This window comes from Cyprinodon tularosa, unplaced genomic scaffold, assembly GCF_016077235.1.
Source record: "Cyprinodon tularosa strain WSP-4 unplaced genomic scaffold, ASM1607723v1 ctg598, whole genome shotgun sequence".
Classification (NCBI taxonomy): Eukaryota; Metazoa; Chordata; class Actinopteri; order Cyprinodontiformes; family Cyprinodontidae; genus Cyprinodon; species Cyprinodon tularosa.
Genome location: NW_024039338.1, coordinates 766,099 through 818,019, shown reverse-complemented (window position 1 = coordinate 818,019; position 51,921 = coordinate 766,099). Strand labels below are relative to the sequence as shown.

General features: G+C 39.3%; 2 protein-coding genes across 2 annotated transcripts; one reads left to right on the top strand and one right to left on the bottom strand.

The window, feature by feature from the left end:
- Positions 1-26,318: 26,318 nt before the first annotated feature.
- Positions 26,319-33,067, top strand: LOC119797758 (EKC/KEOPS complex subunit Lage3). Its single transcript, XM_038306966.1, has 3 exons — positions 26,319-26,570; positions 32,382-32,510; positions 32,601-33,067. Exons 1-3 carry the CDS (start codon positions 26,515-26,517, stop codon positions 32,713-32,715), a joined length of 300 nt encoding a protein of 99 aa, XP_038162894.1. The 5' UTR covers positions 26,319-26,514; the 3' UTR covers positions 32,716-33,067.
- Positions 33,068-36,785: 3,718 nt separating this feature from the next.
- Positions 36,786-44,041, bottom strand: reep5 (receptor accessory protein 5). Its single transcript, XM_038306939.1, has 5 exons — positions 43,838-44,041; positions 43,506-43,599; positions 39,865-40,003; positions 39,607-39,775; positions 36,786-37,063 (listed from the first exon to the last, which is right to left on the bottom strand). Exons 1-5 carry the CDS (start codon positions 43,953-43,955, stop codon positions 37,014-37,016), a joined length of 570 nt encoding a protein of 189 aa, XP_038162867.1. The 5' UTR covers positions 43,956-44,041; the 3' UTR covers positions 36,786-37,013.
- Positions 44,042-51,921: the final 7,880 nt, after the last annotated feature.

The window sequence follows — 51,921 nt, the reverse complement described above, 5'->3', positions numbered from 1 at the left end:
TTAGACTAACAGTGTTTTTAATTTAGATTAATCCTATTTTCAGTGCTAGAAAAAACATTCCCTTTGTAGATTTTATTTTTGCTTTTCTCATCAATTATTAATGATTAATTAAATAATTGTATTTATTTATTCAATGTTATTTATTCACTGTTTGGAAATGTAGCACCTAATATTGTAGAGCTCTCACAGGTGGACTATTATGGCTGCTGCTATTATTACTTTTCTTTTTGGGGAGCAGAAAGGCAATTCAGGGTTTTTTTTTCCACCTGTGAACCAAAAGACCTCGCATAGGAATGTGAGGCTCTCTCTAAGACTGAGAGGAAGGTTGTAGGTGCCACCAGAAGGCATTTAATTTTACTGAGACGTTGGTAATCTAGAATGGGATCCCCCCCAGTTATCCAGGTTGGCACCATAGGATTGGTGTGTATCGAGCAGAGTTAAATTGCATATCGGGCAGAGTTAAATTACCTGTAGATAATGGGAAAAGTTTGGCAGTTCTATCGTAGTAGAACAAAAGGCAAGGTTTCCGGGGAATTGTCAACTGCCCAAGGAGAAATTTTTGATCAATTGCTAAGAAAATAAGGTTCTTTTAATGTTGCAATAAACAAAAATGTTAAAGACAAAATAAAAGATAACTTTTCTTTTTGGGGAGCAGAAAGGCAGTTCAGGTTTTGTTCCACCTGTGAACCAAAAAACCTCGCATAGGAACGTGAGGCTTTCTCTAAGAGTGAGAGGAAGGTTGTAGGTGCCACCAGAAGGCATTTCATTTTACTGAGACGTTGGTAATCTAGAATGGGATCCCCCCCCCCCCCCAGTTATCCAGGTTGGCACCATAGGATTGGTTTGGTGTATCGGGCAGAGTTAAATTACCTGTAGATAATGGGAAAAGTTTGGCAGTTCTATCGTAGTAGAACAAAAGGCAAGGTTTCCAGGGAATTGACAACTGCCCAAGGAGAAATTTTTGATCAAATGCTAACCCAACTGTTTTTAATATTCTTTTTTGTTTCTGCATTTTTTTATTTTATTTTATTCATTTTTTATTTTTTGCTACTTGCTTTGATTCTGTTTTATCTTCCTGTATTTTAATCATGTAAAGCACTTTGCATTGTCTTTGTACTGAATTGTGCTATACAAATAAATTTGCCTTGCCTTATTAGATTCAGGTTGATAATTGTGTACAAATCTTTTTAGAATCGGCTTTGTGAAGAAAATAAATGCAATGGACATATATAAAGACATAGATTTATCTCATTTAATAAAACTATTTAGGAAATCAAATAGATTAAAAAAAAATCATAGGAGTAAATCACAGTAATTGAATTCAAGTACTTTATTAAGCCCAGTAGCCCACGCTTCAATATAGGTAAACTAAGGTTCATTTACTGGAATGTGACTGGAACTGGCACCAGGGAAAAAAGGGTAAACATTTTTTAACCTGCTCTCAAGAATACAGGTAGATATTGTCTTATGACAAGAGACTCATAATCAGTTGAAATAGCAAATGATTTTAAATCCCCTGAATTCCATCTTGTTCTCTGCCTGCTATAACTCCGAGCAAAGAGAAGTAGCTATCCTAATTCACAAAAATATAAAATTCACAGTATTAGACCCATGTACACAGCAAATTCAAAAGTGTTAATATGGTGTTAGTAGACTTTCTTCAAAGGCAGTGTTAATTTAGCACTTAATAGAGTTATATTAAACAAATATAACTCTGAGGTGTCACATATTATGAGTTAAAACAGAGTGTTAAATAAATAGTGTTACATACTAAATCTGGAGGTGTTAAAATGGAAAAAAATAACACTTCGTCTATCAACTCTGAACTCCTACAGTGGATTTGACACCCAAAGAGTACATTCACAGACTCCGCCTCCAATGCTACAGGTACCGAACGAAGCTGAGGAAAACTTCAGTCTCCATTTAGTGTTATTCAGACCCGTTTACCCAGCCTGGTAAGTAATTTCTCTCGGATGGTTTAAATATTTTATTTGCTTTCTAACTCTATGGCGTTGTTTGAGTCAAAATAGAGCCGTGTGATAGACATTGCTACGTTGCATTAGCCACATTGCTTCGGTGATAGCCTGATAGTCAAAATGACTGGCTTCACAGAAGTAACAATTAATTTACTGATTGTCTATGCAGTTCAGTAGTGCAAAAATAATCTTTATTAAATTTCCTCACAGGAGATGCTTGTAAAGGTGGAATATAGGGGAGTGCATTAAAGTACATTACAGTACATTAAAGTTCCACAAAGTGATGAATGCTTTTATTACTCCCAGTTTCTTCAAGATTGTTTGTATTCATATGAAATTTAAAGTGGTGTAAATTAATCTCCAATGTGACAAATTTATAGTAAGGCTTTATTTTATGTTTTAGTTAAATTTAATTTCAGTTTTCTTTTTTTCAGTAACGGCTAAATTCTGCTGTGAGATTCAGCTCTTCACAGAAGGTGTCCTCGTCCTGACTGATACCTCGAAGTTGACTCAGACATTTTTGATGAACTTCTAAGGTCTGGGGTTCGAGCTTTCATGGTTGGATACCAAAAGCAGCTAGCAACAGGTAAAACTGATTCATAATAATCTGGAGTAAATTCCTTTATGATGTTTAATTCATATTTGAATATTGGTGCAATGTAAAAAAAAAAAATCCTACCCAAGTTTTATTTCTTTGAGTTAAAGAATACTGTTGAATACATATCAAATACAATTATTTTGTTGTGCATTAGTCTAATTGTAATTTATGCACATGGCTTTTTGGTTTTCTAGATATTGAGATCAGTTTGGTTGAAGATGAATTACAATCATCAGTGCAGGCCACCCCTCTTGTCACTCCAACATCACCAGTTTCACTGTCAGACCATTCCTCATCCCCTGCTTCTTCTTGTTCTTCGGATTCAACTCTTATCCTCAAAAGTACAAAGAACAGAAAAAAGGGCCAAGAAGAGCTTGATCGTGATGATGCAAAACAGGTCAGAAGCAAAGCCTATAACCAGTTATTGGTGTTGATATTAATTTCAAAAGCAGTAGCCTTTGGGCCAGCTACTAGAGGTTAATCAGAATATGTATTTTTGTTTTACAGATGGTGTATACAGTCCTGAGGTCAAACTCAAAGGGTGAAGAAATCTTCAATGAATATCACAAAACTAAAACGCTCTCAGATGCAACTCGTCGGCAAATGGTCAACATACTGGTCGCAGATATGATAGAATCTCATGGGTATAACTCTTTTGATGATCAAAGAAATCCGTATTCACTGACCAGAGTAGTGATACTTCTTTTTGTTTTCAAAAGGAGGATCCCACCCATAAGTGTTCGGACTAACTATGCCCTGGGGATTGCAACTCTTTTTCCATATCTTCAGGATCCATACTCAAAAAATGGTTATGTATATATTCTGTCTGAAACTCCACCTATATGTAATTTTGCCATGTTATTACAGTTTTGACAAATAAGTCTCCCTTTGTGTAACTCCCACTGTTACTACACAGAAGTCACTTGTTGGAATGTGTGGATCTGTTGTTGCTCACTTACAAGCTTCTGGTCTTTCTGAAAGTGCTGTTCAAACAATAATTTGTTCTGTTGAGGAAACTCACCTATGTCAGACCTTTTGACAGGCAAAATTCTAATAAAAGTGAGAACATGTATATTGTTCCACATTGTTACATGTTTTGAAAAACATTTTCTAATTGTGGTGCACTTTTGGAATAAATATTTGCTGAAAAGAACAAACATTGCTTCTTTCTTTATTTATTTTTCCCAAGGGATTTTTATATGTTCAGAAAAGTAAAATTTCCAGCATTTAGTTTTAGAGAATAACTCCTATGTAGTTAGGAAAACATTCCATGAGAGTGTTAATATTCCAATTCTAACACCGAGTTGGTGTAATTAAGTGTTAAATTATCAACTCCAGAAAGATTTATTTTTTAACACTAAATAAGAGTTACGGTGCCAACTCTCCAAAAAGAGTCAAATTAACTCTCTCTGGTGTGGACCCATATAGACACTTCAAGAGTGTTAAAATCAAATCTTACAGTGTTAATTTGAGCATGTTGGATTTGCTGTGTACAGATCCAGATACTTAGACTCAACTTCATTTGAGATCACTACTTCAGGGAAATTCTGGTTCTAGTAGCTTATTTGGAGTACAAAAAGTTAAAGCAAGATGCCATTAAAGATTAAAAAGATATGACAGACACTATAAAAAAGAGTGTATATAGTAGCAAAAAAAAACATTTAAAAAAAAGAAAAATTAAATTAAACAGACTGTCATGTTCTTGGCGCTGATGGTTCGTTTTTTCATTTACTCTTGTTCACCTTTCTGATTTGTCCAGCGGCTGATTAGCGCCAATCATTTCCGCCTGGTTCCTCAGCAATGTATTATGTTGGCTTGCTTAACATTAGTGCCAGGTTGTTTGAGCAGTTTGGTGAGATTAACTCCAGCGATCTGAATCTTGTTCTGTTTTCGTGTTTGTGACCAGTTTCTGCCCTGGTTTTTGTTTCGCCCCTGCCTGCTCAGTTAGTTTAATCTGTTCTGGAATGATCCCTGGATACTACTGGCTTCTGAACTGGGACATGTCCTCTGACTCTCCCTCAAGGACACTGCTTGGCTAGCTGGGTTTGGCTGTAGTTGCAGATAAACCTGCGGCAGAAATTGGCAAAACCCAGGAAATGTTGGAGCTGCTTGCCAGTCTCTGGTGTAGACCAGTCCAAAACAGCCTTAATTTTTTCCTCAGTGGGTCTTACCTGTCCGCCCTCAGGGATAAATCCAAGGAAGGAAACTGATGGTCTGTGGAGTTCACATTTCTCAGCTTTGACGAATAGTTTGTTCTCGAGCAAACGTTGAAGGTCCAGGTGGACATGGATCTTGTGCTCAGAAAGGTTCTTGGAAAAACTGAGGATATCATCAATATAAACAAAGACAAAAATGTTCAAAAAATCTCTCAGAACGTCGTTGACCAGAGCCTGGAAGGCATTACCAGGTACTCAATGTGTCCAATGGGAGTTTTGAAGGCGGTTTTCCATTCGTCTCCCTCCCTTATGCAGAGTAGGTAGTATGCGATTCTGAGTTCCAGTTTAGTGAAGACTGTGGCTCCTTGGACGGGTTCAAAAGCTGAGGACAAGAGGAGCAACGGGTATTTGTTTTTAACTGTGATTTGATTCAAACATCTGTAGTCTAAACCGGGCCTAAGGGATCCAACCCAGCTCCAAGGGGTTAAGATGAGGGACGGATAATGCCGGAAGCTAGAGATTCCTTAATGTATTTCTCCATAGCCTCCCTTTCAGGCTTAGAAATGTTGAATAGGCGACTGCCGGGCAACGAGGAAGCAGGAAGCAGGTCAATAGCACAGTCATATGGTCTGTGTGGAGGCAGTGAACAGGCTTTGGATTTGCTAAATACCTGGGAGAGGTTGTAGTAGTTGGCAGGAACGGAAGAGAGATCAATGGCATCTGACTCACTAGAATCCTGAACTTGGAAACCTGGGGGAACAGCAGATCTGAGACAGTGTGAGTGACAATAAACGGACCATGAGTCCACATGTCTGCTGGTCCAATTTATAGTGGGATTATGAGCCTGGAGCCATTCGAAACCCAAAGTTAATGCAGAGTTAGCTGTACGGAAAACAAAGAAAGAGATATTTTCAATGCCTTCAGCTGATCCAAAATGCTGCAGCCAGAGTTCTGATGAAAATTAAAAAGAGAGATCACATCTCTCCTATCCTGGCTTCTCTTCATTGGCTTCCTGTTAAATCAAGAATAGAATTTAAAATCCTCCTTCTCACATATAAAGCCTTAAATGGCCAAGCTCCATCTTATATCAGAGATCTGATTGTTCCCTATGTTCCTAACAGAGCACTTTGCTCTCAATCTGCAGGTTTACTAGTGGTTCCTAGAATTTCTAAAAATAGAATGGGAGGCAGATCTTTTAGTTATCAGGCTCCTCTCTTGTGGAACCAACCAGTTTTAGTCTGTGAGGCAGACACCCTGTCTACTTTTAAGGCTAGGCTTAAAACTTTCCTTTTTGATAAAGCTTATAGTTAGGGTGGCTCAGGTTATCCTGAGCTATCACTATAGTTCTGCTGCTATAGGCTTAGACTTTTGGAGGACATAGGGACCCCCATTTCATCATTCTGCTTCATTCTCTCTCTATTCTCCTATTCTGCAGAATCTGTTCTAACCTTCTGCTCTCTCTGCTTTTCCTCAGAGTAGCTTTGCCTCGTCTGTTCCTGTTTGGCTGTGACGGCATCCTGGAAAGAAACATCAGCTGTGCTGCTTCCATCAACACCCTTGTTTATAGATGTTGGAGATCGGCCTGTTTTCCAGTGTGGTCCTGTTTCTCTGACCGTGACTGAGTGGATGTGCTCTCTTCCTCCTCTGGCATGGGAGCTGGCTCGGAGCTCGTCTGCCTGGCTGTGTGTTTCCTGAACGGGGCCGCCTTTTACAGCTGCTTTTTGTATATCTACTTCTGTCTCCTTGAACCCCAGTCGGCCTCGGCAGATGGCCGCTCACACTGAGCCTGGTTCTGCTGGAGGTTTCTTCCTGTTCAAAGGGAGTTTTTCCTCTCCACTGTCACTACAAGCATGCTTAGTGTGAGGGATTGCATTTGAGTCAATGAGTCAATGCAATCAACTGGTTTCCTTAGATAGAAAACTTTGTATCAATTTGACTGTATGATCTGGTTGAACTGTAAAGTGCCTTGAGATGACATGTGTTGTGAATTTGGCGCTATATAAATAAAAGTGAATTGAATTGAATTGAAAAATGTGGCTCCCAGAAACGGTTAGTTGTAAAGGGATAGTCTGGTGGGTTATCTGAGGCAGATCGCTGCCATCCAAGGCAAAATCACGAAGAGGGTTTTGTAGAGGAATAAGCTCTATTCCCATCTGTTGAGCAAAAGTAGAGCCAATTAGATTCTGTTCACAGCCAGAATCTATCAGGGCCGATAAGGAGACGGATTTATTGTTCAAAAGCAGAGATGCAGGAAGGAGTAGACGATGTGAAGAGGGAGAAATGTTCTGGTCCGCCAGTAGCCCTTTCTCTACTGGTGGACCCTGGCTTTTCCCAAAAGAGGACAAGAAGCAACAAAATGGCCCGCCTCTCCACATTATAAACAGAGCTTAGCCCACATTCTGTGCTGTTTTTGCTCAGGGCTTAATGCGGACGCTGCAAATCTGCATAGGTTCAGCCGGGGATGGATTAGCAGGCAGCTCAGAGGAGAAACTGTTAGACTGAAGTTTGGAAGGAGCTGTTTTACTACTCCTTGCCTTAAAGCGGGCTTGAATCCGATCATCCAAATGGATTGAGAGGTTAATTAATTCCTCAAGAGAATCTGGTTCATTTAGGGTGGCTAGTTCGTCCTTGATTGAATCACAATAGGGAATGAGCGAAAACCCACTTAAGGGCTACTTTATCCCAGCCTGAAGCAGCTGCAATAATACAGAAATCGATGGCGAAGTCAGAAACAGATCTTTGTCCTTGTTTTAATCTCAAAAGCTCACAAGAGGTTAGAGATTTGTCTGTTGCCTGGAGAGAAACGCGTACAGACTCAGTTAGATCTGTAACTCAGCAGTTTAATTCGGTCTGTTGGTTTACCAGCTCAACCAGGGTGTTATCACGTCTTTACAAGGCGGCTTGCTGCTGGTGAATGGCTCTCTGAATGGCTCCAGAGATGACTCACACAGACTCCAGTCTGTGTGTTTGTCTTTTGTGTTGTTCTCCCTTCCACCAGCAGGAGGCGCCGGGTTCCTGTTCGCCTCCTCAGACGCCTGCGGACGGTTACCTGATTCTCGGAGTGCTATTAAGCTGCTGGTTGCCACTACCTTGACGCCAGAGTGTTTGCCAGTTTGGGGTACTCTAGCCGTGCTTTGTTTATCTGAGTCTAACCTGAGTTTTTGCATTGCCAGTTTTTGGCACTCTAGCCAAGCTGAGTTCTCATTTAGTTAGACTGAGTGCTTGTCTCCCTGAGATTTAACTTTGTTTTGTCTTTGCCTTTCAGCAGGAAGCCTTCCTGCAAACTGGACCTTTTTGGACCTCCTCTCCCAGGAGGGATCAACTGAGTCTTAAACTGAGCGAGGGATTCAAACAGGAGGTTTGGATCCAGTCTCCTTTGAAATCGTTGAAATTACTCTCTGAGCAAGGAAATCATCTTCACCACGACCCATTCAAGTACCACAGGAAATCAGAAAAACAACGTCTCCATCCTTCTTCACTGTCCGAGTTCTGGGTAAACCCTGTTCCGCCCTCCACCGAATCAGACATACTCTGGAAAACCTACACACAGATTGGAGTCAAGGATCCTCCACTTCTCTGGAAATGTGAGTCAACAAACAGATCCTCTCCTTCTAGATCAACGAATCAAATTTCCCACTGAGCCTGAACTAATAGTCTTTCTTCCCCTCGTCTTCCAGTTCCGGCTGAGCAGAGTTCGGAGAAACTCTGCACCGAGCTCATATCTCTTCAATAAAACCCGTTGAACTTTTACTCTGTGTCTCCCTGTTTGGCTTCACTGCATGTGGGTCCGAGCCTTAGATAAAATCATGACACATTTTCCCACAAGTATCTGTACTTTCTATTCCTTACATCTCTAAAACAAACATTACTCGTTATTCTTGGCTTTGGTTTAATGCAGAGGTCACAGATTAGCAGACCGCGGTCCGGATCCGGAACCATCTGCTGGTTAATCCGGACCCAACCTGATTTAAAACATTTATTACCACATGTTGTCTGACGACAATGTCTAAACGTCACCTGCACCACTTCTGCTGTTACCTCGAAAACCATCCTCCATCAGCATCCCGCATATGTGCAGTTTCTGATGGAGATGAGGAATTGGCTTCCTGGTCTGTTGAGCACCAATAGTTTGCATCCAATCTTTTAAATAAACGGTGTTAGTTTTCTTTTTTTAATATGTTAGAATTATGCTCTAATTTGTAATTACCAATCTGCTAATATATTTTATTTGACAAACCGGATCTTCTCGGCATTCTTTTTCCTGTTTGTTGCGATTGCAATAGTGGAGCTAGACCTGGCCGGACCGGATCGGAGCATAAAATAGCTCGGCTCCGTATTCTCTCAGTGAAGGACGGAGAAGACGTACGTGGATGGAGACGTACGTGCGGAGGAGTAGCGGCGGGTGTGGAACAGCTCTCACAGAGTATGTGGAATCTGGGAGTTAGAGTGTGTTTATCTCAACCTGCTGCTGTGAAGCAGGATTCTCCTAACCTGACAATAGCCAGATGCATATCTAGCTCCGCCTAGCTCCACTCACATTCATCTGGGACATCGCTCATTGAAAGTGATTTTCCCCAACCAAATTTATGGTCTGGCCAATCAGGATGCAGGGCGGGTGTTTCCTGGATGTGACGTAGTTTTTAAAAATAAGTCTGCTGTGCACAATGTTGCCTTTTATCCGCACATATTCATGGCACAAACAACATTGATCATTTACCGACATTGCGCTGATTCCACTGTTGCTATATCCAAGATGTCGGCTGTTCTGTTTTGTTTGTTTCCTCCGCTCTCACAGCGTCACAGGTTAGATTCGGTGTGAGTGGTTGAAATAGCACGTCGATAAAGATGACAGATAAGTGGCTTATCCAATCATATGCAAGGAGTTTTGATAAGGCCCAGCCTTCAGTAAAGGCAATTGCTATGGCGGTGTCCCAGATGTATGTGAGTGGAGCTAGGCGGAGCTAGACATGCATCTGGCTGTTGTCAGGTTAGGATTCTCCACCATTAACAGAATCAAAAACAAATAGGGATCCAGGCTCAAGAGCACTTTGATATGTTTGAATGGCTTTGTCACCATTCAAACACAAATTCCCCCCAGATTCCAAATCCTCCGTAACCGCTCTGCTCTGCCCCGCTGCTCTCCAGACAGTCTGTGCAAAGCTAAGCCTACAGCTTCCTTTGTTCCTCCCATCCTGCTCCTCTCTGACTTCCTCTGACTTTGAGGAGAGCATGGGCGATATTATTAAATTCAAAGCAGTAAAACATGCGGAAATGAAATAGGGTTTCCGTGGATCATTAAAAATAATTAAAAGTCATTAAATATTTTTTTCTAATTAAGGTGTTAATTGGAACTAAACATAATTAAATATGTGTATTGTGGCATTTCTAATTCTTTATTAAAAAAATTTTATAAAAAAAAATGTATTCAGATATATTATGTTGCGAACATAAAGCCGTATGTTCAGAAAGGAAGCTCGAGGCAGTGAAAAAACTAGAGAATATATATAAATATATATATATATATATATGCAGGCAGGCAGGCAGGCAGGCAGACAGACAGACAGACAGACAGATAGACAGATAGACAGATAGATAGATAGATAGATAGATAGATAGATAGATAGATAGATAGATAGATAGATAGATAGATAGATAGATAGATAGATAGATAGATAGATAGATAGATAGATAGATGTGTGTACATACATGCAAGAGTCATGGAACCGTGTTAACAGCTCCTTAATGTTTCATGTACACTAATAACTTGTGTACATGTTACTTGTTGATAGCATTAAAATGCATTAAATTAGAGTCACTCATTCCTGTATGAACCCTGTGAACGCTTAATTTAACATGACATATTAAAAAAATCCCCACCATCATCCAGCATTGGTTTAGTTTCTGCCCAAATATATTTTCCCTCAATATAGAATAAATATTTTGATGGAGATGGGAAATCTGCTTCCTGGTTGGTGAATAACCAATAGTTTGCATCCAAATAAACGGTTTGTTTTTTTTGTTTTAATATTTAAGAATTATGCTCTAGTTTGTAATTACCGATCTGTTGTTATTATATTTTAAGTTGATAAACCGGATCTTCTCGGCATTCTTTTTCCTGTTTGGTGCGATTGCAATAGCAGATCTTGGACGGAGACGTGCGGAGAAGTAGCGGTGGATGTGGAACAGCTCTCACGGGCAGGGCCGGATTTAGGAGGATGGGGGCCCCTGGGCTGGAGTCAGGATGGGGGACCCTGGGCTAGAGTCAAAAAAAAAAAAATATATATATATATATATATATATATATATATATATATATATATATATATATATATATATATATATATACCGTATTTTCACGACTATAAGGCGCACTTAAACGTCTTTTTTTTCCCTCAAAATGTGCGGTGCGCCCTTTGGTGCGGTGCGCCCTATGTGTGTTGTAACTGCGACTTTTGAGACCACCTCATTGAGGAGATGATGAAAGAGTGGCTGAATGTAAGGAGACCAGGTGTTTTTTTTCCACTCATCACCATCGCTGTTAATATGTAACTCCATGCGTGCCCATCTCACAGCTGATGTGAAAAACATGGGGAAACAAATTAACGCTGTGCTCGCTGTTCAACCGCTCGACATCGGTGTGAACCGGACGCAGCAGGTGCAGCAGAAGCAGCGAGTTTACATGCAAAGTCAATGGTTGACGAGCGTATATGCGCAGCAAAAGGTCCCGCAGCGCGTTTTGAGCAGCAGACGCAGCGCCTCGGGAGCGTTTAAGCATCTGACGCACCGCCAACGCGCTGCTGCTGCTCGAGATGGAAAAATTGAAGTCTTGCTGCTGGACGCGCCGCATCAACCAATCAGAGAAGCTGATCTGGGAGCTGACAGCGAGACAGACACAGCGCTCTGATGACATATGAACGCAAATGAAAAAGGCTGGATGGATGAGGAGATGATGAAAGCGTGGCTGAGGGAGGTCTATATGAGGAGACCAGGTGCTTTTTTCCACGCATCACCATCGCTGCGTGTCAATCTCACAGCCGATGTGAAAAAAAAGGTGAATCAAATGAACGCTGTGCTCGCCGTTATTCCGGGAGGTCTGACAAAGGAACTTCAACCACTCGACATCGGTGTGAAGCGGCCGTTCAAAGTAAGGCTGCGGGCTGCGTGGGAGCGATGGATGACAGACGGAGACCACAGTTTCAGGATAAGTGGAAGGCAGCGCCGGGAAGTTACGCCACCGTTTGCGGATGGATTGTTGATGCTTGGGCTAACGTGTCTGCTGGCTCTGTTGTACAAGCTTTTGCAAAAGCCGGCATTATTTCTGAGGAGCCGCGCTGCACGGAAAGTGACTCTGACAGTGAAGAAGGGGAAATTGGCATGTCTGATTTAGCGCAGCTGTTTAATTCAGAAACAGAGGATGATGACTTTGATGGGTTTGATTAATACTTTGTAATAAATACATGAATAAAGCACAATCATACTCAGTTTTGCTCCCGCTCTATTTTTCTACCTGAAAACTTAATTCAACAGCAGCCTCTGGGCCGGGTCTCCTCCTCTTCACCGCGGTGGCTGGCAGGTGTTTTTTCATCTAAATAATCTAAATCTTGCAGCTATATTTGCTGTGATCAGTGGGAATAAAGTAGTTTTAATATGTTTTTAAGTGAGAAAGGCCACCTGAAAACTTAATAATTGCAGTCAGTTCATCCAGATTATCTATTTCTGTCGGAGGCGCTCAGACCCCCACATACCAGCGGTGCACCGACAGTAGAAATCCTTTCATCAGCAGCCTCTAGGCCGGGCAGCCTCCGGGTTCACGCGGTGGCTGGCAGGTGTTTTTCATCTAAATAATTTAAACTGCAGGCACCAGGATACCGGTAATAAAAGCGAACATATTCCGTCGGCAGGTTTCAAGAGTTAATTTAGGAGTGACCACAGCGCTGTGTCATCTGCGATGTGTCTGTCTCACCGCCAGCTCCCAGGTTTGATTAATACTTTGTAATAAATATATGAATAAAGCACAATCATACTCAGTTTTGCCCCCGCTGTATTTTTAAATACGCAGTAGAGGTATTTAAAGGTAGTAGAGGACATGTACCGGTATAAAAAAACGCGCCCTATAGTACGGTGCGCCTTATGGTCGTGAAAATACGGTATATATATATATATATATATATATATATATATATATATATATATATATATATATATATATATATATATATATATATATTTGTATGTGTTTGTTTTGTTTTAGAGGATGAGCAGAAGATGACAGAACAGTAAGTTTTGACCACTTACAACTTTAATAAGCCAGTTGTCACAAACTACAAACAACTCTGAACTCTTTTCTAGAAAGACTAAACCACATGCTGGGGTGGAAACTAGAATATGATGCTTGCATCACAAAATAAAATCACTGAATAGTGAACGCAAACTATAAAACAGATTGAGTGCAAGAAAGTGCAATGCTCAAATATACTTTTACAAAGCAAAGTGAGTAAAACAATATTTATACAAATATCCCCAGCATTTACAAGTCCAAAAAAGTACAAGTGGAATAACTGGAAAAAATCAGCTGTCTCAAAACAGCAGTTAACACTATTAACTCCAACCAAATTCAGGGTATGTGCAGCACATGGAACCCATTCAACTAGTGGGTTGAGTTCTTTCATACGTGCTTGTAGTCCTTTATATACTCCTGACATGTTGGCAGCATTATCATAGCATTGCCCCCTGCAGTTTGCGATGTCAATCCCCATCTCTTCCAAAACCTTGAGTACAGACGCACATAAAGCTTCCCCAGTATGACTTTCAATTGGTAGAAACTTCAGAAAACGTTCCTGCGAGTGTCCTTCAGGTGACACATAACACAAATGTTAACTGATCAACATGTGCCACATCTGGCATGGAGTCAACAGAGACTGAGGAGTATTTTGCCATTTTTACTTCACTCACTATTTCTGATAGAACACGATCACCCATCAGCTGAATAAATTCCTCACATGTTTGGGAAGAAAGATATGAGGGTTTCCCTGAACCTGCATTTCCATATTTCTCTATGTGAGACTTCAGAAAAGGATCAAACTCGCTGATTAACTCCAGTATTCCCAGATAATTCCCATTATCAGTTCTTCCAAATTTGTCACTGGCTCCTCTCAGAGCCAGTCCCCTCTCTGCTAAAAACTTGACAACAGACACAACTCTTCTCAACACTTCAGTCCAATATGAACACTCAGATTCAAATTGTTTCTGCAGTTCTGTGTCTAGAAGATCCCGCTTCCACCAACTCTGACTCCACAGACGCCAGTCCAGCCACCGACTCAGTCACGGTTAAAGTTTCTGGTTCTGCTCCATCTCCGCTAACAGGTTAAAAAAAGCCTGTCAGTTTAGGCATTTTGTTTGTCACCTCTTTGGCGCGATGCTCTTTTTCTTTTCTCTTCTTTCTTTTCTGCGCTCCGCTGTCATATTTTCTGTTGTCCGCCATTGTAAAATAATATTCCCTTGACGCTCTTCCTCCCCAATGCGTAAGATGCATCAAAAGTGGACCAATAACAAGCAAGCATTCAAGATGGACGTTTGTCAGAACAAATTGGAAGATTTTTCATCGGTGCTGTCAAAGTCATCGTAGTTATTGATTAAATTCTGACACTATCCATTCACAAAAAAATAAAACATCCTTCGGGGCCCCCGAAATGCCGGGGCCCCGGGCTGCAGCCCCGGTAAGCCCCTGCTAAAATCCAGCCAAGCTCACGGGCTCTGTTCAAAATCCTGGGCTGCATCTTCCAAAGATGCGGTCTACCTAGACTGGATCCTTCGAAGTTTATGAAAATAAGGAGACCGGCAGTGTTTTGGCTGTGAATTCGAACATGTCTACCCTTGGGTGGGTTTTACGCTGTATGCTCTGCTCTGTTGCTTAGCAACCGTGAAAGTTAAGACAGACAAGCAGCAAAAGAATGAAAACTTAAGTTTTCAAAACTGTTTGTTTATTTATTTATTTTTATTGTAAAGTGAACAAAGACTACACTAACAAGAATCCAGAATGGATTAAAGGTTCCAACCACCAGCAGCAGGAACAAATAAAATCAAATGTAATGATAGAAATCTTAGTCAGTTAAATAACCTGCTGCTGTCATTCTGCACATCTCTGATGTTGCTGCTATTTTCAAATATCCATCACTGTAAAAATGTCCATAGCTGCATATTGGTTGTTTATTCTCCAGTTTTATATTGTTAAAACACTTTACACAATTGTATTGTTAATATTTTAACTCTTCCCTATTATGTTATTCTTATACATTTTTCTAAGGTGTTGTGCTGCTGTAAATTTGCCCATTGTGGGACAATAAAGAGATTTTCTACTCTATTCTATTCTATGAAAGGGGTAGAAAGATATAAGTAAATCTAAACAATGTGTGTATAAAGAATATATCTGCAAAATCTAATATTCAACAAAAAAAACGTCTTAGTTAAGCATATTGTGCAAAAAACATCAATACAAAAATTAAACTCCTATAAGATTTATAGTCCCCACACTGCAGATATATTAGAATATGTCCTTAAATTACAGCCAAACTCATTTACACAGTAACAGATAAAAACCTTTAGATAAACCAAACATTACTGCCACATATCTGACTCTATAACCATTAAAACAACTATTTTCATTCATTTCAGACGGAACTATTCACAGACTGGATTATATTAAACTGAACTTCCAATATTCACCACTGTTCAGCGCCAAGTAACCTTTCCTCTGATCACGGAGCAAATCACGGCTTGCTTGGTCTCGCAATGAATCGTGGGATATCCAAGGATACCAAGGATTTTATTTATTTATTTTTTTTATAACAAACCAATAGTGTACAAAGTCATGTCGAAGTACAGACATATCAACGTTTTTAGCGGAAAAAAATACACAGAAACATGGGGCTAAAAGCAACAACAGATACATAAACAATAAGGCCAATGAATAAAAATAGAGCAAGATTTAAAACAAAAGAAAAGTAGAAATACTGGCAGTTACTTTTTTAGCAGAAGCAGATTTCAAATTTTTCAAAGAGGAGTAATACAATTTAAATTGATTGAGAAAAAGTTCAAAACAAGGAGTAGAACCTCTCCATTTACAGCAATGTATATGATATTTGACAAGCAAAAAAATAATATTAACCATATTTGAAATCTTACTATCAAGGTCATCAACATAATACAACACGTGGGTGATTTTTATTTCTTGGATGTCAGGGACAACGAATTTTTGATGTCTCTCCATAGTTTAAAAGAAAAGAGACAGGAAAAAAAAGATGATTAAGGCATTCGTGCGGACATTCACAAAAGGCAAAGCATGTTAAATCAAATTTAAATGTTTTATGCAAAAGTTCTGCCACTGGGTAAATATTTTGTGAGGTTTTAAAGTGAGTCTCCTTAAGCTTTGGTGAAACTGGCCATTTAACAAATTTAGAGAAAGCCTTTGTCAAAAAACTATTATAATAATCATTAAATAATTTGGATTTCAACGCAGTCACAAGTATACCATTATTACATTTTTTATCAGTCACAAAATATTCTCCAATTTTCAATTTGGGTAAAGATGGAGTAACATTGGAATATCTTAAGGTGTTTTGGATGAGATGGATCAGAGCTTCAGGAATAGCTTTGCATACTTTTAAGTATTCCTTAAAAGTACAGCAGCACAGATTAAATTAGTAAACTGATTTAGGAAAACACCATGACTGTCCATTAAGTCAGTTACAAATACAATACCTCTTTCATACCAGTCAGTTTTAAAAATAGATTTTCTATTTATTAATATTGCTCTTTAATTCCAAACTACGGATCCATGAGGGGTGAAGTTATGAGTAAATATCATCTTCCAAAATTGTAAAACTTGTTTATGAAAATTAGACAGTGAAATGTTAATCTTACTTAATTTAAAATCACATCTAAGCAAGAAATCCAAGCCCCTAAGTGTCTTAAATATAGATTTAGTGATATGAAACCACATGGAATTTGAATGAGACAAAAAGGTCTTTAGCCAATTTATCCTAAATGAAACAATCACAGCCTCAAAATCTAAGGCTCTCATACCACCCTTATCATAATCTTTAACAAGATGTGATCGACGTAGATCAGGCATGGACTGGTAATCGGGCGTACCGGGCATTTGCCCGGTGGGCCGATGTGCTGTTTGGGCCGGCAGACCCGACATGTATATTAATAATATGTATTATTATTATTATTATTATTATTATTATTATTATTATTATTATTATTATTATTATATATCGGCCTTGTTATATTTGGATAATGCATGAAGAAAAATAAAATCAGCAGCTCAAGAGTCTGTCCCGATCATCTGGCCCTTACCACAGGCTACTGCAGCCCATATCATCCCTGAAAGTCTAAAGGGCTAGGTCAATCAGAAAGTAGATAAACACCTTCACTCTCCATTGGAACTTTTAATGGATAAGAAACACAAGGGAGGAGCAAAGAAACTGCAAGAAAAAAAGAAACGAGTTCTTCAAACGGACGCTGCGAAATGTGTCAAACTGACTGACATGTTCCCAACAGCAGGCCCTTCATCTGCTCCAGTGTCTGATGTAAAGTATGATGGTGGTTTTAGTGGAGGCGACGGCGAACCGAGCAGTGAACATGTCAGTGCGGCTGCTGCAGTAGTAGAACCTGCGGTAAGCCGGACAGTTTTCAGAGCACCAAACTATGTAATGCAGACGTCCCAAGTCTCCCTGAGGTTCCAGGAGTCTCCCTGATATAGATAGTTGTTCACGGATGCCCACGAGTCTGATAAATTATCCCGGATTTTAGACTTTGTGAGGTGGAGTTTATTTAATGCGAGTGAGAGCGTGCAGACAATACAATGATTGGTGCACCATGTGAGGATGAGAACTACTGCGATTGCGCAGACAACAATAAGAGAGAGATCGTGGTGTGGGGAGGAGGTTGCTGGTGAAACCTGTGCAGCGGATCGTCCAAAGTGATGCTCTGTTCAACTAGCTTTCCAGGTGACTGGTTGGTCAGAGAGCTGATTGGATCAGTCCGATAAGTTTCTCTGGGTTATTCTCTGGCAGTCACCTAGTTACCACTCAAAGCTGTGCATCCTGGGAAACAGTGAGTAAAAAAACTAAACATAGGACTAATTTTACAGCAGAATATACTAATATATATCCACGTCTAGTGAAGGGGAGGAACAGTGGCGGATCTAGACCAAATGTACCAGGGGGCCATGAGGGGGGCAACATGTTTTCATGGTGGCCCAGAAAAATATTAGAATAAAAAAACAGGGCAAGGAATTCAAATATATTAAGAGAGCTGCATGAAGGGAAATTTCTTTTCAATTTGAACTCAAGAAGAACTGTTAAATTTAATCTGTAAAAGTTAGAGCATTTTTTTTTATTTGTTGTGGAAAAAAACATTTGACAGATGAAAACTGGGATCCTATCTCAGTACCACTGAAGCTATCACCTTTTTGTTTTTGAATAATTAGTCAAACGGAATTTGTAATGAAACAATGAAATAGATCCAAATGACCTATCCGTAACCATATCTGTTCCAGCGCATCAATATTAGAATTTATTTTAAGTATTATGTCTTCAGTACAGGGGCCATAACAGGGGCCAGGACATGATCTACAGGGGCACTGGCCCCTGTCTAGAACCGGCCATGGTGAGAAATGATGACACCGTGGCGAGGTGCACTGTATGCTGAAGTCCCATGAAAAACAGAAAACACAACCGATGTTCAAAGCTACAAGATTGAAAGTATTAAAAATAAAAGACCAATACTGTTTTGTTTGATGTTTAAGAAATCCCTGTTAGTTAATAAACAGTTGTTGAAAAGTTGCTGGCCTTAAGTGTGTATGTATGGGGCATGGTGTGGGTCAGTTGTCCCCGGGGGCGGGCGGTTTGGGGATAAGCATCTCCCTGAAATGAGTTTTTGGAACTTGGGATGTCTGGTAGTGATAGGATAAACCAACCAACCCCTTGATGAATATAATAAAATAACATAACCCCGATAAAAATATGTTGCTTAATGTTCCATGGAAAAGTTAGTTTAGTAAACACAGGTGCTGCTACCCATAAACTTCATGCTAGCACTATTGGCTAATGATGATTTGTTGTAGCCTACTGTATACTGAGTGCATCCTCTCTGACAGGATTTCTAAAGTTTCATCATTTTGTCATTGGCATCATTTTTTACACAATGAATGCACAGTAGTCCAATGTTACCCTACAGTATCTGGAAGACTGAATAGATCTGATGAGCAACTTACAATAACTTCTTATGATGATGTAACGTGATAATATGTGTGATTGACTGTGACCTCTCTCTCTCTCTCTCTCTCTCTTTCTCTCTCTCTCTTTGATCTAAGAATTGTTGCTGTGCTGTGGTGGAGTTTACGTTTTACAGTGTTAACAAACTAAGATTTTGGAAGTATTTTAAGTGTCCACTCTCACTAATTTCCATTAACCTGGCCTCAAGGTATTGCACAGTTTAGTATACACATTCAGTACACCAAAAAAAAAAATGTGCTGGGCCAGTCTAGTCCAAAATGCCACGGCCGATTTTTTTGTCCCAGTCCACCCCTGACGTAGATAGTGAATTTATTCCTCCAGATAAATTGAAGGATTATTGAATTGGCTTTCCTAATCATTTTCTCAGAAATGAAAGTAGAATGGAATGGATAAATTAATTTAGAAACTCCTTCAGCTTTGGATAAAAGAGTTAGTCCAAAAATGGTCAGGTCTCTAGTTAACCAATGACTCAAGGATCTTTTCATGCCATTCAAGCAACTACCAATATTTTCTTCTTCTCTTCTAATAACATTTTTCGAAATCAATATTCCCAGATATTTAACTTCTGAATTAACTGTAATAGAGGCAATAGACGCCTCAGAGCTGGAATGGATGGGCAGAAGTTCACATTTGTCAATATTGAGAGACAGACCAGACGCTCTGGAAAACTTTAAAATAGATTTAAGTTGAATGTCTACCATAGTTTTATCATTGAGAAAAATTGTTGTGTCATCAGCAAATTGACTTATTTTGAATTCCCTCTCAAAAATTTTAATACCATGTAAATTTGAATTTTTCATAATTAGTAAAGTAAGCATTTATGTTCTTAGTATAAATAATTTAGGTGAAATTGGACAGCCCTGCCTGATTCCTCTTGACATAGAGAAACTTGGTTCCATACTTGTTCACAAGGAAACTGAACTAAATGCTAAATGGCATGTACTTATATAGCGCCTTTATTGAAGTTAGGAGACTTGACCAAGGCGCTTTACACTACATTCATTCACGCACACACTCACACACTGATAGTGGCAAGCTACGTTGTAGCCACAGCTGCCCTGGGGCTCACTGACAGAAGCGGGGCTGTTGTACACTGGCACCACCAGGCCCTCTGACCACCATCAGTAGACAATGTGTCTTGCCCAAGGACACAACGACACTGATAGTCGGAGTCGGTGCTTGAACCGTCAACCCTTCGATTTCAGGGCAAACTCCTACATCCAACGCCACTGTCGCCCCTACTACTTATATCATTGTAGAACAATTTGATTATATTGCAAAATTTTTCCCTAAAGCCAAAATATTTTAAGATTTCAATTATAAAGCAATGTTCCCGTTAGTCAAAGGACTTAAAGAAATCCAGGAATAAAATAAAACTGTCATGATCAATAAAATTACGATAATTAATCATATCAAAAATCAGTCTAGTATGATGATGGATATTTCTTCCCTTTAAAAATGCTGATTGGCATTTATTAATAATCATTCCTAATCTACTATTTAAGAGATTGGCATAAACTAGAGCTAAAATTCTGTAATCTGTACATAAAAGAGTGATGGGTCTCCGATTGTCTAGTGCTAAAGGATCTTTGTTGGCTTTGGGGATCAGAGTTATAAAAAACCTTGTGTCATAGTAGGAGAAAGATTGTTTGAAATGCATTCCAGCAGGGCCTCAAATAATAGTTTTCGTAGATCTTTCCAAAAGAAAGTATAGAATTCCGTAGTTAATCCGTCTAGGCCTGGAGATTTACCCTTTGCCATTTGTTGTAATACTACATCAAGCTCTTCCATTCTTAAGTCCTCTTCCATAAGATTTTTAAAATTCAGATAAATTTTTTCAACAGATTCATGAATTTCATTGAAAAATTACTGGCAATTGGATTCTGAATACTTTGAACAATAAAGATTGCTATAAAAATGTTTAATTGTTGCATGTATTAAATCCAAATCTTCAGTAACATTACCATTAATAATTAGTTTCTGAATCTTCTTTTTGGACTGTCTCTGCTTCTCAAGATTGAAAAAATATGAAGAGTTCTTTTCACCGTCTTCAATCCACCGAGCTCTGGAGCGAATGAAAGCCCCCCTTGCTTTATCTATAAAAGCATCATCTAGTTGAGATTTCAAAACATCAAGTTGACTCAGCTCCTCAGAGGATAAAACTGATTTTGAACATAAAGAGTTAATATTACCAATAAGTTGGAATTGTTTCCATCTCCTCAGTTTTAAAGCAAATTTACAAGTCTTTATATAGTCCTAACATTAAATTTGAACCATTCCCACTTATTTAAAGGCACACTATGCAACATTTTTCAGTTAATTAATGTGTTCCATAACGTTATGGATGATTAAATGATTCATTTCAGGTTGAACAAAGGTATTCTCGGCCGCCCTGGTGGTCTGTGGGGGAAATACCGCACTTGCAATTGCAGGAGCACCGACCCGCACCCACAGGCTCAGAAGTCTCGTGAGAGTCAGTCTTGCTTTACGGCGAGAACTGCTACACCCCCCAGTTAAAAGCATTCTCGTTGCTAGCACAGTGGCGATCTTTGTGCAGTTATGCTACGTTCACATCGGACGCAGCAAAATTGCGTCTGCTGCTTCATTTTTGCTGCTTGTACCAGTTAGTTCTGACGTGCGGCTGAAGCAGCTTTGCTGCTCTGGCTGCACGGTGCAAAAGTGTGTCTGACGCGCATTGGGCGGAGCTTCACTATCCTTTCTCTGCCTTGCAGCTATATTTGCTGTGATCAGTGGGAATAAAGTAGTTTTAATATGTGTTTAAGTGAGAAAATACACCTGAAAACGTAATCAGTGCCGTCAGTTCATTCAGATTATTATCCTGCCTTCAATATTTTTTCTGTCGGAGCCGCTCAGACCCCCACATACCAGCGGTGCGCCAACAGTAGGGATCCCTTCATCAGCAGCCTCTGGCCTGGTCGCCTCCTCGCGGTTCACCACGGCAGCTGGTAGGTGTTTTTCATCTAAATAATCCAAACTGCATATTCTGCCGGCAGATTTCTGCATTTTAAGTTAATTTAGGCGTCAATAAACTGTTTAAGAGGAGTGATCATCAGCGCTGTGTCTCTCTCCCTGCGTCAGATGCTTAAACGCGCCCGATGCGCTGCTTCAGCTGCTCAGACGTGCTGCGCCTGCTGCTCAAAACGCGCCGCGGGACCTTTTGCTGCGCCTTGACGTTACGTTGCATGTAAACTCGCTGCTTCTGTCGCGCCAGCTGCGGTGTGAACGCAGCATTAGTCATTCGTTGCGTTCGCCTGTCTGCTAAGCTCAAAACAACAGCGCCTGGCTTGACGGAGAAACCAGGAGAACAGCTGTGCATATTTACGACAGTGCACTTTTACTTTCGCCCTCTGGGGGGAGCCTCGCTGGAAAATCAACACCGGTTGCATAGTGTACCTTTAAGGGTGACATATCCATTACTGCGATACTCTCAATAAGGTTTAAGACTTCTGCGCAAAACATTTTATTATTCAGTAAATTACAATTAAACTTCCAAACTACATTTGAAGGTGGTTTAGATTTATTTAGAGAGAGAAGCAACGTCACTGAACAATGATCTGTTAGCTGCTGAGATTTCACAGCTCGAAATATTATCTAACGTATTATAAGGGATTAACCAGTAATCTAGCCTAGAGCTCTGACCATTTCCAGAAGGACTGAACCAGGAGTATTGTCTGGTATTAGGATTTCTAATCCTCAAGCAGTCTGTCAAATTTGTATTAGATATGGTGCTTCCCCGGGGAGGGGAGACGATCAATTGATGCATCTGGAGTTGCAGTGAAGTCTCCACCTAAAACAACCTGATCAGTGGAATATTTTGTTTTCCACTGTTTTATCATCTCTCCAATGTCTGTTAATTGCTTTAATATTATAATCATATACACCAGTTTTGTAGTACCGGTCTCGAGACCATTTTTTGATGGTCTCGTCTCGGACTTGACCGTATTAGGTCTCGGTCTTGTCTCGATCTCGGGCGCTGAGGACTCGGCATTTTATTTCAAGACCGGTCAAGACCGCAACTGTGGAAATAACGCTAATCATCAGAATATTATTAGTTTCTTTAAGATCCTTCTTTTTATTTGATGCTTGGATTCAAATCCAAGCAATAACCTGTTTTTTGTTTTTTTTTACCGCTGTCACGCCCACCCCCTTTCACTTCGATTGAAAGTCACAAGTGGTTGTCTGAGATGATTTTATCTCAATATTAGATACACCTATTAAGTTAGCTAAAGTTATATATGTATACTTTATCTTTTGGGTGAATGTTATTTCTTATCTGATATTTGCCACCTAGCTTGATGCACAAGTTATTGTCACCTAGTAGTGTTTGTGACAACATGTCTGACATACTGATTTGATTTAATTTAAAGAAGTGTTGATTCGTGTTATTCATGGACAACGCTGTTCCAATTACAGCTTTCCTGAACATGTCTTCGTATTGCTGTCGGCTTCATGAGTGGATTGCACATAGGTGGAAAGCAGAGCAAAAAAAGTCTTGGTATTGTCTCGGTCTCGATACACTCTGGTCTTGGTCTTGTCTTGGTCTCGGGGTAGGAGGTCTTGACCACAACACTGATTACTACACAGGAGTACTAAATAAAGATGTTTATGTTTATTCCAGTTCTGTGTGTCAAATATCTAGGTGTTTTTATGTGAATGTGGGTCTTTTAGATCAATTTTAGTGATTTTGATCATGTTTCACATTCTATTGTCACATACTGGCGCTGGTCTTGGTCTTGACTCGGTCTCGACTTCCCTCGGTCTTGGTCTCGGACCCTAAAAGTCTTGGTCTTGTCTCGGTCTCGATACACTCTGGTCTTGGTCTTGTCTTGGTCTCGGGTTAGGTTTTCTTGACCACAACACTGATATACACACACCAGAATTATCTTATTTCCATCAATCTCCACTATCACAGTTACCCAGTGGCCATTTGTATCACTGATATAACCTGACTCCACCAGATGGATTTGCTCCGCATATCCATCTGGAAACCTTCCGTTGAAGTAATTTTGGGAAGGGGTGAAAATACTGGTTAGCTGATTGGCCTATGTTGGTGATAGACGGGCCAAATAAACCAATCAGATCAACGAAGCATATAACGTATGCTTAGTTGATCTGAGCGACGACGAAAACACAACCACAAGCCAGGCTACCCTTGCCGAAACCAGTCGGGAGAAGAACAAAAACATCTTTTCCTTTGAGAAAAGCCTCCAGCCGCCATGTTCTTTAGACTGAACTGTCGCGCTTCTCGTTGCATCACAAGTCAACCCACCTCAAAGCCAACGCTGATTGGATGTTCGTTTGGTGAACTGCTCCAAATTTTCTTTAACTGAGAGTCTCCAGACTGATCTGCGAGTGAAAGCTGGCGAGATCAGGATGGTCTCACAAGGCTATCACTGATATGCTCCAACAACGAATCTGGGAATTTATGAAACATAATCATAACCCCAGCAGAATGTGAGGTACCATGATTGAAATAAATTTGGTCACCCCATTAAAGTTTCAGAATTTAGCATCCTCATTGGATGAATGAGTTTCCTGCAGAAAAAAAAAAATATTTGCCTTTTGCTCGTTACAATAAAGAAAAGTAGCCTTAGGCTTTACATTATTTTTTAAACCCCTAGCATTAAGTGAAAGTAAATACAACATGAAATAAACACAGTAGTTGTGCAAAAACTAAGCTCAGGAACGATGAGCAGGAATGAGATAATAGCCAACAACAATTTTTTTTTTTTTTTTTTTTTAAGTGCAATAGCCCTTTTAACAAATACAACCAGAGTATGCAATACCAGTGGCAATAAACGCTGTGTTTTCTTTTTTGAGAAGGTTAACTGAAGCTCTGCTATGGCTTTCTTATTTACATCAATGGTGACAGTATTTGCTTCAATACGTTTTTCAATACCTTTCAAAATTTCAGTCTGATTGTCCATCTTTGTGTTAAGTTCTCCTATCCTCTCGAAGAACAGCGTTCGCTGAGTACTCCTTAAATTCAATCTCCTGTAGCTTTATTTTTTTCTTATTTTTATTCTTAATGGGTGTATGATCCCAGTTAACGTTCTAATCTTTACAAGAAGGATCCGCTGTGGCCCCGACCAGCTCCATTTCTTCAATAATATCTTTGTCGCAAGCCTCTTGAAGAGCCGCCTGGTTGTAGTTGTGGTCAGACATACGTGCATCCATATACAAATTCAAGGACGGTGAAAAAAAAAACCTAAAAAAACTGGAAGGTTGAAATGGTTTCAAAAAGATGTTAAACTAAGGACAAGAAACAGTAAGACGATTTCAAGCAGGGGCTTAAGCACAAAAATTGTGTTAAAATTTTTCTAAAAGAAGACTGTATGCCAGTGCCTGCAAAAACATCACCTCTCACTCTGCCATCTTGGGACCTCTCGATACCGAGCATACATCGGACCCGTCCTTCAAATCGGGCAAAAAGAAGGATGCATTTTAAGGCCGTATAATGAGCAGTCTTGGAATCTGACCAGACCTTGGCGCCGCGCTATGACGTAATCGTCCTTCAAATCTGGCCATCTAAGGACGCATCCCATAAATTCGAACATGGCCACTATCTCCTTTCTGACAAGGTGAAGGAAATTACAATTAAACTCATTCACAGGATTTATCCAGCCAAAGACTACCTTAAAAAATTCAAATCTGATATTATTGTGAACTGCATTTTTTGTGACCTTTTTCCAGAATCGGTTACACATTTGTTTTGATTGTAACTATTTGGACTCAAATATTTTAAAAGTTTAATTTTAATTTTCAAGCTCGTTGGGAAAACATTCTCTTTGGTTTTCAGCAGCAAGCTAAAATGTTTCTCAAACCTTTCCTTATCAATCTGTTAACTATCTTGGCTAAATTTAATTTAAAGTTCTAAAAAAAATGTCAGGCTTTAATGTTTATTTACTTGAACTTAAAACATTTTAGTACTATTAAACCCTCTTCTCATCAAAAGGCACAACAAATAATTTCAAGTTGTTCCCATCTAAAAATTCTGGACAATTTATCGATGTAGAAAATATGAGTATTTCTACAATATATGTTTGTACCGTATATGTGGTTATATACATTAAAATGTATATGATTCTCCTAAACAGATATGTTTGCAATTTTGTTTGTCTTTATTCCTGACTGTACTTGTTTATTTTATTATATTATTATACCACCTGGCATATTAATTTGTTTATCTGTATATTTTATATTTTATTGTTTACTTTAAATGAAATAAATAAATAAAAAAAATCCGACCACACCTCGGCGCCGCGTTATGACGTCATCGGTCTGCGATTCTGCCTTAGGAGAAGGTAGTAGCGCATGAATTCGAATCAGCGTAGAATAAACCGTACCTCTTGAAAACCAGCAAAAATAAGGCTGCAGTTATCAAACGCATAACGAGGAGTCTTTAATCCGAACAGGCCTCGGCGCTGCGCAGCTCCTGAATTGGAACTCAGCAGAGCTCTATGGGTATTACAAGCATGGCGACAGCAATACATCCGGAAACGGGCAAGCTGGGGTTGTATCCTTTTATTTAACATGCGGACTTTAATGATCAGGCGCCGGATTGTTTAATGGTTTATCTAACATTGCTATACCGAGTTCTTGCAGGTTTTATCATCGGTTCGTTTGGGGTTTTTATACGTGTATGTATAAAAAAAAAAGCAACAAAAGGTTTGGTCTGTTTCTGAGTGGAAGAGTTGTTTTCACTTTCTAACAGAATAAACTTTTCCTACTTTAAGTCATCTACATTATTTCTATTCGATCAATGATAGAATATTTTTTTCTGCAATGTTGAATTAGCATTTTAATGTCAGGTACATTAAGATTATTATGCCTTGCACTAATGTAAATGAGGTTTATTTTGGCTAGAGAGCAAAACTACAGTTTAGTCGTTTCTCGATGGATTGTTTCTAATTACTATAAAAACTGATGGGACACATCGAAAGGTATTAATATGTGTGCATATATATTAGTGATGGGTTGATGAGGCGTCATGAAACGTTTCGACACATTACCAAACAGTATTGATACTGTGTCCATACTGTGTCCCTGAATACTGACACCTGCTGGACATTAAAAATCCCTACAGGCAACCTAGTTGACAGAGTTAACTGACACTGATTTGATGACCTATTATATACACTAATATGATGCAATTCATTGTATGATGCATTGTATTATTAAAACATATTTGATATTTTAGACACAGTCAATAAATAAAAAGAACCTGCATCATAATGTAATAATCTCTAAGTAAACATGTAGTAAATGAAGATGCTTGTTCACTGGTATTTTTTTTTTACAATTTTTTATTCAAAAAAATAAGTTGTTGCAACGTTTTGAAATTCAGTCTGTTGCGCTTTTTTAATATTAGTTCTCCAGCTGTGGAAAACACCCGCTCACACGGCACAGATGAAGCTGGAGTGCACAAAAATTTTAAGGCCAGGCGGAAGAGGTTTGGATAAACCGTCCTTTGGTTTTTCCAATATACAGGTGCTGGTCATAAAATTAGAATATCATGAAAAAGTAGATTGATTTCAGTAATTCCATTTAAAAAGTGAAACTTGTATATTATATTCATACATTACATACAAACTCATATATTTCAGATGTTTATTTTGTTTAATTTTGATGATTACAAATGACAACAAATGAAAATCTCAAATTCATCATATCAGAAAATTAGAATATTGTGAAAAGGTTCAAAATTGATGGCCCCTGGTGCCACACTCTAATCAGCTAATTAACTCAAACCACCTGCAAAAGCCTTTAAATGGTCTTTCAGTCTAGTTCTATAGGCTACACAATCATGGGGAAGACTGCTGACTTGACAGTTGTCCAAAAGACGACCATCGACACCTTGCACAAGGAGGGCAAGACACAAAAGGTCATCGCTAAAGAGGCTGGCTGTTCACAGAGCTCAGTGTCCAAGCACATTAATAGAGAGGCGAAGGGAAGGAAAAGATGTGGTCGAAAAAAGTGTACAAGCAAGAGAGATAACCGCACCCTGGAGAGGATTGTGAAACAAAACCCCTTCAAAAATGTGGGGGAGATTCACAAAGAGTGGACTGCAGCTGGAGTGAGTGCTTCAAGAACCACCACACACAGACGTATGAAAGACATGGGTTTCTGCTGTCGCATTCCTTGTGTCAAGCCACTCTTGAACCACAGACAGCGTCAGAAGCGTCTTGCCTGGGCTAAAGAGAAACAGGACTGGACTGCTGGTGAGTGGTCCAAAGTCATGTTCTCTGATGAAAGTAAATTTTGCATTTCCTTTGGAAATCAAGGTCCCAGAGTCTGGAGGAAAAGAAGAGAGGCACTTCATCCACGTTGCTTGAAGTCCAGTGTAAAGTTTCCACAGTCAGTGATGGTTTGGGGTGCCATGTCATCTGCTGGTGTTGGTCCATTGTGTTTTCTGAGGTCCAGGGTCAACGCAGCCACATACCAGGAAGTTTTAGAGCACTTCATGCTTCCTGCAGCTGACCAACTTTTTGGAGATGCAGATTTCATTTTCCAACAGGACTTGGCACCTGCACACAGTGCCAAAGCTACCAGTACCTGGTTGAAGGACCATGGTATCCCTGTTCTTAATTGGTCAGCAAACTCTCCTGACCTTAACCCCATAGAAAATCTATGGGGTATTGTGAAGAAGAAGATGCAATACACCAGACCCAACAATTCAGAAGAGCTAAAAGCCACTATTAGAGCAACCTGGGCTATCATAACACCTGAGCAGTGCCACAGACTGATCGACTCCATGCCACGCCGCATTGCTGCAGTAATACAGGCCAAAGGAGGCCCAACTAAATACTGAGTGCTGTACATGCTCATACTTTTCATGTTCATACTTTTCAGTTGGCCAACATTTCTATAAATCCTTTGTTTTTATTGGTCTTCAGTAATATTCTAATTTTCTGATATGATGAATTTGAGATTTTCATTTGTTGTCATTTGTAATCATCAAAATTAAACAAAATAAACATCTGAAATATATGAGTTTGTATGTAATGTATGAATATAATATACAAGTTTCACTTTTTAAATGGAATTACTGAAATCAATCTACTTTTTCATGATATTCTAATTTTATGACCAGCACCTGTACAAGAGGATCCTGGGACCTCGCAATATTGCCCTCTGCCATGTATCTCTGCACCTCAAGGATGGCATCAGCTGGGGCACTTTTGGTCTGCCTCCCCACTTCAAAATGTTCCCAAAGGTCTTCTTAAAAAAAAAATAAATAAATAAAAAAAAAGTATTTTAGTAGGCCTACATGATTTACAAACAACAAAGAAATGATGCTCAATATCGTGCCTGAAGTGGGGGCAGACAGCTGTTGTGAAGATGTTCCCGGCTGGGGCTCATTTGAGCTTCCAACTATTGAGGCACATTCTGTCCGCAGTCTGCTGTACTTCCATTTTCACTCGTTCCCGTTCCTCCTCGTACTTTTTGGCCAACAGATGTTTGATGGTCTGAAAACCACACCAAGTCAAACCAGAAGAAAATCAATATATTTAAAATAAAGTTGATGAATAAACTACCACTTTAGATAATTTCCACACAAACCTTTCTGGATGGCAAAACATATGAGGGCTCAAGGAGCTGAACCAGCTCCCTGAACCCTTCATTCTCCACAACAGCGAGGGGCTGGCAGTCCTTTACAATGAAATTAAGCACAGCCTCATCAAGCATCTGCTTCCTGGAAGCTTGATGGTTAAAAATGAGAAAGTGTAAATTATTCAGAATTATCAATAAAACAAAGTCAGTAAGTTGTAAAATACCTGTATACCTGAGTTCATCATGGGTGTATCATGGATTTCACTCTCATGCTTGGCCCTATAATGCCTCAGCATTGAGGAGGTGCTGTTATTTAAATATGCAAGCTCTGTTGAGCAATTGCGACATTTAACCTGTAGAAAATAACACGAACAGTAAACTAAAGGTCACTTTGAAATTAATTTCTACTCAGAAAATCAAGTGGAAACTCTGAGAGGAACAGGGTGAAACAAGGAAATTAAAACAAATACCTTATTTTCCGAAATGACATCAAAGTGGTCCCACACGGCAGAAACCTTTCTTTTTGCTTGAGGAAGCTCCATAATTTTTTATGAATTTTATATTCGCAAAACACGCAAGATTGTTCTAGCAGATGCGCATCCTTATAAAGGCTTGTCAATCAGTTCGAAACATCGGTCACGTGACCGATACAGGAACTGTTTCGGTCACGTGACTTTTCCGTAGCGATACACACGTCGACACAGGTTTCGCTCTATGAGACCGACACATGCGCCGACGCATCGGTGTTGCCCGACCCATCACTAATATATATATTCGTGTGTGTGTGTCTGTGCAACAGCAACAAGAGGCAGAGCCGCTGGAGGTCATTTTGAACAGGGGTTACTGTGACTTTTTTTATTTTTTATTTATTTATACACAAAAGACCTATGAGTCTATAGGCCTATTTAAGATGCAATAAAAAATAAATAAGTGAATAGATTGAGATTCACTACTTTATTGTGATATATACTTCAGTGCACCCAAACAGGATGATTAACACTCAGACATCATCAGTTCTCAGGTAAATATATGCGCTATTAGATAAATTTCACAATAAAACTATAACAAAGTAGATTTGGTCATCTGGCATGAACCTGAGTCTCTGTGTTTATGTCACATGTGACCTGATTAGCTCCAAAATCCTTTTACACAAACCACAAGGAAATAATTCGATTATAATACTATTTAAACGTTATTGAACAGTTCTCAACAGCAATTACACAAAGAGCACAGGATCCTGAATGTGGGGAAGATGAATGAGCTCATCTTGGACTTCAAGAAGAACCACGCTCCACTGCTCATCAACAGCTTGGCTCTAGAGGTGGTCAGCAGCACCGAATTCCTGGGGGTGCACATCACAGACACCCTCACCTGGACTGTAAACACCACCTCACTGGTTAAAAGGGCACAGAAGCGCTTGGACTTCCTGAGGAGGATGAGGAGAGCCCGCCTGCCCCCACCCATCCTCACCACCTTCTACAGAAGCACAAAAACATTCACGTGCGGCTGCTGTTCCTGGACTTCAGTTCAGCTTTCAACATCATCATCCCACAGCATCTGATGGGCAAACTGGAACAGTTGGGCTTCAATACACCCCTCTGCTATTGGCTGCTAGACTTCCTCACCAACTGACCTCAGTCAGTCCGGGTCGGACAGAACACCTCTGATGTCATCAGTCTAAGCACAGGCTACCCTCAGTTCTGCGTCCTGAGTCCCCTGCTGTTCACCCTGATGACACATGACTGCGTCCCCAGGTTCACCACCGATCACATGGTGAAGTTTGCAGACAACACCACGGTGGTGGGCCTCATCAGAGACGACAACGACCAGGACTACAGAGAGGAGGTGGACTGGTGCAGAGATAAAACCCTGATCCTGAACGTGGAGAAGACCAAGGAGATCCTCTTGGACTTTAGGAGGAACCATCCTAACCACTATCCACAGGTCACAAACAGCTCAACTGTAGATTTTAATTGGAGGTGTTAGTTAAATATTTTTAAACAATCGATTAATGTCATTAATTGTTTGGGAGAGGAATGTATATATTTGTGTATACCCGTTTGTGTAAATGTGTTTCTTTATATAGTAATAAAAGCATTATAAAAATGTATGAGCGGCTGTGCAACAAACATACGTTCTATAAGAATATTCTATTACTCTTAACCCTGCTAAGAATATTTAAATGCACTGAAGCATTTGTTGGTTTAAAGCAAAAAAAACAAAACAAAACCATTAATATTAAAGTTAATTAAAATTGATTCCTTGCCTGCTCAAAGCATTTTACTAATCGGAGCTGTCGACAACCCGAAGATAACGCCACCAAATCACGTCTTTGGCCGTAGGTGAAAGCGGTCAATGTGGGGTCTACTCTCATATGTATGTCTATATATCCATCCAACACATGGGTCAGGGCTTCCTGTTTTATATTCCAAAGATGAAAACCCTTTGTTCAGTCATGTCCTCTTGCAGCTGCATATTTGAATCAGACGTGGGCAGATTGCAGCAGGATATTACTGAATGACTAGAATACAAACTCATATAATCCCATTTTTAAAGTCTGACTATTAAGAAACACAGATTAGTTTCTCCTAATTATTTAATTTTCTAATGTGGGGTTTAATTATTTCTAATCTTTATTAATGTTGGGGTTTTTGTTGTTTTTTTAAAGGGTAAATAAATCATCAAAATGGAAAAATGCTATTAAAAGTAGCTTAATTGTCTGGCATCTTTGAGTTTGCACATGTCACCCAGTCTTCCTTGACCCCTCGAAAAGCTTGCTGGATGTCCCCTTTCCATCAGCCCGGGAGGCCACCATTGCCCTCCGGTCACTCTCCCCTGACCGAGAGCCAAGGAGAGGTGGCATCAACAAGCACCTGAGTGTGTCTGAAAGCACGCTGTCTGTGTGAGAGCTTTAGGCCTTTTTTTCCTTGTTTCCCTAAGTCATACAGTCCCTAGCAGCCGATTCTGTGAGCTGTTGTTTGTTGTTTTTCAGAAGATGGAGTGCAGATGAAGCTCGAATCCTCAGAGTTTCTGTCAACTCATTTCTGGACCATCTGTCGCTCATTGTGGAGACCATGGACCTCTTCGCCCCTCCTGTCGATCTCTAGTTCAGCACACATGACTAATAACTCAGGGTTACTTTTTGTTTTGCCTCCTTGAAAATTAGTAGAAGCAGCATATGTGACTAAAGTTTGAATCCTGGAAATTTTACCAGCAGATCAAGTCTTTGCAATCTGACTTTCAATTCTTTATTTAGAATGCTGTTTCAAATATTTTTCCACTTTAAATGTTTTTATTTTTTCCTTCCCTTTTCACTTAAATTTTATTTTTCACCTGGAAAATTTAGTTGTAAAGTTAAAGCTTTGTATTTGATGTATTTCATTAATGTTGGTAGACATTTTTGTGAAGTTATTTCACAATTTTGTCAGCTTCTAAATTAAAAGGAATAGGACGCCTAGAGTGTTGTGGTTTAACTAACAGTGAGGAAAATAAGTATTTGAATACCCTGTTATTCTGCAAGTTGGGAGTAGTATCGCACATCAACATCACCGCCATATTGTATATTGCAGAAAGTTGTTGCCAAACCTGTGCGAGACCATTGTTATTAAAGGTTTTTAGCTTGCATACTGTACAAAATGATGTTTTTATATATATATATGTGCATATATAGATTTAGTAGTATTATAAATAAAAAAGTGTGTGATTATACAAAACTATATTGATAAAACTATAAGATTATCGATGTATCTATATATATATCTATATGTATATATGTATGTATATATAGAAAACAACTTAATCTAAATATCTACATATTTATATGTATATATATTAAACTGTTACTTATTCTGTTATTTTTATACTTTTTAAGGTCCACATTTGTGTGACCAATATAAAAATCTCAACATGTGGTCTTCATTAACCATGCCAAATATGAACCTTTTAAGATCTGGTCTAGACAAAGATTACAGACTTTTTTGGGGGACTATTTAAGAGACATAATTATATCAGGGGGGGAAAAGTCCTAGGAAAATAAAGTACAAAAAAAAAAGACAAATGTGGTAATATGAGGAAAAACGTGATATTGTGAGAATTAAGTGGGAACATTTACATAATATTCACAGTTTTCAGAATTGTTTCAGTCTCGGAGTAATAGGGCCAGGCCAGATTCTTTTCATTATTTTTATTCTTTACGAGAATAAAATCAAGAGAAACAAGAAGACATATGAAAATAAACTGGTAATATTACAAAAATATTAAGAATACAAAGTATATTCTGAGATCAAGGTTCCTCTGATACTGTTTATGTATCTGAGTCTTACAGCAGATTTGTGACGCTCCTACTCATTCGTAGCTGGATGACACGCTGCAGTCTGCTCTTGTCCTTAGGGTGGCACTAGCGTGTTAGATGGTGATGGAGGAGGTGAGGATGGCCTCAATGATGGAGTAGAAGTCCGCCATCATTGTACTTGGAAGGTTGAATTTTTTTCATCTGCCGCAGGAAATACATCTGCTGGGCTTTCTTTGTGAAGTAGGTAATGTTCCGCTCCCACTTTAGGTCCTGTGAGATGATGGTTCCCAGGAAGCGGAAAGACTCCACAGTGTCAAGAGACAGAGGTTGATGAGGATAGCTGGATGGGATGGCTAAGTTCTTCCTGAAGTCCACAACCATCTCCACTCTTTTTAGAGCGTTGAGCTCCAAATTGTTCTCCCTGCACCCGGTCGCCAGATGGAGATGAGCGTGATGAGAGAGGTGTCGTCCGCAAATGTGTGACGCACCGCTGGCTCTGATGTTTATTTTTTGTTTTAATTGGGAAAACTTTTATTTAATTTGAGTTTATCTGATTTTGTTAATCAATATTCCCCGAGCCACTGTTTTATTAAACAGCTGCGTTACATTTGACCAGAGGTAGGCAGTCAGGGCCTTTACTGCAGGCCTGAAATCAATCAGGAACAGTAACATACATTCACAAAATAAACTTTAATTGTCATTTATCCAACTGTACTGTTATTCCAAATAAATCGTAGCGTTTTTTTTCTTTTGGCTGCACCACTTCCATTGTGTTTATGTAGTTGCTACATTTTTTGAAACAATTATTGCGTTACGATGTCAATCAAATCCTCCCAGGGCCTTCAGAATGAATAGCCCCTGACTGCAGACCATAGATCGGGGCATGGCTCTAAATCGAGGCCTGTGCTACTGACCTCTTAATTAGACAGTTGACCCTTAAGTCTTACAAACTGGTCTGTTTTGTCAGGTAGTCTTTAATCCTAGTGAATGTATGATGCCTGAGTCTTGAAGTTTCTGACAAAGTCAGACTGAATTGTATTAAATGCACTGGAGAAATCAAAGAAAATGATCCTCACAGAGTTATGTAGTTCAGGAGCGAGGATGGAGAGGGAGACAAAGAATGGAAGAAGAATGATGAACAGGAAAGGCAACAGGTTGATTTAATACTAGTTCGACCGGGGTGCCAAATGAGCTAGGGCCACCCATGGCTCGAAGTCATCTTGCTACATTAAGCTCGCTTTGTTTCACAGGCCCCTGCTGGAAGATGCAAAAAATTAAATAAAGGTCATCCAAAACCAGTGGCGCCTCCAGAAATGTTTCATGGGGAGGCAGATGGGGTCACTAAAAATCTTGGGGTGGCAAACTGAAACTAAAAGCATTAATTTCAGGGTTTTAATCTACTATTGTGGTAAACCTGTCTGTAGAAATCATAAAGAGTTAAACATCTACTCATATCTTGGTTTATGTGTGAATATTTTTTATGTTAAGTCTCTGGCTCTGCATAATTGGATGAAATGCTGAACTGATGCTACTAGAGTTTACACTGACCAGTGTGGTGGCGAGGTCATTGCACCCCCTGGTGGCACCACTATCCAAAACACAAAACTGTGCAGTCATGTCTTTGAAGTTTGGTTACAGTACTTAGAGCTCCAGTACCAGTAGAGGGACTGACCAACTGATCTGCTTGCACCTTGATCTTGTTGTTACACCACTTTCTGAAACCATCATATTCTTTGACTCCTCATGAGCTAACATGGTGTCCCTCAAGTATACAGCATCGATATCCATCTAAGCCTCATCCCAATTAGGACGTATAATTATTTTACACTTACGAAGGTCATCTGTCAGTTTTGATTGTATTACTATATTTCTTCACATTGGCAAACTGTATTGATATGATTTTGATATTGTGTCACTGAATACTGAAATCTGCAGGACGTTTAAAGTCACTACAGGCAGCCTCTGACAGACTAAACTGACACTGATTTGATGATCTATATTAAAATCATCATTAAAACCATTGTTTGCTTTGATGTATTATCTCATATTTCCGTTTAAATTAAATATATGTTTGATATTTTCAGATAGATTTTTAGACAATCCATAATTTGAACAGATAATGGAAATTTCAGTGAGCATGTGAGACTAGGATTTATTTATTTAAGATGACTACACAAATAACTGCAAACTAAGAGTCCATTTGAATTCAGATAAGTTGAGGAATAACTGAGAGGAACAGGAAGAACATTAAATCCAATATGAGATCAGAATAGTCCTGCTCGGCTTTTTTGCAGATTCGTTGTGTTGACAGATGGACTTATAAAAACAGTTTAGTGTGTCAGGCAGTGCAAAACAGCTTCTGTATCGGAACTTCTTGAAACGATATGTGCACCAACACAGGGTTTTGCTGTTAGAGCTTGAGAAATGCACCGACCCATCATGAATATGTACTGTGTTGTCTCTGTGATGACTTAGGCCCCGTCCACACGAAGTCAAAACGAACACGAAACACTGATATTTTCCAGATTGTTTGTCGTAAAGACGGAGACGTAAAATAAATGTGATCGACCACACGAATGCATGAAAACGCTGCTAAATGTATGCCAGGCCTGTAAGAGGCGCTGTGGTGCCAAAGCAAAAATAGGCGAAAACAGGCAACGAAATGTTGGGCATGCTCAGTAATATTTATACATGGTTGCCCTGCGGGTCCATTTTCGTGGTTCAGTCAAATTGAGGTGCTGAACTATGTGGTCTATATTGCTCTGTCTGCCGGCTTCGTATGGATGAGAGGCTGGTTTGGTGAAAAATTTGTGCGTTTAGGCCAGGGTTTGACTTCGTGTGGACGGGGCATCAATTTTCTTTATTTAGACACAAAGGCTAGAGTGAGAAGATTTAAGTTCATTTTATTTTTGGTTCTTGAAGCAAACACTAATGAATTCATAATAAAGGCGACCAGACATACGAAACAGCTTTATCAATGCATGTTGTACATATATTAAAAATAAACACATCCAGCATAAAGCGCAAACTTTTATGTAGGTTTGGGTTTGTTTTCTAACACTTAAAGCCCATTTTGTTTCGGCATCACACTCAGATAGCATGGAGACATTCTTCTTAGGAGCTTTTCTTCTCCTCAAAGATGAGGTTTGCTGTGGCTTTCTTTGCTGTGGAGAAATTATAAATAATGTTCATTATTGCTGGTGAAGATTCTCAGTCATCCAGGTCATAGTCATCCCAAAAAAGTTATAAAAAGAAGTAAAAAATAAGGCAATCCACTGACTTTGTTTCCAAGTCTGAAGACCTTTCACTTCCCACCCAGGAAGCTTTTTCAATTCAAAATGTCAGAAACAGAGTTGAGTTCCAGGCTTTATAGAGTGGACCAAAACAAAGCCTTGTTTTGGCTCAGAAACATGCAAATTTAACCTGACGAGCGGATCCACCCCTTAGGGAATGGTTTGTGTTCTTTGGTCCAATCTATAAAGCCTGGAATTCAATGCTATTTCTGACCTTTTTAATTGAAAAGGCTTCCTGGATGGGAAGCGAAACGTCTTGAAACTTGGAAACAAAGTCCAGTGGATTGTTTTTTTTACTCTTTTGGAATGTTCATTATTCAATAGCTTGCAGTTCTTGTCAGTACAATCAATGCAATGTTCAAATGAAAATCAGTCTCCATAGGCGTGTAATTCAAACAGTAATCGAACGGTTTAATTTCTTAACCCACGAAGCCCAAATAAATGCCTGACTGAAAACCACATTCAAAGAAAAGGTTTGGTTTTTAAACGGGAAATAAAATGGAGATGCAGTTTATCTTAAGTGAGGAGAAAGCTCCTATTCGATCCTATTCTATCAGAAGCTTAGAACCAGCCAGCATGCCCTACAGGATTATTACAGATTATCATGTTTTGATCAGAGGACAAATTCTACACATTTCAAACCCTAAATTAAATCATGCTGTCTTAAAACAGACTTTTTAAAGGTCAGAAAATAAAATTTTCGTTTTATTTTTTAAGTAAGAATATATTAAAAGGTATAGTGGAGGATTTTCTTTTTCCGGACGGATCTTCTAAATAAGTGGTCCTCCTAATTGTCAATCAATCTGGTGATATGTTTGCATAAGGCCATCCTACCTGCTGGTCCCCAGTTAGCTATCATTTTGGGCGCATTCATTTTTCTTTTGATAAAATGCCATCAAAACACTTTTGCTACGTTCACACCGGACGCAGCAGAAGCAGTGAGTTTACGTGCAAAGTCAATGGTTGATGGGCGTCAAGGCGCAATAGAAGGTCCCGCAGCGCGTTTTGAGCAGCAGGCCCAGCGTGTCTGAGCAGCTGAAGCAGCGCGTCGGGAGCGTTTAAGCATCTGACGCGTGCATGCTGCTCGAGATGGAAAAATTGAACTTTTGCTGCTCGACAACGAAACCTGCCGACAACGCGTGTTCGCTTTATTATCCTGGTGCCTGCAGTTTGGATTATGTACATAAAAACCATCTTCCAGCCACCGCGGTGAACCACAAGGTGGTGACCCGGCCAAAGGCTGCTGTTGAATGGGATTCCTGCTGTCAGCGCACCGCTGGTATGTGGGGGTCTGAGCGGCTCCGACAGAAATAATATTGGAGGGCAGGATGGTAATCTGGATGAACTGATTAAGTTTTCAGGTGGATTTTCCCACTTAAAAACATAATAAAACTACTTTATTCCCGCTGCTCACAGCAATATAGCTGCAAGGCAAAGAAAGGATAGAGTAGCTCCGCCCAAAGTGCGTCAGACCCACTTTTGCACCGCGCAGCCAGAGCAGCAAAGCTGCTTCAGCCGTGCGTCAGAACTAAACTGGTACAAGCAGCAAAAAGGAAGCAGCAGACGCAATTTTGCTGCTCCTGCTGCGTCCGGTGTGAATGTAGCATTAGAATATAAAGTGTGTCTCACCCCCCCTTCAGTGTCCACCATATTGGATCAGTCCATTTGCTGCACATGTTCAGAAAGGCCCAAACAGACAACAGAACCACTTAAAAACAATGCAAAGAGCAGTGTTGCCAACTTAGCGCTTTAGTCGCTATATTTAGTGACTTTTCAGACCCCTCTAGTACTTGATTTCAGAAAAGCTCCTAGCGCCAAATCTAGCGCCTTTTTTCTGCTACTGGAGACTTTGGAGACAACATCTAAAAGCAGCGAACTCTGCTCTCCAGAGCAAGTAGATTGGTAACCCCGCCTCCTGCTCTCCTCTATCTCGTCTGCTGTCATGATTCATGCAGCTATTATTTCATCCAAATGAAAAATGGAGAACAGATAAGCAGATCATGGCTTGTCTACAGTGAAAAGAAGGACTGGGTTATTTACTTTGGCCTTTTTGGAAACACAGGAAGGAGCAATCAGCTAAGTGAGCTTAGTGCTTGGAAAAAATCTTTCATTCCTTTAGAGACAGTGTCTCTATCTGTATAAGGGGTCTGTTTAATGTGTTGTCTTCTCAATTAAGAGGGCCCCATGCCTGTTTTTGCCTAGGGCCCCAAATTTCCTAAATCCGCCCGATTGGAACTATGAGTATTTTTGGTTGAATAAAGCTCAGTTTGAGCTGAGTCATGCTGACAATGAAATGCCAAGAGACTGTTGTTCACTGATTGTTACAGCCTACCCATCAAGAGGAACTATAACAACACCAAAGAGTAACAAGACAGCAACTATTTTTATGGCAAAAGAAGAATTAATATCCATACCCTCATCTCTAAATTTGTCGGCTGCCTCTGATGCTTTGTCCTTGATGTTTTTCACTGCATCGTCAATCTTGGCCTCGTTCTTGAGGAACAGCGGTCGAATGATCCGTTGGTAGATCATGATTGATCCATTAGAAGGAGTAGGAGCCATGCACCACACAAGGAAGGAACACTGAAAACAAAGATGATCGGATAATGAACAGCTAGATTTATGTGTTAACAATGAGTTAAAAAAGGAAATTATGCAAGTCATTGAATCACCTTTCCAATGTAGTAGAAAGGGAACCAGGAGAGGAAGATATCAGCAAAAAACTCTGCCACACTGAAGAGTCCATAGACCACCCAGTAGGTCAGCCACTTCGTATCATCATCTTTTGTTGCACTTTCGATCGCCTTAATTCTGGCAGAAGATATAAACACCATCTGTTCTTACATCTTGATTCTGTTCAACATACCTTTTAAAAGTTGCAGTATTACAACAACAAACACTAATCAGTTTACCATGTTAAGGCTGTTTCAGGTTATTATTTTATTCCATGAACTAACTGAATGCTATGGAGTATAAAAAGTGCCAAAATTAAATAATTAAAACAGCATTAAATAAATAATTAAATGTGTCAATAATTAATTAAATGTGGAATTAAATAAATAAATGTGTCATTCATTAATTAAAACCACGTCACTGATATAAAGTGCCACAATTAAATAAATAAATACAGAGATAAACAATTAATTAAATGTGTAATTAATTAAATAAATAAGGAATTAAATATATAAATGTGTCATTAATTTTATAATATATGTCGTCATTTTATTAAAAGAAATATATATAATTATTTCAGTGTGCATTTAATTATTTCATGGTCCTGTGTCGCAGTGCATCGAAACCATTAAAAGAATCTGTCAAACTCACCCATCAAAGTTAGGGGGCGGTTATCTAACACCTGATTGGTCACCCTGCACATTAAGGCGAAGCAAATAGATTACAGAGACTCGATTCGCGTTAACCCCCGCCCCCTAACTTTGATGGGTGAGTTTGACAGATTCTTTTAATGGTTTCGATGCACTGCGACACAGGACCATGAAATAATTAAACGCACACTGAAATAATTATTTATATTTTTTAATAAAATGAGGACGTATTTTATTTTATTTTATTTTATTATTTAACGAATTACACATTTAATTGTTTATCGCTGTATTTATTTATTTAATTGTGGCACTTTATATCAGTGACGTGGTTTTAATTAATGAATGACACATTTATTTATTTAATTCCACATTTAATTAATTATTGACACATTTAATTATTTATTTAATGCTGTATTTATTTATTTAATTTTGGCACTTTTTATCCTCCATAGAATTCAACCCACCAACATTCCGCTCCTGACCTTTTTATGAAAACACTGCTGTTTTAGGCTTTGTTAGAACGTTTACATGCACAGCATTTTTAACCATAACGCTACGTTCAGATCGCAAGCAGCAGAAGCAGCTAGTTCACATGATTAATAACTGCCATTGTGTTTTTATCTTTTGTATGGTGACCTTGAGTGTCCAGAAAGGCGCCTTTAAAATATAATGTATTATTATTATAACTCACAATTTTTTCTATTAGCTGAGTGGTCTCATTCAAATTGATATTTCTAGTCAATACATAATATTTATTACTCTGCTTTAACGCTGTCCACACTGCATCAGGCTGTGCATAATTTTCAAGAAATTTGCCCAAGTTTGTGAGCACCATTGTGTCTATAAATGCTAATCCGTTGATTTGTTCAGCCTCCACTCATTATATTGTCTTTTGCAAGATCTAACATTTTAACTTGCATCATGGCTGACTAAACATCAGTGAAGCCTTAAAGGCAAAGCTAGGCATTTACTGAGCAAATTCCACTGGATCGTTGATGTTGTATTACCGGTTGGACCTGTGCCTTTCCTACTCTGCAACTTGCAGAGATTAAAGCAAATTTGACTAAACTTAATCAGAACATTAAATCCAAACATTAACAAGTCACTACAGGTCCATATTTAACCGGACATTTTAGACAGAGATCAATGAAAACATGTTAACTTGAACAAATTCATTACATTTTTTTTTTTTTTTTATAGATTCCAGTTGTTTATTTGTTTTTTTTATACATCTTAATTTATTAGACGAATTCTACACCTACGCAGCATACATGCTAAAATATTTTTTAAAGGATTAATTTTTTTGGATTATATGCTGGTGAAGATTCACAGCCATACAGGTCATAGTGATTCCAAAAAAGTTAAAATACAATCCATCTTAGACAACAATGAAACGGATGAATGGGTCCACCCCTTTGGAATGGGGGTCGCTTGGCTTCTTTTGTTAGCCTGCAATACCACGTTTGGATTATAAAAAAAAAGATCAAGAAGTTTAAACAAGACCTGAGCCCACCTATTACTTTAGTTACATTAAATCGAATCCATATGGTGTTAAAATTATGCATACAGGCTCATTCATAGTCAAATGCAGACTTTCTCATACCATCTGACCAAACATTTTTAGGTACAGTCCAATAACTTTCTAACAGGTTTTACATCTAAGCTTGGAGGATAATTCTAGTAGCTTTAAAGTTAGAAAGCTTTATTCAATTCAAAAATCACAAAACAGGAAATTTTTAAACTGATATGTTTTTTTTCCCCCCTTTTGTTTTTTGAGATCGTTGTTGCTTGACCGTTTGAGATGAGAGAATAAGTTCACTGGCTGAAGACAGGTCCAATTTTAGATTTTTGTTTGGAGCATTTTCTGTTTGTAAACTGTGACAGAACATCTCCAATAACCAGTAAGCCCTACAACCTTTGAATGGGTTAAAGTCGTAGGGAATCGGCTGTTCCAATCGTTGCATTTCAGAATTCTCCCTAGATGTGCCCGACTTTACACGAGGGAATAAAGTGAATGTGATTAGTCATTTGTCAAGGGGCCGGGATTGTTGTGGCGGAAGGTTCACAAGCATGTTTGATTGCAGCTGATGTCTCGGAAGCATCTTGCTAACCAGTTAGCAACTCAATGCTAGTACGTTCCCAATGGGAAATTCCATTGGGAACGTAGCAAGTAGCACTAAACGACACTGTCAAGGAACGCTATGGACAGCGGAAACATGCAAGAGGAGCAGAGTTTAGTGTAGGAGGTCGTGGATGAGTCTCTTTCGCCATCCATTTTTTATTTAGAGGAGGAAAGCGGGGACAAAGATGTTGTGGAAGAGGACGCCAGGGCGGCAGAAGCTTGGTTTGGTGTAGAAGGCTTCCAGCCGTACATGTTTGAGCCCTTGCCTCGCAACGCTGCCAGTTCTGTTAGCTCTACGCCTGCTGAAGACACAGACGTCTATCCCCGTGAACACTGGGACGGAACTCAATGGGAAAGGAAATTATTCTTATGTCAACCATTGCATATATTAGCTGCGACATATGAATCAAGATCTATGACCGAAAAAATTGATTGACAGATGACCGTTGATATATGATTGGCCGAATTTAGGTGTTCAGGTTGACGTATAACTAACTGGCCTGCATAAGATAATGGAAAAAACACAGATTTTAAAGACAGGATTTTCTTAAAAATAAAAAATGTTCTTAATTTGGGACAATATGGTCTTATAAAGAGTACATTTATATACATCTTTATGCCAGAATTATTTGATATTAAAATTGACTTCCCTACGACTTAAAATAGAATGAAAAAATAGATGATAAAAAAAAACATTTTGTTAGCATGAACTTAACCTTAAAATAACGGACTATAATAAGAGTCTGCATTACAAATGCTTTAGAAATAATATGATGACGTATCTCTGCCTATATTTATTTCTGGTTACGTGAGTTTACACAGGGAGGGGCTGCAGGCCAGAACAGTAGTTAGAAAATCAAACCCTTACGATATGTAGGCTGGATACAGGAAGCCGATGAGGTTACACAGCAGAGAGGCACCGTAACCGATGACCAGGTAAACTGCGATCACAGCTATGACTCCTGGGCGGAAGAAGACAAAAGAAAGCACACGTCACACCGCGTTGCCATGGATGTAACGTTTTTTTTTTTTTTTTTCACAAAACACTGCGGATTTTGACCACAATCGTTACTGTTCTTATACTTTAAATGAACGAAAGAATTTCTAAATAGAAGGAAATCCATTAAAACAGCTTCGCAATCTGCGATGACTTTTCATTACCGTTATGACTTTTTTTTTTTTTCCTGCGTAGCTACTCACCGGCAGCGATGTACGTCCGGTTTACTCCAGTTCTGGCTTCAATTTTTTGTAGAATATCAGTCATAAGGTTCTTCTCATGAAGGAATTTGTCAAATCTCTCCTTGAGACCCTGAGCCATGGCTGCGCTTCCTTCTTCAGCGATGAGGATGAATTAGGAAATGATGGTTGAGTGTGGCGCCACACCCCTGTAACCCGACACAGCCCAACCCGCGGTGATGAGGACGAGCCTGGAGGTTTAATTAAACTCCGGCCTTCAAAATAAAAGCTAAACTAGCTAGAGGCCAGCCCGCTGACTTTTCACCCAGAGTGACTAACCAGACAAGCTCGTCTAGTTGGTTTGTATATGATCGAGTAATATCCAATAATAAATAATAAATGCTCAGTAAATAATAAGCATACAATTAATTTCCCACCAAAAAACAACAAATAAATGTAGGTGGAAATTAAATTATACAATGAGACATAAATGTATATCACTTTTTATTAGCATCTTTATTTATTCATTTCTTTTCAGTTTATTTCTATAGCGCCAATTCACAACACATGTCATCTCAATGCACTTTACAGTTCACCAGATCATACAGTCAAATTGATTCAAAATGTTATATCAAAGGAAAACCAGTTGATTCCATCGAATCATTGACTCAAAGGCAGGGGTAGACTGGGACAAAAAATCGGCCCTGGCATTTTGGACTAGACTGGCCCACCACATTTTTTTTGGTGTACTGAATGTTTAAGTGTGCAATACCTTGAGGCCAGGTTAATGGAAATTAGTGAGATTGGACACTTAAAATACTTCCAAAATCTTAGTTTACACTGTAAAACGTAAACTCCACCACAGCAACAATTCTTACATCAAAGAGAGAGAGAGAGAGAGAGAGAGAGAGAGGTCACAGTCAATCACACATATTATCACGTTACATCATCATAAGAAGTTATTGTAAGTTGCTCATCAGATCTATTCAGTCTTCCAGATACTGTAGGGTAACATTGGACTACTGTGCATTTATTGTGTGAAAAATGATGCAAATGACAAAATGACGAACCATTAGAAATCCTGTCAGAGAGGATGCACTCAGTGTAGGCTACAAAAAAATTATCATTAGCCACTAGTGCTAGCATGAAGTTTATGGGTAGCAGCACCTGTGTTTACTGAACTAACTTTACCATGGAACATTAAGCAACATATTTTTATCGGGGTTATGTTATTTTATTATATTCATCAAGGGGTTGGTTGGTTTATCCTATCATCATCATCCCAACAGTGTTGGGCACATTACTTTGAAAAAGTAATTAGTTATAGTTACTTCTCCCAAAAAGTAACTGAGTTACTAACTGAGTTACTCCACAATAAAAGTAACTCGTTACTAGTAAAAGTAACTATTGCATTACTTTTGAGTTTCTCGCCCCTGTAACCCTCACCACCCGGCCCCCACCTTCTCGCCGTGTGTTTCCAAAGCCAGCTGAATAGAGCGGACGACAAAGACAAGAACCTGCAGAGAGTTTAGCATTTATTGCAACTCAACATAAATGACATCAGGGGAAACGCGATGTGAAGTTTTTTAACAGGGCATTCAGATCAGGTGAGTATATGAAATTAATTAACTGGGGATGTCTAATTCTGAAATCCTGTGTGTTTGGGTTGTTAGAGATACTGCAACATCTATCTATCCATCTATCTATCTAGATCTATACTCTGTGTGTGACATAAAATATGGATCTCCATCCCTGCCACAAAGGCCATCAAATAATGTTTAAAATAAAAAAAAATACAGTAGGTTGAAAAGGCAGAGTATCCATCCATCCATCCATCCAGATTTCTCCCTTTCTCCATAAAGGCTATCATTTGATCGTTCACGCTCTCCATAGTTCTCCTGTGGTGCAAGCACAGGGCGACTGTTGCGCGCCTTTAGCGAGCATGCGCATTTCCTGTCGCTTGCGCGGTGAATCGTGGCGCCTGCACTGTGCGGAGATGCAGAGGAAACCTTATCTGATGGGGAAACGCAGCTCGACGTAACACTGGTATTACCATCTGGAAAACGCTGTTTTGCTGCTGGAGTCATCCTATCTCACCATCTCTCTGTGTGTGCTGTACGTTAACACCCACCAGCAGAAACACCCACCCACCCAACTGACAGACGGAATCTTACTATACATCAGCCATTCTCATCCCCCCCTCTCATGACAAGGCGCGCACGAGTCCTATCATGAAAAAAGGTTCATTGTGCGACCTGAGTAACGCGCAGTAAGGGGGTGTCTGCAATGGTAACTGCGTTATAGTTACAGTCAAAGTAATTAGTTAGATTACTCGTTACTAAAACACGTTACTTTCAACGCCGTTAGTCCCATCACTGCATCCCAAGTTCCAAAAACTCATTTCAGGGAGATGCTTATCCCACAACCGCCCGCCCCCTGGGGACAACAGACCCACACCATGCCCTATACACACTTAAGGCCAACAACTTTGCAACAATTGTTTATTAACTGACAGTGATTTCTTAAACACCAAACAAAATACTTTCAATCTTGTAGCCATAAACATCGGTTGTGTTTTCTGTTTTTCATGGGACTTCAGCATACAGTGCACCTCGCCACGGTGTCATCATTTCTCACCATGGCCGGTTCTAGACAGGGGCCAAAGGGGGCCAGTGCCCCTGTAGATCATGTCCTGGCCCCTGTTATTGCCCCTGTACTAAAGACATAATACTTAAAAGAAATTCTAATGAAGATCTGGGCTGGAACAGACATGGTTACGGATAGGTCATTTGGATCTATTTCATTGTTTCATTACAAATTCTGTTTTACTAATTATTCAAAAACAATAAGGTGATAGTTTCAGTGGTATTGAGATAGGATCCCAGTTTTCATCTGTCAAATGTTTTTTCCATTACAAATAAAAAAAAATGCTCTCATTTTTACAGATGAATTTAACAGTTCTTCTTGAGTTCAAATTCTAATTTATAGAAAATTGTAGTTTTAACTTAAATTAGGTCAAAAATATGTAAAACTCCTAAATTTTAAATGTATATTGACCTAATTGAAAAGAAATTTCCCTTCATGCAGCTCTCCTAATATATTTGAATTCCTTGCCCTGTTTTTTATTCTAATTTTTTTCTGGGCCACCATGAAAACACGTTGCCCCCCTCATGGCCTCCTGGTCCACTGGTTCTAGATCCGCCACTGTTCCTTCCCTTCACTAGACGTGGATATATATTAGTATATTCTGCTGTAAAATTAGTCCTATATCTTGGTTTTTTACTCGAGGATTGAACCTCTGCCGTTTCACAGGAAGCACAGCTTTGAGTGGTAACTAGGTGACTACCAGAGAGTAAACCAGAGAAACTTATCGGACTGATCCACTCAGCTCTCTGACCAACCAGTCGCCTGGAACGCTGGTTGAACAGAGCATCACTTTGGACGATCCGCTGCACAGCTTTCACCAGCTACCTCCTCCCCACACCACGATCTCTCTCTTGTTGTCTGCGCAATCGCAGCAGTTCTCATCCTCACATGGTGCACCAATCATTGTATTGTCTGCACGCTCTCACTCGCATTAAATAAACTCCACCTCACAAAGTCTAAAATCCGGGATAATTTATCAGACTCGTGGGCATCCGTGAACAACTATCTATATCAGGGACACTTCCGGAACTTCCGGGAGACTTGGGACGACTGCATTACATAGTTTGGGGCTCTGAAAACTGTTCGGCCTGCTACAGGTTCTACTACTGCAGCAGCCGCACTGACATGTTCACTGCTCGGTTCGCCGACCCCTCCACTAAAACCACCATCATACTTTACATTTTACAAGAGAGCACATCCAGCCAGTCACAGTCAGAGAAACAGGACAACACTGAAAAACTGACAGAAAAAGAACAAAACAACCCCCACAAACTGGAACCCTAACATAATGGATCCAGTTTTGTGTTTAGAGCATGAAATTAGAAAGGCACAGGTGAATAAAGAAGTGTTGTGGCAGTATTTTTTTTTGACATTGAGAGAGCATATGATATGATGTGGAGGGAAGGATTATTAATTAAAATTAGAAGAATGGGTATAAATGGTCATATGTTTAGATGGATTAAATACTTTCTAGAAGAAAGACGAATACAAGTGAGGATAGGACAGGATTATTCTGAAAGTTGGAAAATTGAAAATGGGACACCACAGAGAATTATAGTAAGTCTGTTATTATTTTCAGTGATAGTTAATGATATGTTTAAAGAAATAGAGGATGGAATGGGATTCTCATTATTTGAAGATGATGGAGCAATTTGGAAAAGAGGAACAAATTTAGAATTTATTGTAAAGAAACTTCAGGAAGCAATTTCAGTTGTAGAAAAATGGTCAAATAAATGGAGTTTTAAATTTTCAGTAGAGAAAACTAAAACAATGTTTTTTACAAGGAAAATAGTTGATGAAAAAAATAACTTAAAATTATATGGTCAGAATTTGGAAAGAGTTAAACAATTTACATTTCTTGGGATGTGGTTTGATGAAAGAATGACATGGGGTGTGCGCATTAAGAAAAGAATCAATAAATGTAGGAAGGTACTAAATGTAATGAGGTGTTTAGTTGGAACAGAGTGGTGAGCTGATAGAAAATCATTAAATCATTGACTATGGATGTATAGTATATAACTCAGCAGCAGATACAAACCATAAGTTAAATAGCATTCAACATGAGGCTTTAAGAATATGTACTGGCGCTTTTAAGACATCTTCAACAGCAGCATTACAGGTTAAAATGTGAGAAATGCCTCTTAAAGTTAGAAGAGATCAATTATCTTTAACCTACTGGTCAAATTTACAGCAACAAAGGATGGATCATCCAACATTAGAGAAGCTTAAACCTGGATGGGAAAAGGAAAAGAAACAATTAAAGAGCTTTGGATGAGTAATAAACACTAAAGTTAATTAAATTAATTTAAATTAGTTAGATATATGTCAGACAGTTCCATTAACAGCAATACCACCTTGGATACGTCCTGATGCTAACGTTGATCTTTCATTATTAGAAAAGAAGGAAAAAGATAAATATCAAATTATGAATAAAAATATAGTACGAAAACACCTAAATAAATATTATATACAAATATATACAGATGCATAAAAAAATACAGCTAATAGGGTAGGGATAGCATTTATTATACCACAGTTTCAAATGAAGGTAGGGAAAAGGATTAGTGATGGAGTTTCAGCATATACCTGAGAAATGCTAGCTTTGCTTTTAGCAGTTCAATGGGTGGAAGAGCTAAGACCATTAAAATCTATAATTTGCTAAGATTCTAGTTCGTCATTAGTTACCTTGCAATATAATCAGTCAGACAGTAGACCAGATATATTAATTGAAATACGACAAACACTTTACAGAATAAATATGATGGGGATAGTAGTACATTTTGTTTGGGTTCCGTCACATGACGAGATAAAAGGAAATGAAATGGCAGACAGGATGGCTAAGAAGAGTACCAATAAGGTAAGGGTAGATATTAATGTTAGTTTTGGTTTAACAGAAATAAAGGGTATAATTAAACAAAAAGCAAAAGAGAGGTGGCAAAAGTTATGGAACGAAGAAAAGAAAGGAAGGTGGCTTTATAAAATACCAAAGAGAATTGGACCAATGAGAAGATCAGGAAGGAACAGGAGAGAAGAGATTATTTCTCGACTTAGAATAGGACACACAGGATTGAATAGATCGTTATATTTAATAGGGAAACATCAGACAGGGAAATGTGACTGTGGAGAAGATGAGACTGTGGAACATGTCATTTTGAATTGTAGTAAATATTGGATACAGAGAAACAGGTTAATAAGGAAACTTAGTAACATGAAAATGAAACTTGACATTGTCGATTTATTGCAGAAGGAATCAGGAAGCAGAGGATATCGGGTTATATTTGAATTTTTGAAACAGATTAGGTTGTATAATAGGTTATATTATTTTATTTATTTATTTTTTGCCATGTGGTCCACACTCCATACCAGTTGGTGGCAGTAATGCTCACCTGTTTTTTGCCAACCGCCAATAAAACTCAATAAGAAGAAGAAGAAGGAACCCTAAAATTTTTTTACCCTATTTATTTCTTAAATGCATCATGCCAATGAGCAGGGGTTCGTCTTAGAGGGTCAACCTTTTTGTGTATTTATTTTTAAATATGGTAGAGCTTGTCCAATTCACTCTATATGCATCTAATTCAACAAAACATTTTATATGATAAAAAACAGCCACATTCAGAACTATTATAAAGAGAGATACACACCCACCACCCACCCACACACACACAAACACATATATATATATATATATTAGGGGTGGAACGGTTCACAAAATCCATGGTTCGGTTCGGTTCACGGTTTCGTGGGCACGGTTTTCGGTTCTGTTCGGTATATGTTTATTGTTACACCGAAAAATAAAAAAATTTATTAAAAATTATATAAATTAATGAAATTTTTTTTTTTATGAAATTAATGAAAAAATCCCCTCAAAAATTAATGAATTGTAATTATTTTTAATGATTCGCGGAAACCATGGATCATTTCCGCATGTTTTGCTGCTTTGAATTTAATCATCTGGCGCATGCTCTCTACGATCTCCAAGGGACTCAGAGCGGAGAGGACAAGAGCCACAGCGGCGGCTGTAGGCTTTGCTTTGTGCAGGCGGTCTGGAGCGCAGCGGGGCGGAGCGCTGACGGAGTATGTGGGATTTCGGGGTAAGCATGACATGTTGGTCGTGTTGCTTTTAGCATAAATAAAACGTGTTGCAAAATTCTTGCACACTGTTGCACTTTTATCCACAACTTTCTTTCCGCCGTCATCGTAGGTCACTCTAAATGCAAAGTGGTCCCATACAGCAGACCTATAAAGTGCTGCTGGCGCGTCTTCCAACTCCTGTTCTTTCCCACTCGCCATACCCACACAATTCTCCACAACAACTGATTTTTTTCTGCTACACCTGGCTACGCTGTTAATGTATATATATATATATATATACACTCACCGGCCACTTTATTAGGTACCCCATACTAGTAACGGGTTGGACCCCCTTTTGCCTTCAGAACTGCCTCAATTCTTCGTGGCATAGATTCAACAAGGTGCTGGAAGCATTCCTCAGGGAGTTTGGTCCATATTGACATGATGGCATCACACAGTTGCCGCAGATTTGTCGGCTGCACATCCATGATGCGAATCTCCCGTTCCACCACATCCCAAAGATGCTCTATTGGATTGAGATCTGGTGACTGTGGAGGCCATTTGAGAACAGTGAACTCATTGTCATGTTCAAGAAACCAGTCTGAGATGATTCCAGCTTTATGACATGGCACATTATCCTGCTGAAAGTAGCCATCAGAAGTTGGGTGCATTGTGGTCATAAAGGGATGGACATGGTCAGCAACAATACTCAGGTAGGCTGTGGCGTTGCAACGATGCTCAATTGGTACCAAGGGGCCCAAAGAGTGCCAAGAAAACATTCCCCACACCATGACACCACCACCACCAGCCTGAACCGTTGATACAAGGCAGGATGGATCCATGCTTTCATGTTGTAGACGCCAAATTCTGACCCTACCATCCGAATGTCGCAGCAGAAATCGAGACTCATCAGACCAGGCAACGTTTTTCCAATCTTCTATTGTCCAATTTCGATGAGCTTGTGCAAATTGTAGCCTCAGTTTCCTGTTCTTAGCTGAAAGGAGTGGCACCCGGTGTGGTCTTCTGCTGCTGTAGCCCATCTGCCTCAAAGTTTGACGTACTGTGCTTTCAGAGATGCTCTTCTGCCCACCTTGGTTGCAACGGGTGGTTATTTGAGTCACTGTTGCCCTTCTATCAGCTCGAACCAGTCTGGCTATTCTCCTCTGACCTCTGGCATCAACAAGGCATTTCCGCCCACAGAACTGCCGCTCACTGGATGTTTTTTCTTTTTCGGACCATTCTCTGTAAACCCTAGAGATGGTTGCGCGTGAAAATCCCAGTAGATCAGCAGTTTCTGAAATACTTCTGGCACCAACAATCATGCCACGTTCAAAGTCACTCAAACCACCTTTCTTCCCCATACTGATGCTCGGTTTGAACTGCAGGAGATT

Bases quoted from the DNA above. Each gene is read 5' to 3' on its own strand.
- LOC119797758 (XM_038306966.1), top strand. From the start codon at position 26,515: ATGGGTATTACAAGCATGGCGACAGCAATACATCCGGAAACGGGCAAG. The intron at 26,571-32,381 runs GTATCCTTTTAT...CCCCTCGAAAAG, and splicing joins GAAACGGGCAAGCTGGGGTT to CTTGCTGGATGTCCCCTTTC. The intron at 32,511-32,600 runs GTGAGAGCTTTA...GTTGTTTTTCAG, and splicing joins TCTGAAAGCACGCTGTCTGT to AAGATGGAGTGCAGATGAAG.
- reep5 (XM_038306939.1), bottom strand. From the start codon at position 43,955: ATGGCTCAGGGTCTCAAGGAGAGATTTGACAAATTCCTTCATGAGAAG. The intron at 40,004-43,505 runs GTAAGGGTTTGA...ATCTTCTGCCAG, and splicing joins CTGTATCCAGCCTACATATC to AATTAAGGCGATCGAAAGTG. The intron at 37,064-39,606 runs GTATGGATATTA...ATTTCTCCACAG, and splicing joins CGACAAATTTAGAGATGAGG to CAAAGAAAGCCACAGCAAAC.